Raw genomic sequence first — 66,738 nt, forward strand, 5'->3', positions numbered from 1 at the left:
AACCTTTGACACCTACCCTCTGGGCCTGGGAGTCCTGGGTTGGGGGTTTTAGGGCGTTGGGAGGGATGGGCTTTGGGCTGCAGAAAAATCATCCTCCCCTCTCCACTCCACTGAAGCCCACAGAAGCTGGGTTTCATTGGGGTTTCCCCCACACATGTCCAGTTCTTGGGAGATTGGGGGCAAGCTGGGGAGTTGGGGGAAGGAGGCAGGAGGGGCAGGCTGGCGGCTCTGAGCTTCTCCGTGCAGCCCTCGGGGCCGGGTGCCTGGGCAGGAGGGGGGCAGAGCAGCTGTTGGCGATTTATTAAGCAGTCACGGAAAAATTGGTTTATAAATTAACAGCTGTTTTAACTTTAGGGCCTCTTCTTCAGGGAATGGAAGCAGCCGACTGGACCGGGATTGGAGTGTGTGTGAGGCTGGTGGAGGGGGTGGGAGGCGGCAGGCTCCGGCAGCTGGCGTTCTTCGGGGGCAGCCTCAGCTGGCACCTCGGGGGGCACCAGGCAGTGGCCAGAGCAGGGGGTCTCCAGGTGCCCGGGGCTGAGGCTGCCCCCGCCGTGGGCTGCCGGCCTGCTCATTCTTCTCAACAGAATCCCACCTGGGGGCGCCAGAGGGAACAGATACCGCTGTACTCACGTCTGCCACCAGAGGGCAGCCTCCGCACATTGATTTTTGCTTCCCACCCAGGTTGGTCCAAACTGGGCTGAGAGAGAAACCCGGTCCAATTCTGAGCAAGAGAGAAGCCCAGTTCTGTGTATGCAAGCGATCTTGTACTTAACTCTGAAGTCAGACGGTTTGCCTTTGAACGCAGGCTCTGGGCAGAAGTTCTGAGCCTCATTTGCCCCAACTATAAAACAGAGTGAATCTAACGAGGATTAAATGAGACAATACATATAAAAGGCCTAGCCCCGTGTCCAGCACAGAGTAAATGCTCCATATACGTCACGCGTTGCCGATTTCTATGACTCATGTATTTATCTATTCATTCATTCCTCAATCCATCCCCTCTACAGCATGTAGTGCGACTGTATTCTGGGCACTATGGCAGGCAGGTGATGATGCAAAGACAGATAGTGGGTAGGACATGTCTCAAAATAGTGTGCTAAGAGTTATGATACTCCCAGTGAGGGGGGAAGGGAGATTGACTTGGATGGGGCAAAAGAACATTTGGGGGTGATGAGAACGTTCTATATCTATATTGATAGTGGTCACATGTTGTATGGAAATGTTTCATAGAAATTTATATTTAAACTTGGTACATTGTACCAAGTATATACATTGGTATATACATTGGTATATACATTGTATATAAACTCTAACTCAATAGAGTTGATTTTTAAAAAAGCACCCAATGTGAATTTACTGAATGGGCAAAGGGTTGAATGATGGATGAATGAATGAATGTGTGTCAATGAGTGTCTTAGATGATTGCCCACCTGTCCTGGTGTCACCAGTGTCCCTACTGAGGGTGCCTTTGCCCTCTTCTCTCGGTGTCCACGGGTTTTCCCAAAGGCGGGCCTTGGAATCCCCAGTCTCTCCCTCCCGCTCTCCATCCCGCCCCCCCGCCCGCCCCCCACCAGCAGTGGCAGGGAAAGATGCCCCAGAGAGCCCAGCTAATGCTCCCTGGCTTCTCTAAGGTTGCTTCCAGGGGCTTCCGGGGGCCTCCCTTCCAGCTGCCACATGCCAACACAGCCAGCTTGACTCAGCTCCGTGGTGCCAAGGTCAGGGTTGTGATGGCCAGCTACAGACACGCAGTGCCAGCAGCGCAGCAGCCCAAACTCTGGCCGACTCCGCCACCTTCTGGCTGTTTTCGGAACTGCACTCCTGGCGCTCTAGAGAAGCTGGAACCTTTATTGAATACTGACCGGGGAGCCCTGCACTGGGCTGGGGACTTCATTAGTTTCACTTTTTCGAATCGTCACAGGTACCATGTAAGGTGAGCTTTGAGACACGAGGAACCTGAGGCACGGTGAGGCTAAGAATTTGTCTAAGGTCACACAGTAAGTTACAGAGCTAAGATTCCTACCCAGGTCTGTCCAATCTACCCAGTTTATGTTGTCCACTAGACTATACCTTGCTTGGAAGAAAGGAGGGAAAATTCACGATTGAACTCTTTCCCTACCTCCCCAAAAGAGAACAAAGGCTTCACACTTCCAGAGAAGGTGAATGTAGTGCCTCCTGTATGCCGGACAATGTGGCAGGCAAGAGGCAATGATGTGAGGAGAAACGGTGTGCTCAAAATAGTGTGCTCAGACCTACTGTACATTAATAGACACTGTGACAAACTTTGTCAGTCCAAGCAGAAAGACCCATAGTTCAATGGGAGTTAAGTCAAACAAGGTCTTGAATTTGTTCCTTGGACCCAAACGCCTGTGTTTCTAACTCAAGAATAATAACCGAGGAGTGGCATATTATTTTTACATCTCATTTGCATATGATTAATTCTAAGTCAGAGAAAATGGAGGTCACCCTGGCCCCTTGCTTCTCAACCCCTCTGGGATGGGCCTGACGCTGGCCACCTCCCCCAGCCCCTGCTGGGCTCCTCCATCCTCACCAGCCCCTCCCCACTCCTTGCCCCTGCCCACACCTCCCTCCCCCCAGAAGTCCCTTTCCCTTCCTCCTCTGTCACCCACGCAGCCCCCGCCACCTGGCCGCCCACCTGAAAAACTTTTCCCCAAGTTCTTGAGAAGTCGCGTAGGATCCAGGAGAGAAAAATCAAAGTAATAAAACCTCATTTAATTCCTAACGGAGGGCAGAGCTGTGAGCTGCAATTATCTTAATGCTGAGCTATTTTTACTCTCTCTCCATCTCTGTCTCCTGCCTCTCTCTGTCGTGAGGCTTTCTCTCTCCCCCTTTGTCTCTCCATCTCTCACATGTGTTTTCTCGCTCTTTCTTTCCGATGTTTCCTACCTCCCCCTCCTCTCTTTCTCTCACCTCCTGTCTCTGTCATCCTTCCTTCCCTTCCTCCTCCTTCCTGTCTGTCCCTTGTGACCGTTCCTCTGTCAGTGAGGTTCCCCCGTCCCTCTTGGCTCCAGGGTTTAGCAGCCAGAGCTGTGGGTGCCTGGGCAAACAAAGGTTGGGGGAAGAGGGCAAAGACCCTCCCCTCTATCCCTGAAGACCCCATCTTCCAAGCTTAGCCAAGAGAGGAGAGTCTCCGTTCCCAGCTGCCCCAGCCTGGGTCAGGGGAACTTTTCCTGATTCAGGGCCACCCAGAGCTCCAATCCTTTTGGCAGAAGCTCTATGAACAAGCCTCCCTGGTCAAAGGAGCCTCAGCCGCTGTGTTCCCCAAGGCCCTCTCAGCTCGGATGGGCTGTGAGGTTCCACTTGTAGTGATGCCTCCTTGTCCCTGTCCTCTTATTACCCATCCAGCTGTCCTCTGTCCCCTTCATCCCAACCAGGACCTTCCCACCTCCCCAGCACTGGAAGCCACAGGCCTTTCAGCCTCATCTTAGTCCAGTGGCCACTCAGGTTACTGCCTGAGCCATGCCTTTCCTGTGCCCCTTCCGACTCCCAGGACCTCCTCATGTACGCTGCCAAATTGGTCGTTACCGCCCCCCACCGTAACCCAGCTGAAGGAGGGGTCTGGGCCAAGCCAGGGGCTGCCAGAGATGCCCACACCCCTGGGCCAGCAACCTGGCATCTGGCTGTTTCCCCACAAGCATAAAAGTCAACAAACACAGCGGGACTTGAGCCAGGCCTGGGGGTTGGGGGGAGTGGCACTGAGCAGCCAGGGCTTCCAGTGCCCATGGGCAAAGCTCTGCCCTCCTGCTACCCTCTCCTCACCCCCAGAGTGGGCGCTGACTCTGGGGCACTGCATTGTGCCCCTGACCCCATTTTCACAAGACTCCTCTGGCCTCTTGCTCCTTCTCGCTCTGCCAAGGACCCAGCACACTGGGGCTGGGAGTGGAAAAGTTGCTGGGTGGGGGGAGGGGGACGCCTGACTGTTCCAGGCCCGAGGGTGACCAGGAGAAAAGAGAGCCAACACAAACAGAGCCCCAAGAAGACACATGCCTATGTACACGTCTACACACACACCCTCTCGTCACCGCAGAAGGGCGTTCAGTCCCTCGCCCCTAGGTCCACAGAGGGAAACACCGGTTCCTGCAAAGATACCCAGGACCTGGACAGATAAACAGGGACACTCCAAACCACAGGGCCATCTCCTCCCCTTTCTCCCCTCCAGAGACACACACAAACGCCTCTGCAGAGAGAGAGAGGTTCACACCTCAGAAACGAGCACACACACACCTCTACCCCCTGCTCTATTCCTGCACCAAACTCACACACGTGATGGCACGTGTACTGGTACAGGCTGGCCCCCCAACACCCCCAAATCTATCTCCCCCAGGCTGGTTCTGTCTCCCCCACGTTAGATCTGGGGAGGCACTTGAATCCAGGATATTTCACGGCAGGGACACATTCCCCGCCCCCCACGGGAGTGCTCCCAGGATCACAGCCTCATCCCCTTCTACTGTACAGGCTGGAGCTGTGGATATAGTACCCACCCCCCCACCCCCACCCCCACCCCCCGCAAGCTGGCACAGCCTGCCCATCACCTTGACAGCCTCTGACATCCTCCCCCACCTCACCCCCTCCCCCGCACACACACAGTCTTCCCACACCCTGCCACTCACACCCGCATCCTTGACACTCTGACACACTTACTCACATAGACTCGCACACACTCTCACCACACCGACACCCCCCCCCCCCCCCCCACACACACACTCCCTAGCTATAGGCACTACAGGGCCCCTGGCACTCACTTTCACACACTCCCTGCCATGATGACTGACACGTGTCCCCCCACGCACAACCCGCTCCACGCTCACTCGCTTTCTAGGACACCCCCATTCACAGCGTGGCAGGCTGGTGGTATTCTCTCCACGACCTCACAGGCCTCCCCGTGAAACTCCAAGCATCCACGCCAGGAAGGGGTTAAAGCCAGAGTCCCCGCTGCTGCTCTCCCCTCGGCCTGCCCGCATTATCCTCCCTGCTGGACTCCATCAATAATGCAGCTTCAAGTTCTGGGGAGACGGCGGGGGGCCCCCAGCCCGCTCCCCGCGTCCTGGCTCACACTCCCCGCCCTCCTCCAGGCCCCGGGAGAACACGCTCCTCGGCGCTCATTGGCCCCTGTCTCCTGAGTCCTCCCACCAAGCTCCCGGGCGCCAGTCCCAGGCTGAGGGGACGGGCTGGGCACCCCAAGGCTGGGGCCGGAGGGTGAGACCCGGAGAGACGGAGCGAGGCAGAGGCAGAGACAGAGACAGACATGCGGAGAGGGAGCAAGGGAGATAGAGGAAGGGCGGAGAGACACTGAGAGAGAGCGAGGGAAGGAGGGGAGCGACAGGGACCCAGACCCGCGAGCCGGGGAGCCCGGGGTGCGGGCGCGAAGGCACCGAGGCACGGGCGAGCCCCGGAGCCCGGCGGGGTAGGCGAGCAGGCGGCCGCCCCCCGCCCCCGCGCCCCCTCCCCTCGCCGGCGCGGTATTTTTATCTGTGCGTGAACAGCCCTCCTGCTCCTCCCCGCCGCACTCGGCCCGCTGTCGCCGCGGCGCCCTGAGCAGCGCGCCTGGACCGCAGCCCCGGACCCCGCGGCGCGCGCCCCGCCCACCGACCACCCGCCCGCCATGGACCCCAAGGACCGCAAGAAGATCCAGTTCTCCGTGCCCGCGCCCCCCAGCCAGCTCGACCCCCGCCAGGTGGAGATGGTAAGGGGGCTGCGCCCCAGCCCCGGCGGCGCCCCCCTCACCCCCGCTAAACACCCAGGCTCCTCTGCGCTCCGGGGTCTGAACTGGCCTGGGAGACGGGGGCGAAGGAGTCCCGGGCCCGCCTCGGACGCGGCGGGGACGTGGGGCAGCGCGTGAAGTTCGCTGGAGACTCGTGCAACTTTTTCCCCCGGGGCCTCGGTCCTGATCCCGGGGCGGGAGAATCCCAGGCGGCCCCAGGGAGGGCAGACGGTCCTCCGGACCCTGCACAGTGTCCTCCTTCCCAAACTCCCACGCGGACCACTGGTGCCGCTCAGATGTGAGAAACATGGTACACTGACCTATTACACAGAGCAGGCCTCCGCCCAGCTGCCCCACGCTCTGGCTTTCTGTCTAGTTCCACCCTGTGTGCCTGGGCTGGGGTCGCCAGAACCTTGTTCTGACCTCTAGACAGAGCCACAACATGGCAACAAGGGTGGGGGGGATGATGACCAGTCATCACAGAAGCCAGAAGTCCTCCCACCGACAACTGAGTTCTCTGGACAGCCTTTCTGGGGACTGGAGGCCTCCAACGGCTTGAGGTGGGGGTGGGGGGTGGGATGTGATGGAGGGAGAGAAGAGGGTTCTGCCCCCCACCCCGCAACTTAGCCATTCACTTGTTGCTGAGATGCAGCTGGCCCCCCACAGTGCAGTGAGAGTGGAGCCAAGTCATTTTGAGGAGAGCTAGGCGGCCATGGGGGCGGGTTGGGTCCCCGGCCCAAGCAGCTTTTGGTCTGGAGGGCAGTGTTGGGAGCTTGGCAGAGGGAGGTGGCAGTTTCAGCTTAATTCACCTGGTTCTCTTTGTGCATTTCCCTGGAGCTCAGAGGGGACCTAATTAACTGACAGTTGGTCTGATTGCCAAGCTGGGGGGAAGGCGGGGGAGTCACTAGGAGTGCTCAGTGCGCCCCCCACCCCCCGGTGCAGCTTGGCTCATGTACCAAGGAGGGCAACTTTTTGTTTTTTATGAGGACTGGGTGAAGAGTTCTGGGACCCAGAGCCAGGCCCCCAGAGACCACACCCAGGCCCCTGTGGGTCTGAGGGTCAGACCCACACCTGAGCCTCAGTGTGAGGTTGGAGGTGCCTGCAGTACCAGGCTCAGCCTCCCTCTGCAACTGGACCCACTTTCCCTGGAGCCCTTGAGCTGACCTTAGGTAGGCAGGGCCATGTGGGTGCCATGGCCCATGGGGCATCTTCCACAGCCAGCTTCAGGTCCTGAGGTCTAATGTCTTCAAAAATGAGAGAGGAAGGGCCTTGGTAGGGGAAGACAGAAAGGGAGGTGGCAGTTCTGGAGTAGCCATGGAGTGGGATGGGCGTCAGCTGGGAGCCAGTGATGCATTTTTCTTGTCCCTTCCCTGCCTTGGCATGCTGTGTGACTTTGAGCTCTTTGCTGAACCTCTAAGAGCCTTGGGTTTCACCTTGGTAAAATGAGGGGGTTGGGTGAGCTATGGAGTTCCTTACAGCTCTGACAGGCTTTGATTCAAAGGTTCCCTGGGGACTCCAAAGCACTGTTTGTTCCCTGCTGCCTGGGTAGGGGGTGGGGAGTGGGCTGCAGGTGTCTGTCCTGCCCCACCTCCTCCCCATCTCTTTCTCTATCTTCTTAGATCCGGCGCAGGAGACCAACTCCTGCCATGCTGTTCCGGCTCTCAGAGCACTCCTCGCCAGGTGGGCCCCTACCCTGCCCCCTAGTCCTGGCCTCATCCTAACCCTGATGCCTTCTTGGGGCCCCTGCCAAAGTCCCATGAGTAGGAGACTGAGCAGAAGATGGGGGGGTTAAGGTCTGGGAGCCCAACTCCATTGGGTTCATTTATTGACCAGGCACCTCCCAACACCAGGAGGGAAAGGGCACAGAGACTGAGCCTTTGGGGAAAGTAATTCAGATTCTTTCTCTCTTCTCTCTCTCCCTCTTCTCTCTTCTTCCTGGCTCGGTTCACTGGTGGCCTCCCTCAGAGGAGGAGGCCTCACCCCACCAGGTGAGTTTCCAGGGGCAGCTGGAAGGAGGGATGCCAGGGCCCTTTGTGATGGGCTGGAGGGGATTACTTCCCAGCTAACACACAGTGCCACCCAGGAGGACATTAGCATATCAATTGGCACCTCGGTGAGAGTGCCTGGTGCCAGGGTGCCACCCACACCCTGCCCTTGTCTTTCCTCTGCCCTTGTCTTTCCTCTGCTCAGACTCAGGCTGGGCCTCCAGAACGCAGGGTCCTCATCTGAGCCAGGCCGTGTCTATGGAGCCCCTCCCAAAGCCACCAGTTAGCCTCAGCCTCGGTGCAGGAGGTGCAGGACCCGAGGGGCAGCAGCGCCTGGGCCTGGACCTGAGAACAGAGGCTAGCCCAGTCTGCCTGGGTTGCCTTGGTGGGATGGAATGGAGGGAGGGTGAAGGACAGGGGCCTCTGTAAGCCCATTTAACCTGGTACTTCCCCAGCAGAGAGCCTCAGGAGAGGGGCACCACCTCAAGTCGAAGAGACCCAACCCCTGTGCCTACACACCCCCCTCGCTGAAAGGTACTGTCTCCCACCCATCAGTTGGGCTGTCCCCTTGACCCCTGCAACTGGGCTGACATTGGGTGTGTGTGTGACATGTTGAGCTTTTGTTGGTGGGGACGGATAGTCTTGTGTACCCACCCCAAGCCCTACTTAGAGACCAATTCTTTCTTAATTTGGCCTTGTAAAAGGAAGGAGTCCAGGGGCTGAAAAGGGTGGCATGGGTCTTAAAATTAGGTTGTGGGGTTGAGAGAAAAGAGGTACGTAACAAGTAGGCATCGGCTCTGCACCTCCTTTGCAAGCATGCACTGGACCACCTCCCCCTCCTTCTCCCCGAAGGGCACCTTCTTTGGGCTGCACCCCTTGCTCTCCTCTCCCATTCCCGTGCCGTTTGCACAGGTCTGCACACCGATGTTCCTGCTTCTCCTTTCTATACCAAAAGGCAAGTCATTCCTATAGCACTCACTTATCAAACACCTAGTGTATGCCAGGCCCCCCTGGTGGGTGCTGGGCAAAAATAAGAGTAAGATTTGGCCTCAGCCCTCCTGGGGCCTTTCACCTCAAAGGGTCAGGGAGAGTTACAGAGGAGAGGGTGTTTAAGCTTGGATGGGAAGGCTGAATGAGAATTCAACAGGCAGGCCAGGCATGGAGGGGCATTCCAGGGAGAGGGAGGAAGGTGTGCAAAGGGAAGCTGGTGTGAAATCACAGGGGGCTTCAGGGCCGGCCTGGAGACTTGGCTTCCGGGGGGGAGCTGGGGGAGATACACCTGGAGGAGAAGGTGGCACAGGTGGGGGTGTGAGGAGGGTCTCCTCCTAACTAAGCCTTAGGATGCCTTCCTACACCCACCTCAGCTCCCACCTGAGGCTCTTCCTGCCTGGCCAGCCCCACCTCCCACGGAGGCTGGGAGGGAGGGAACCAGAAGGGTGTGCGGAGAGCTCCCTCCAGGGTGGGTTTAATGAGTTCCCAGTGACCAGCCAAGTCAACAGGTGCACCTGTCAGCCTGCCGGCCAAGGTTGGGAGCAGAGAGACTGGGAGGAGAGGCCAGAAGGGCAAGGAGCCCTTTCTCTTCCTCAAGGACAGGACGAGGCAGGGGCAGCAAGCAGGCAGTGGGTTCAGCTTTTGGAAGGCCTTCCTACCTGTAGGGATGTGGGGAAGGCCAGCCCCTGAAGCAGGCATGAGGGAGGAGGTGGCATCTTCCCAGGAGAGAATATGAGAAATCTCTCCCCTCCCCAACCTGGGCTAGGCTGGGGGCAAGTGCATGTGAGAGGGAAGAATCACCCTTGGACTCTTGATTGTGAGCGAGGGGCAGAGGGCTGGGGTGAAAAAGATGCCAGAAATGTGCCCCCGCCCCCGTGGCCCCTTTGGGCTGCAACTTAAGGAGTGTCTGAGTGGGGAGAGGCAGGGCAGTGGAAAGGGGCCAGGAGAGGGTGCGGGGGCTGTGCTGGGGACCTTGGAGCTTAAAAAGGGCCACTTGGGTCGGGGGAACTCAGGTTCCCAGAGCTGGAGACAGAGGGATTAGGAGACAGTTGGGAGGATGAGGGGGAGACCCCAGAGAGCCCTGCGAGGCACGAGGCAGGCGAGGCACGCGGAGGCTCACGGGGCGCCAGCACAGGGCTGCGCACACCTATTGTTGATGCTGTGGCTCACGAACTGAAGAACTGAACTCTCCACCCCCGGCTGCTCGAGCTGCCACCTCCTCTCCTCCCTTCCTCCCTTCCCCAATGCTCAGAGGACCCTTCTGAACCTGCAGGGCACTGTGTTATAGGCTTTGGCTCCTTTCTGGGCAGGGAAAGCATCTGGCAGGGTGGGGGACTTGTAGGTGGAGAAGCTCAGGGCCCCCAAGGAAGGGTGGACACTGAGTCTTGGCTTGAGGGGGTTCTCCAAGGCCGAGCTCTCACACTTGGCTCAAGGTGAAACTTTCCCCAAGGACAGGGTGGGGTAATTTATCGCACTTTTATTGCCTGGGTAGCTTGCCCAGAGCCAGCAGGAGGCACCGGGTGGAGCTCGGGGCAAGGCAGGGCAGCGGGCAGGCACAATGCACCCTCTGTGCCTGGCCCTGAGTTGGCAGGAGAGCGGTGCCCTGCTCCCTACACTGGAGGTTTCCAGCCTGGATCTGCCCCCTCTGGGCTTTCTGAGGGGAGGGGCTGCCTGCGGAGCAAGGAGGAGCTGCAGCAACTGCAGGGCCCAGCTCGTCAGCACCTGGTCTCTGGGCCTTGACTTTAGTGACCCAAATGCTCTAAAATCCCACCAGCTCCTGGCCCCCCTGCTGCCTCTGTCCCAGCCACTCCTCCCAGGGTCCCCTCAACCCCTGTCGTTCTCCCAGAGTCCCCCAGCCCTGGCCCCTTTCTCCTAACCCCCTACTCCTTTCCATCTTTTGGAAACTTCTCTCCAGCTGCCCACACTGTTCCCTTGCTAGGTCCTATCCCAGCAGGCCTTGGTGGCGTTGGGGGGGTGGGTGGTGTTCACTGCTTTCTAGGTCACCGCAGAGGGAGATGAAGCTTGGGGATGTGGGTCAAGATTGTGGGGGCCGCGTCTGAGCACGCCGCATCCCCAGGCACGGACTTCACTGGCTGCAGACTATTATGTCCTCAGCCTCAGAACTGTTCCTACCTCTCAGAGCCTAGGGCAGGGGTGTGTGGAGTAGCATCTACGATGGGGCAGTGCCGGGGAGTGGGGACCAAGCTCAGCATGGGGTGGTGGGCAGGATCGGGGTAGCAGTGAGCCCTAAGCAGGCTGGGCACTCCCCTAGAAATTGAAAGGGACACATCCCCCAGGGCCTGGCCCACGGGCCCTGCGCCTTCTCCAGGGGCTGTAGCTGGTGGACAAGCTCCCCAGCCAGGGACTGTTAAGCTGCTGCTGTACCCGCCTGGTCTTGTCCGGCTTGGCAGGAGCTGCCTGGTGCCGGCCTCTGGGAGAGCAGCACCTTTGGACAGCTTAGGAGACAGACGTGATCAAGAGGCTACCCCCTGCTGCTTCTGCCCTGGTCTGGCCCTCAGCAGGCTGACCTGCAGCTTTTAGCTTTTAAACTAGACCCCTGTGGGGGATTAGCTCCGCCCCAGGCCCACAGGAAGGAGGCTGGGGACTGGGCCACATGCCTCTCCCGCTTCTGGGGCCTGGCTGAGCCCTGCCTTCCCGGTCCCCCTGTGCCAGCTGTGCAGCGCATTGCTGAGTCTCACCTGCAGTCCATCAGCAACCTGGGTGAGAACCAGGCCTCAGAGGAGGAGGATGAGCTGGGGGAGCTGCGGGAGCTGGGCTACCCAAGAGAGGAGGACGAGGAGGAGGAGGACGAAGAAGAGGAGGAGGACGAGGACAGCCAGGCTGAAATCCTGAAGGGCGGCAGGGGGTCTGGTAAGCTGAACGGGCTGTGAAGCCTGGGCTCCACCACCACAGATTATGTGGGATCCTCCCTGAGTGTCCTGGAACACCCCCTCCCGGTTCACATTTTCTCACACATGTAAAGGGCCTCCCCACTCTCTCATCCCACAGGATGCCTTGCACTCAGCCTTACCTGACACCTGGGCTGTTCCCATCCTTGACTCAGTCCTTCTCCCAATCAGGTTTCCTCCAATAATTCCTCTCTTCCCTAAGAATTAAGGCAAGGCCACCTGAGGTTTGAGGCTAGACCCAAGAAAGGACTTCCCATCCACGGCAGTTGGGAGGTGCAAGGAGATGGGGGATAGTGGGCTAAGAGTATCCAGTGCCCCATCGCCTGCATTTCTGAACACAGGATGTGGTCTCTGCTGGGGGGCACAGGGCTGGTCGATAAGTCCTCTCCAGGAACCTGTGGCTCTTTTCCCCTTTTTTATTTCCTAGGCTGGAGGTGAGAGGGTGCCCTCTAGTGTCTAGATGGAGAATGTAGGATTCAAGAACCAACTGCGTTGGCTGCAGCTCCAACCCCAGCTGCCTGGGAAGAGAGGGGCCAGGGAGGGGCATGAAACCTACACAGAAGGCCTCAGAGCTAGAGACCTCAGATCCCCAAATCTCCACAGGGAGTCCCAAGGCCCAGAGAATTCCTAGGCAGGAAGATCTCAGCCCTCCCAGGACTGTTCTTTCTAGGCCCAGGCCATCCACATCTATCCCTCCCAGTGCACCTTAAACGTTTTGGTGCCATTATTTATGCAGATGAAAACTAACCAACCACTCCTGCTTGACGTGTCCATCCCTTGCACCTCCCCCAAAAATGGCGTGGGCCTCCTCTCTGCCTTGGCAGCGGGGGCAACGGTCATGGGAGCAAAATCTCCAGCTGGAACAGGTGAAGAGGAGGTGAGAGGAGACTTCCCTTAGGAAAGCAGCAGGGCAGTGGGTCAAGTGACAGGATGACCAAGGAGCAATATCCATTGGCACCAGTCTTGGAGCAGCTCCTAAGTGCCGGCGCTGGGCTGCAGGGTATGAACTATTATCTTATGTAAGGCAGTCTACACAATTTCCCTCTTACCATCCCCTTCAAAGAGGTAACAACGGACCTATCTAAGTCATATGGCTAGTCATTGCAAGAGCTGTCTTAGTCCAGTGCTCTCTTCACTATACCACGATACCCTCTGAAGGAGCCAGCTGAGAGACTCGGCTCCTGTTCCAGGACAGCCAGATGGATACTCAGAGCCTGTGCTTTTATCCCTTCTTTCCCGTCCCCAGCTGGGCAGAAGACTACTTTTGGTCAAGGTCTGGAGGGTCCCTGGGAGCGTCCGCCTCCTCTGGATGAGCCCCAGAGAGACGGAAGCTCTGAGGACCAAGTGGAAGATCCGGCATTAAATGGTGAGGTTTGGGGGTGGGTGGGGCTGGGGAGGCGGGGCTGGGATATTGGTGGGCGTGGCCAGACCCTAAGTCCTTCTGCTTGCCTTGCAGAACCTGGGGAGGAGCCACAGCGCCCTGCTCACCCTGAACCTGGCACATAGGCACCAGCCCTGCATCTCCCAGAAGTGGCGAGGGCATTGCTGTTCCCCAGAAACCCACTCTGTCCCCACCCTATTTTGTACCCTTCCCCTCACTTGCTAGGGCTGCGGCTTCTGACTTAGAAGACTAGGGCTGGTCTGTGTTTGCTTGTCTGCCCACATTTGGCTGATGCCCAGAGTCCCTGGGCACTTGCTGCCTGATGCCTACCCCTGCCAGTCATTCCCCCATTCACCCAGTGGGTGGTGGGATGTGAGAGCGCTTGCATTGGGAAATCCAGTAAATGGGGGACAAAGGTTCATCCTTCACAAGTCTACTCCCCAGACCCTCTCCCCTGGGCACAGGAAACCCACAGGGCAGGACCCTAAGATCTGGGGAAAGAGGGTACTGAGAACTTTAAGTGCCCACAGATCCTTCTCCATCCCCTGGGGAATTCCAAGTCACCACCCCTCTCACTGGCTTCTACCAGGGCCCAGGATTCAGGCATCCTTTCCACAGCCTCAACATTTTGGAAATCTTCCCCTTATCAACTGCTCCCCAGCCTGGGTGCCTGGAAGATGGACTGGCAGAGGCTGCTTTGTTGCATCTTGTTTGTGCTTTGATGCCAGGAATGCCGCCTAGTATAAGTCCTTAGGGGGGCACATGGTGGGGGAGCCAGGCTCTCCTTGTCCTCCAGCTGCTCTGCCCCCTTCCCTCCTTCCCTGACTCCAGGACTGAACCGCTCCCATGCTGTAATAAATCTTTGTAAATAACTGCTGAGACTTCTCTTTCAGGGGGAAAGGAGAGGGAGGAGGTAACAGGTTTCCCTGTTACCCTGTGGTGGTCATCCAAGGGTCAGGTCCTCGACCCTAGTGTCCAGTCCTCTAGTTTGGAGCCTTGACTGCTGACAAGCTCCGAGCCATCTTGGGAAGGACCACAGGAGTTCTAGATCCTGCTGGGGATGGCTGAAAGAGGCAGAGGGGGAAGGAAGAGTCCTTCAAGAGTAACTGGATTCCTCCAAAGGGCCTGTCCCCCAGCCCCACAGGCCTCCCCTCAGGAAGATCCCTTTTTCTCCACAGTGCCAGGCCTGTGTGGCCCAATAAGGATGACGCCCCTGGGCTTCTTTCCAACACCCCTACCGTTAGGAATATCCTTTCAGGCCTAACTTTAGCTGCAGCCCCCACTTCCGCCCCTTGGGGGTGGGGCCCGAGGGCTTGGGGGCGGGGCTGCAGTCCTACGCACGTTCGCTCTCGGGGGCGGACTCAGTGGCGGAAGTGGCGCCGCCGGGAGATCCCCTTCCTCTCCGAGGCGCTGCTGGGGCCGCGGAGAGCGGCTGCGGCTGGGGCTAAGAAGAACTGGGGCCGTGGCTGACATGGAGCAGGTGGGTCCGCGAGAGGTCAGTGGGACCGGGTGGTGGTACGAGGGCTACGTCTTGCCAGCAGATCCCGCCTCTCTAGCCGGTGTCCGTTCATAGTTCCGTCCGACCCTTCCCACACCCCCTGCGCCCCAGGTTCCGCCCCCTTCCTCTGCTTGGCCTTGCTCCACCCCGCGCCGGGTTCGAGGGTCTCGGGCGTCGACCGTCCGCGGCCCCGCCCACTCGAGAGAGCCCGGGAAGGGCGTCCCGGATCGGCCTCCAAAGCCTATCTCTTCTTTGTGAGCGGAGAAGCGAGGGGGCGGTATCAGGGTATTAAAGGACAGGAGTTGGATATGGGGAGGGGTCAGGGCCTGAGAATGAGGAGGAATATATCTACAAGTTACTGTAGGTCTGCGTCTGTCATCCGGTCTCCCTCAACTTCCTTTGGAAATGGCAGTGAATGACATCCTAATTGACATCAGAAGGGCCCTTTAGTATCTTTCTTGAGTTCTTAGAGGTGCATACTAACTCGTAATTGAAGTAGTTGATACGTGCCTCTCTCCGCCTTTTTTGGCTTCCTCCGCGTCAGCATCCCCTTATTTTCTTCCTACTTCTCTGACGGTAGAAATACCGTTTCACATTCTCCTCTCGCCCAGTCCCTTACTCTGTACACTGAATTTGCGTGGTCTCGTCAACTCTCATGGCTTCAGCTTTACACCACCTAAATACCCGAAACGCGCCCAGATGTACATCTTCAGCGGAGTGCCCCGCCCTGGAGCCTCAGACTTGGCCATCCAGCTACCAGTTGTACAGCTCCACTCCAGCTGCCACTCACTTCGTCTGAACTTGAACTGCTGCCTTCTCCCCTGCAGCTTCATTCTTTCTCTACCACCTCATCCCAGCCAGAAACCTGAGAATTATACTTCCTCTTCCTTCTCAATTCCCATATCTAAGAGGTGACCTGAACATGCTTCACACTTGGCCCAGTGCCCCTCTTTTGTTACCACCCTTGTTGATGTGTTTCTCACCAGGATGACTGCAGTGACTTCCCAGCAACTTCCAGTCATGGCTGCCTGCAACCCAGCCTCCAAACTGTAACTCTTGTGATCCTTTTATTTTTTTTTAATTAATTAATTAATTAATTTATGGCTGCATTGGGTCTTCGTTGCTGCACGCGGGCCTTCTCTAGTTGCGGTGAGTGAGGGCTACTCTTCGTTGCGGTACGAGGGCTTCGCATTGCCGTGGCTTCTCTTGTTGCAGAGCACCGGCTCTAGGTGCACAGGCTCTAGAGCGCAGGCCTAGTAGCTGTGGTGCACCGGCTCAGCTCCTCCGCGGTATGTGGGATCTTCCCGGACCAGGGATCAAACCCGTGTCCCCTGCATTGGCAGGCGAATTCTCAACCACTGCGCCACAAGGAAGTGCCTCTTATGATCCTTTAGAAACACATCTCATAATGTCACTTCCTTGCTTAAAACCCTTTGATGGTTTCCCATTGCCTATGGGAAAGACTGAATCTTTAGCACAATTTACAGAGCTCTCAATGACCTTACCTCTTCCCTACCCTGTGTGTACCCTAAGGTCCAATAATATGGCATTGCAGGATGCGCTTGTCCACACCTTTTGTGTCTCCATGCCTTTGCATGCACCAGCCCCGTTGCCTGAAAGCCCTTTCTCCTCTTACCTGCTGGGCTACCTTCTGCTTGTCCTTCAGTGCTCTGCTCGGGCAGCATCACCTCTGGACTACCTTCCCCCCACCACCCCCAAGGCTAAATATTGCCCCGAGTCCCTGCAGCACCTGTCCGTAATAGCATGATGATTGACAATACAGACTCCTGAATCAGACTTCCTGCGTTCTCATACTGTTTTGTGATCTTGATGAAGTCACTGCCTCGGTTTCCTCATTTGTCAAATGGAGATAGTCATGTGCCTACCTGACAGTTATTGTGAGTATTAAATGAAATAGTGTATGTTTAGGGCTTAAAACAGTGAGCACATGAGTGCTCAATAAATGTTAGCTATTACTCTTTTTTTTTTTTTTTGCGGTATGCGGGCCCCTCACTGTTGTGGCCTCTCCCGTTGTGGAGCACAGGCTCCGGACGCGCAGGCTCAGTGGCCACGGCTCACGGGCCCAGCCGCTCCACGGCATGTGGGATCTTCCCGGACCAGGGCGCGAACCCGCGTCCCCTGCATCGGCAGGCGGACTCTCAACCACTGCGCCACCACGGAAGCCCAGCTATTACTCTTTACATAAGAATAATATAGAACAGTGGGTATAACTTTTTAAAATATTTTATTTATTTTATTTGGTTGGGCCCCGTCTTAGTTGTGGGAGGTGGGTTCCTTAGTTGCAGCATGCGAACTCCTAGGTGCAGCATGCATGTGGGATCTAGTTTCCTGACCAGGGATCGAACTCCGGCCCCCTGCCTTGGGAGTGTGGAGTTTTAACCACTGTGCCACCAGGGAAGCCCCAATGGGTATAACTTTTTTTTTTTTTTTTTTTTGCGGTACGCGAGCCTCTCACTGTTGTGGCCTCTCCCGTTGCGGAGCACAGGCTCCGGACGCGCAGGCTCGGCGGCCATGGCTCACGGACCTAGCCGCTCCGCGGCATGTGGGATCTTCCCGGACCAGGGCATGAACCCGTGTCCCCTGCATCGGCAGGCGGACTCTCAACCACTGCGCCACCAGGGAAGCCTATAACTTTTAATTTTATAAAGTGCTTGAGGACAGTTGACGTGGCTTACTTCTCATTCTGTCCCAGAGCCCCAAAGCCTGACTCTGTCAATGAATATGACTCTTTGTCATTTCTCAATGACTCTTTGTCATTTCTGCTCAAGAAATGAATCTGGAAATGAATAAATGTTACATGGCAAGCATTAATTCTAGAGAAATGTACACAGAATTCTGGGAACCCAAGCAAGAAAAAGGCCAAGGATGGCTTTCCAGAGGAGCTGACAATTAGTGAGGGGCCTTAGAGCGAGAAAATGAGTTTACCAGAAGGAGGTAGAGACCAGGGTGGGCTCAGAGAATGGAGAGCTGGGTCCTCTGAATAGAGAGCGCTTGCAGGGGAGGGGGCTGAGGTGGGCAGGAGGGCAGAGGCAGTCTCCGCTGCCAAGGCTGGGGATTCTTTCCCTCACCTGGCCATGAAGTGTGCCCTGCAGGGACCATGCCCTGGGGAGGTCTGGAGGCCTGGTACCCGTGTTTGGGGACAGGTCCCTGGGGTAAGGTCAGCATGCACTCCTGTGGGCTGGGCCTGTGCTTTAAACCTGAATCTGGGCTTTTGTTAGTGCCTGGAATGCCCATCTTCCTTGCGTCCAGCTGGTAGATGTGGAGGCCCGAGGCAAATGGCTTCTCCTCCCTGTGGCTTTCCTGACCTCACCCACTCTAGCCTGGGTCAGATGCTCCCTTCTCTGGGAGCCCACAGTCCTTTGTTCGTTCCTCCCTGGAAGTGCTGATCACAGCATGGCACGGTACATTTATCTGTCAGCCTCCCTCAGCAGACCCGGAGCCCCTGAATATCCCCAGGGAGCAGCACAGCGTCTGGCACCCTGTACGCTCTCAGTTCTCGTGCTGCGGTAAACTGAGCTCTCCCACACCTAGACTTGTTTGGAGGAGGGGGGCGTGGGTGAGACCAAAAATCCTGTACGTTTGACAGCTCACACTTATTGCACTGAACGGTAGAGATGGTTGGCCCCATTTTACAGACAAGGAAGCTGAGACTTGGGAGGTGTCTCAGCAGGAACTTAAGGAACCATCCTCTGACTCCAGGTCCACAGCTGTCTCCCAGAAACTGCCTCGGACTCCCAGCCCTCAAAGGGGCAGCTGCCACATCAGCGGGATAACCGACAAGGAAGGCATCCCATCCGGCCGTTGTGTGTCCCTCTGAACTTTTCCTGCCTGGGAAGAGGCTGATCCTGGCTTTTGTCTGGTCAGAGCTGGTGCTGGGAGGAGTCTGCTGAATCACCCCCACCCCTGCAGAGCCCTTCCCTCAAGTAGGCTGATAGGACTGAGATCGCCCTGGAAGATGACAGGCTGTTTCCAGACTGACCTTGAGAACTTGACCTCATTAGCCCCCATTTGTATCCAACAGTACCAAGGGGTCGGGTGGGGCCTGACTCACCAGCCCTTGAGTAGGCCAGGGGTCAGAGAATCACAGAGCAGGGGGCATCTCCAACATTAACAGGGCCTGGCATGTAGAGGGAACTGAAGGGCTGAGTAGATCTCAGTTTGTTAGGATTTTCCAGTAAACTGTACCGTCAGAGCCTTCCGGGCTGGGGAGGGGGAGGGAGTGTACAGTGATCAGTATGGTTTCTTGGCTTCACTGTACCCTCTCCACTTCCCCAAAAGGAAGGGAGAAACAGAGCCTGGCTTGGGCTTTGATATCTTATTTGTCACTGCTGCCGTGTCCTCCTCTCCTTAAATTCCTACCTCTCCGGGGAACTTCCCAAGCCCTCTGGGTGGGGCAGAGTAGGTGCCAGTAAGCCAACTTTGTCGAGGCTGATGGCACGGGCCACTGAGCCCTGAACTACAGGAGAGCCTAATGTGTACCATCCTGGGCGAGCAGCTCCCTGAGGTCAGGGCCCATCCTACCACCTAGCAGTACTGATGGACCCTCAGTTTGGGCAGAGTGCCATGCTACACATGCCCGGCCCAGGGCCCTGCCTCTAACACTGTGGCCCCTGATATTAGTAATAGCTACTGTTATTTAAACACAGGCACTTTGCAGGTGTTATTTCTAATCCTTTCAATAGTTCTGTGAAGTGAGCACTCTACCATCCCCATTTTACAGGTGAGAGACTCAGTGATTCGGTCACGGGCACACAGCCTAATAAAGAACGGCCTTGGGCTTTCAACTCCAGGTCTGCTGACCAACCCCCAAACCCACACCCTTTCCCTTGTTCCAGGGTAGGCATTACAGATCCACAGGCCAGTGAACCTACTAGATAGGTGCCATGTATGGCCAGACACTGTGGCTGGGCCTCAGGGGCTTAAGGAGAGATGACTTTGAGGCTCAGGTCTAGCGTGTTGGGAAGGAAGTGCTGAGGCAGAGTCCCGAGACCTGGGCTTGGGGAATCCTGAGGCTGAGGGTGAGGTTTGCCCAGGAGGTGCCTTGTGAACTGGTCTCTGAAGAGTTGGAGCTCCCCCCAGGGGCCGGAGGTCATTCCAAAATGGGGAAACAGAGGCACTGGAGGCACAGAAGGGAGACCAGCTGGCCATGGTGTGTCCTGGGAGCAGCCAGTGATCTGGACAGTATTGGAGGAGGGGTATCAACCCCATAGCAAGAGAAGAGTGCCGGGGACCCTTTTGCTATCTGAGGGATTTAGCTCCTCACCCGGTCTTCTCTCTGTGAGTTGGGGCTCAGGGAAGAGGGGAGCTGCCGCCCTGCCTGAGGGTGCCCAGGAAACCAGTCCCCCTTGCCCGTTGGTAGTGGAGGTGCCGGGGCTCTGGGCAGCATGAAACACCAAGAGAGGGTGGAGTCCAGCTCCAGGAGAGGCTGGACAGGTGGGGCCGCTCCTCCAGGGCTGGGTGTGAACGTACACCTGTGCATGTGATGCTGCAGGAGAGGGTGGAAGTAGTCGTTCAGCGCATTTCGTGAATATTTACCAGGTGAGCCTGGTACTGTTCTGGGAACTGGGCACGCGGCAGTGAGCAGAGCATGGGAGTCCCTGTTCCAGTGGAAGAAGGCAGGCAGGAAACAGCCCAGCAAACATATAATATGTCTGGGGTGATGTGTGCTGGGAAGACGAATAAAGCACGGGAAGGGAGTGGAGGTTGGGGCTAAACAGGGTGTCCAGGGAAGGCCTCTCCAAAGGGACCAGAATGGAGGGAGGGGACATCACAGAGACCTAGGGGAGGAACAGACAGGACAGCAGGAACAAGCGTCCAGGGCTGGGAACATGCTTGATGTGTCCAGGGAACAGTGAGGGACTGGTGTGGCTGGAGCAGAGGGTTCCAGGGGAGGAGGCCAGGGGAAGAGGAGGCTTACAGGCCAGGGTGGGGACTTGGGCCTTTACTCTGGGGCAGCTGGAAGCTCTTGGAGGTTTGGGGCATTGGGAGGTGTGGTCTGACTTTTACTGGGATCCCTCTGACTGCTGCGTTGAGAATAGACTTGGGACGAGGACAGGAGGCGGTCAGGAAGCTGTAGCAGGTGAGAGATGTGGCTCGGGCAGGTGATGGTAGTGGTGAGCAGTGGCAGCTACTGGCTGGATTTTGAAGGATTTGTTGATCGTTCAGATGTGGAGCGGAGGGCACTGGGCTCTCCACAGGCCCTGCCTGGATGGCTGTTAAGCTCTTTGGGGTCTTTTGACAGCTCGCTCCCCAGCCAGCACAGGCTCTGGAGGCAGCCACGTTTGGGTTCACCGGGTCCCAGCCCAGCACTGAGGGAAGCCCACGTGTCCCTGGGGTCAGCTCTGCTGCATCCAGGCTGGGGGGCTGTAGGCAGGCCTCTCTGAGCTTCAGTCTTCTCATCTCCATAGCTCCTGGTAGCGGGTGCAGTGAGTAAAGGAGAGGATGTCTGCAGGGAGCCAGCGTGGGCCACTGCCAGCCCAGATTTGTTTCTAGTGGATGGTCTGCAGGCCTGTTCGGTCTGCTGTCCTCCGTCCCCGAGCCAGCTTCCACCCAGACCGGCCAGCAGCAGAACACAGGCCAAGGCCGACCTCTTCTGCACGCAGAGCCTCTGCCTCCTGCCCCGCTGTGGATTCTCCATTAACCTGGGCATTAACAGGGGCTTGGTCCAGAGCAACCCCAGCCCTGGCCTGAAGCCGTCCCCCAGAGGCAGTCAGAGCTCGAGGCCGTGTTTCCGCCAAAGAGGCAGGGGTGTCATGTTAGCTCACCGTTCTGCAGCGATCGCTCTGCGTCAGGGACTGTTCGGGGCCATTATGTGTAATAAGTCGCTTAGTCCTTATAATACCTCCAAGAAGTAGGTACTACTGTTACCCCCATTTTACAGGGAGAAAACTGAGGCACAGAGAGGTTCAATGACTAGTAAGGTGGGAATCCAGGCTTTGAATCTTCTCCTGGCTTGACATCCAGTCCTTTCTTGGCTTCACCGATTCCTCCTGATTTGTGCTGAGTTAGGGACCCGTCAGGGAAGCCCCCGTGGCTAGTGCCAGCATTTCCTGAGCAGTGCAGCATGGGGGATGTGTTTTGAGCCCATGTCTCCTGTCCCCTCAGCCTGGGGAGAGGGTTTGGAGGAGCCGCACTGCTCCGAAGTGAGAATCATTTCTGGATGTGGATGAGACTTGTTCCGTCCCCTCGGGGTCACAGAGCGCAGCTGGTGGAGGGAACACTAGCTAGAACTTGAGTGGCTCGGCCCAGCCCTCTGTGGGAAGCTGGGCAGAGGAGAGGGTGAGAGGACCTCAGAGGGAGCCGTGGTGGCCTGGTGGCCGTGGTTGACGCCTATGGCACGCTGACTCTGTGGTGCCGCGCTCCCCACGCACCGCTGTCTCCTGTGATCCGCCAGGTGGCCCAGGCTCAGTACAGGTCTCCCCCGTTTCCAGGTGCAGCCTTGGAGGCTTGCTGAGTGAGGGAGGGACATCGCTCACATTGCAGACTTGCCTTGGCCAGGAAACGCCGGCCGGAGCTTCTGGCCTCGGGTGTGACTGAGGCCTGGGAAGGACCCAGTCTGTGCCCCTGCCACCTAAGAACCGTGGAGATTGGACCCTGGGGGAGGCGGGGGTGGGGGGAGCAGGCACCAGTGGGAAGGGGTAGTATCAGAGATCAGTCCCAGGCCCCACGCTCCAGAGCCTGTGCCGGGAGCCAGGGCAGCCCCCCACCTCCCGCCGCAGCCCCTCCCTGGGGAGACACATTTGCCTGGAGCTGCAGTAGCTGGGCCCTTAGTGCACAAGGTGAGGGAACCTGGGCTGAAGGCTTGGACAGCTTGCTCTGGGTCACCAGGCGGGTGAACTGTGGAGCTCACATTTGAACTCAGGCCTTTGGGGGTGACTTTACTACTGTGGTGTAAGCCCCACCCCCTCCCGCACCCCACTTAATCTCCCTCTCACCTGGACGGCCTTGCCAGTTGCTGGTTCCATCCAAGCACGTGCCATCCTTCTCCCGACCTGTACGTAAATGCCAGCCTGAGGCGGTAGCAATCATTGCTGCCTTTGTTATCATGGTAAAGCATACACAGCGTCACATTTACCGTTTCAGCCATTTTCAGGTGGACAGTTCTATGGCATTAAGTATATTAGCGTCCCCTTTACTTAATGCAGCTGAAGAAACCGAGTCTCAGAACGGTTCCCTTTGCCCCGGCTCGCACGGCTGGTGAGGGCAGACTGAGACTTGAGCCCTGGCCGCAGAGTCCAGTCCTCTTTGCACAGTACAGCTGCCTGCTGCTGTCCGCTGAGTCGGGCCCCACCCAAAGCTCCTGCTGCGCTCGGGCTAGTGTTTCCTGGGGCGAGTAAGAGAAGGCCTGGGCGGGGGCGTGAGGGCCCACCCCTCCCCTTTGCCCGCTGAGCTTTCCCTGGGCCCAGAGACCTGCCTTGCCCACTCCTCCCCACGCCTCTTTCCCTTCAGACCCAGGATGATAAAACCTCCAGTTTCCCCTCCCTCCCCGCCACCCTCCCCAAGCCTCAGGCGCTCAGCTTCCGCAAACACATCAAGGGTCAAGTCTGCAGGCAGCCCAGGCGGACTCCTTCATGCCACACGTGCTGCTCCACTCCCGACGCCTCTGAAGGCGCTTGGGAAGGGCCGGTGACAGCAGGTGGTGGGCTTGGCAGGAGGCGCTGCTCCCAGGGGGCTGCGCGGCAGCCCTGGCGGGGGCGGTGGGCAGAGGCCAGGCCAAGCTGCTCTGCCGGCAGCTGCCACCTTCCATCCTCCAGGGTCAGGGCAGTTCCAGGCCAAGGTGGCTTTCACCTCTTAGACTGGCAGGTGGTCGGAGGGAGCTCAAAAGCCTTTTGAAGTCGTCTGAATGAGTTATTTTCAAACCACACCCAAGGAGGCGCCTCAGAGGTGACCATGGATGGAGTCTGAGGAGAGGCTGACCGGTGGGGCCCTCTGTGGCCGCGTCTTGTGGCAGGACCCACACAGTCCTGCTTTTATCTGTTTTCTATGTTGAGGTTCTTTTTTTTGGCTGCACCCAGGGAGTGAACCCAGGCCCTCGGCAGTGAAAGCACAGAGTCCTAACCACTGGACCACCAGGGAATTCCCGTATATTGAGATTCTAAGTAAGGTTTTCTTGTTGCTGTTTCGTTTTAAGTTAAACCATGGACCTTTTTCCCACATAGAGAAACGGAGGTTTGCTAAGAAGGACTTGCCCAAAGTTATTCAGGGTTAGTGGCTGCCCTCAAACTGGGGCTCAGGTCTTAACTCCTGACCACTGCCCATTCTACCCTACCAGCTCTTGCTTATTTGGACCCGGAGTTTCTTTCCTGGGGGAGGGTAATGTAGAACCCTTCTCTCTCTGCCTCTTGGCCAGGCGCCCCCACCCCTGCTTCAGAGCTCCCGGGGTTGGCTCCCTCACATCCCTTTGTCCACAGCTCACCCGGGCTCCCCCAACACCTCTGCTCTCAGCCCCTGTCTGTCTCTCGCTTCCACAGGGATATCTAGGTGTGTGAGTGTCAGTGCTATTGCCACTCTGAGTGTGTCTCACACCCAAGCTGTTGCCACCCAAGTCCTGTCCCCAGAAAGGAAGGGGAAAGCCAGGGGGAAAGACAGACAGACCCTGGAGCAGACTGGGAGTGGGGAAGTCACAGCGCCCTGCCATGAGATAGGGAAGAGGGAGAGGGGGAAGGCAGGTAGAAAAGAGGAGAGAGAGGGAAACATGAGAGAGACTGATCCGATGGGGGTGGAGAGAGACTCACAGATGGGAGAGAGATGGAGAGGAAGAACCAGAGAGGGGGCGAAATAAAGATGGACGTGGGAGAGGGTACAGAGACACTTCTAAAGAAAGGTAGAGAGGTAGCTTGTGAGAGAGACAGAAAGGGGGAGGAGAGATGGAGACAGGTCTGGCAGGAGACAAGAGGGCTATTAGAGACAAGCGAATGTCACCTGCCCTGGGGCTGCGGCCCTGTCTCAGTGAGGGATGCGCTGAGTGTGCGGTCTGGCACCAGATCCAGCTGATGGACGTTGGGGGGTCCCATTGCCTGCGGCCTGTCACATCCCCTCCTCTGACTGCCGCCTTCCAGAGCTGGGCCCAGCCTTCCTTCAATACCCTCCAGGTGAGCTTGTCACAGGGATCCCAAGAGTGTGGTAGTGGGGGGATGGCCTTGGGCTGGTGCCTCTGCTGAGAACAGTCAGCTCTGTGTCCACTGGCACAGAGGCAGAGGGATGGGCGATCCGGCTTGCTCGGAACCCCCTGCTGGCCACATACGGGGGGCTTGTTTTGGACTTAGCAGATGGAGTGGGGCGTGGAAGGTAGCAGACATAGCAAACGTATGGAGGGGACGGTGAATCTGGAGGGGAGACTGGTTAGATCTTGCCTTCCCAGGATCAAGCACAAAGATCTAGGGCTCCCCTTCCACTGGCCCCCAAACCTGCCCCCTGGTGCTGGCGTGTGAGAACACTCAGGGAGACCCTTGATGGGCTCCCAGAAACTCAGGCCCCACTACACTGCATCAGCTCTTCTCTGTCTCTAGACTAAACCTTTCCTCCCCCCGCGCAGGGGACAGGGCCTCTGAGGGCCCCTGCCAGCAAGCTGGTAGAGCAGAGACCTTAGGCCTGGGGCTGAGGGCCCCCGCCAGCAAACTGGTAGAGCAGAGACCTTAGGCCTGGGGCCTGCACGGCAGGGAGGGGGTGCTCCAGGGCCCCTTTTGTCTCTAGGGTTCATGAGGATTTCAGCCTCGTGATTGCACAGGCAGGTAAGGGATGGGTAAGTCCATTCACCCTTTCGGAACCTTGGCTGTCTTATCTGAAGAATAGGAGGAACCATCCTGCCCTGTGTGGGCATGAAACACGGCCATGGGCGCAGTGTTCTGTGGGCACTGGAGCTCTGGGCGAGCCTTGGGTAGTGGCTGGGTTTGCCCTGGTCCTCTCTACCATGTAGCATGGAGCTGAGGGCCAGGAGACCCTCTGGGTCATCCATTTATTCAGCATTGTGCTAGGTCCTAGGAGACAGCAGGGACCAAGTCAGATAAAGGCCTGCACCGTGGCGTTTGCAGAACAATCAGTAAGATGGTTTCAGATGGTGAGAGTTCACTGAAGAAGGTAAAGCCCCGTAAATTAACTGGGACTGGGGACAGGAGGGTGGGAGGCTCTGAGGAGAGGGCTTTGGAGCTGCCTGTTGAAAGGACTGGGGAGAACATTCCACCCAGCCCGGAGAGCTAGGTCTAAGGCCCCCGAGGCAGGACCGGGCTGCCACGTGTAGGGACCTAGAAGGCCCGGGTGGCCGTCATAGTGAGACGGGGCCCGTGCCTTGTGCGAGGAGTGGTGCGAGGAGCCAGGCAGAGCCACGCCCTGCGAGGGCATCATGAGGAGGGTGCTGTTATCCTCAGACCCGGGGGGCGCCCTTGAAGGGCTGTAAGTGGGGAACGGCAGGATCTGATTCATGTTCTGAAAAGCTTTCTCTGGCTGTTGTGTGGAGAGGTGGTTGCTGCGGGGTGGGGAGAGGAAGCCTGGAGACGCGCCCATTAGGAGCAAGTTGGAGCGCTGGGAGAGAGCCGTGCTGGGTGGGCCTGAGGTGGCAGTGATGGGGACATAGCTGGAGATGAAGATGTCATCCCGCCATCCCGCCCCCAGCGCAGAGCACTCTGCTCTAGGAAGTCCCTCCCAGTCGCCATGGATTAGGGGGTGGGAGGGTAGGGCTGGCTGCTGGGAGGGAATGTGGCTTTGTGCTTGGAAAACAAAGAACAGAGCTTGGGACTGACTTCTCCTGGGGGTGGGGGCAGGCCCAGAGGCTGAACCACAGGGCAGCGCTTGGCAGGAGCAGGCTGTGCCCCCAGACATCGGGGAGGATCCCAGAGGCCTCCAGGGCTGACCGTGGGGCTGCAAGACTTTGCCGGGGATGGCGGGTGTAGAAGCGCGACAGAGTGAGAGGGACACTCAGACCCCTCCAGCCTGAACGGCCGGCCACAGTGGGAAATTAGGCAGAGGGCCCTGGGCCACCGGGCTAGGCTGGGGCTGAGGGGCAGATGTGTTTGGGAGCAAACGGGGTCCCCGGGGGCTGCGTGGGAAGGGATGAGGGAGGTGACCAGGACCTCCAGGACCCTGACATGCAGGACCTGAGCCAGCCGCCCTGTCTTCCCGCAGCCGTGCCGCTGAGGCCCGGCCCTCTCTGCCTGGAGGTGGGGGCCGCCAGGATGAGCAAGCTGTCTGGGGAGCCGGCCCGTGACCTGGAGCGCAGCCTGCCAGCCGTGGCCTCCCTCGGCTCGTCGCTGTCCCACAGCCAGAGCCTCTCCTCGCGTTTCCTCCCGCCGCCTCGCGAGAAGCGCCGGTCCATCTCCGACGTCCGCCGCACCTTCTGCCTCTTTGTCACCTTCGACCTGCTTTTCATCTCCCTGCTCTGGATCATTGAGCTGAACGTGAGTGGGGGCAAGGCTGGAGGCACAGGCCGCACTGTGGGGGTTGCCTGGGCCTCAGTTATTCCATCTGCGGTATGGGAGGGTTGCCTCCGTCGGCAGGGGGCCGGGGGGGGACTGTTGATTTCCAGGTAAAAGGAAGAATGAGATGATAAGAATAGCTGTTCTCATCTTCCAGAGAAAGAAACTCAGAGAGGCTGAGTCGTTTATCTGAAGTCTCTCAGCAAGTATGTGAAGGCGGCAGGGTTTGAACCCAGTCTCTCTGGCTCCAGAGCTTGCAGTCTTGACCTCTGCTCCATACTGCCCCCTAGCGGACACTCTTGAGGAGGGAGCCCAGAGGACTCTGAGCTGTTGAAAGCTTTGTCTTCTTTCTGCTCTACATTACTTTCTGGCTCAATTAATTAATTAATTCATTCAACAAACATTTTTGAGCCCCTGCTGTGTCCCAGATACTGTGCTAAAAGCAGAGGGTACAGTGGGGAGCAACCAGTAAAAACTCCCAGTTCCCCGTGGCACCCAGCTCTCCTTCCCCACTTGGGGCATTCTTCCAGTGCCCCCCAGTTTGGCCTCTTGGGTTTGGTGAGATGCCACCTAGCAGTCTGGAGGCGGAGCTGCCTGTCGGGGCAGGGTCTGCCCTCTTCTCCCCCTGTGCAGTGCTTGGCCAGCTGGTGGTGGGACCTAATCCCCGGGTGCTAACAGGGCAGAGCAAGACCTGATATAGAGGCAGGAGCTGTGGAACAGGGCATCCCAGGCTTGGTCCCGTGCCAGCTTCTCCTCTGTAGTAACTGTGTGACCTCAGCAAGGGATTCAGCCTCTTTGAGACCCCCTGTTCTCCTTGTGCAAAGTGGGTCAGAGTTCTGCATGGCAGGTGCCCTTCCTCCAGATCGCAAGCTCAGGTGTCAGGAGAATGACTGGTGCTAGAAATGAATTTGGAGAAGGGACTGGTTTAGGGGTGAAGAGGGTAAGTTTGATTCCAGGCGTGTTGAGCTGGAAAGCAAGGCAGGGCTCTGAGGGTGACTGTCCTTTGTGCACAGGGATGAGCTGGCACCTTCAGCGAGGAGCCACAGCCACGGGGCCTTTGGGACCATCTTACCGATGAGAGAGCTGAGGCCCAGCAAGGTTCAGGGCCGCTTGAAGAGCTTCCGAGGTCTTAGACATTCTTGCTTTTGAAGGTCCCGTGCAGCATCTCAAAGCAGGCACTAAAATTCACCCACATCCTTCATTCAGTATATATATTTACTTGCCAGAAAAGAGCTGAAAAAATTTTTTGATAATTTTACTTTTGAAACTCTCTGGCTGTATTGGCTGTAATAGCTTAGCAGTCATCATGCAGACTTGGGAATTCTTGCAAAGTGCGCAAATCTAACCTCCAAATTGTTTTCAAATGTGATGAAAAATTTCAGAGTGCTGGATTTAATAGTTCATAGAATCAACATAATGTTTCACTCAGTAGACACTTAATTGAAATTTTATTAATTTTCAGTTCTGTCATCTTATTTTCATATTTTGGAGCATATATTTTTTAAATTTTCTAACAGACTGTGTGTTGCCCAGTGGATGCAACGACCCTGGCCGGGTTATAAGACCTGTGCCAAAGTCTTGTAGCCCCTGGCAAAGCAGGGGCTGGGACTCCACTGTCCTGGGTCCTCATGCAGTGGGCAGGCGGGTACCCAGGCAGAGGCAGAGTTCTCTGTAAAGAGAAAAATGGTGGAAGACAGAGCTTGAGGGACAGGGGCTGTTAGGGGTGGGAGAGCCCAAGAGGGAGCAGTCAGGAGGAAGAGGTGGACCAAGCTGGGGTGGGGTGCGGTGTCAGACCAGGGGCAGCGAGGCGTCAGACTCCATGGGGCTCAGAGCGGTCTTGAGGTTGAGGCATTCAGTGGGGATGTGCCGGGGCTCGAAGTTCAGTGAGGGGCTGTCCACATTGCTGGCTCCTGCCCCGAGCATCAGAATCACCTGGGAGTTTTATAACCATTCTAGATGCTCAGCTCAGCCTGAGATTCAGACCCAGTGTCTGAACATCTGTATCTTTAACAAGCCCCCTCAAGCCCCCCTGCCCCAGTTCATATCATCTGCCGGAGATCAGAAGCCCTGGTCCAGGTGTGAAGGCTCTTCCCCTTCAGGGCTCCCAGGCCCCATTCCTGAGAGTCCCCTTGTGCCCCCCTTCTCCGGGGGCTGGCGCCCCACCTGCAGAGGCGTAAGCCTGCCACCCCATTCCTCCTGAAGCCTCAGGCTGCTCTAGCTCTCAGTGTCCATCCAGACCCCTCACTCCCCAGCCAGGGTCTCAGGGGTCCCATTGAAAATGTGTGGGTGGCGAGGGCAGGGGCAAGGACCAGTCTGCTCGCTCTGAGTGCCATCCCCTCTAGCAGCATGATGGATTTTGCCCATTAAGCACAAACCTAATCAATTGATTTGCCACCTGGGGCTCCGTCTGACACCACTGCCCACCCCTGGCCCCCATCACCCCAGATGGATGCTTGGCTGGGAAGATAGAGCACCGCAGTGGTGGGAGGGAGATGAAATTATGTGAGAGGCATGCTCCCAGCACCCTGTGTGCCAGTGCTGCCTACCTGCGTAGGGCTCATCGCCTCTCCTGCACAGCCCCGAGGCCCTCCAGGCCTGCCTCCTCCTGGGCAGTGTGCCCGCGAGTGTCTGAGCCTCAGCTTAGCCCCGCCTGTCTGGGCTGCCTGGATCCTTAGAGAAACAGTAATAGTGCTGGGGTCTCAGGTCCCTGGCTGGGCTCCCCTGCTGCCTCAGGGGCTTCTTGGGTGGTAGCTGAGCATTTGCAGCCTCTCCTCCTGGTTCTACTCTCTCCCCCTCCCACCCCCTCCCCCCTGGGAGAACAAGGGGCAGCCCTGGGGACTTGGTTCCGCTTGCAGAGCTGTCCACATCTCTCTCTTCAGACCAACACAGGCATCCAGAAGAACCTGGAGCAGGAGATCATCCACTACAGCTTTAAAACTTCCTTCTTTGACATCTTGGTGAGTGGCCTTGGAGATGCTGGGGACAGAGGGCATAGGAGCGTGACTCTTTTCGCTGGATTCTCTTCTCGCAACACACATCCTAATCTGATCAGGGAGACTTGCTCCTATCTTCAGGGAGCCCTCAGTATTCAAACGGGTTCCTACATGAGGCCCCACCTTCAGAGAGCCCCAAGTGGGAGGGGAAGACGAGAGACCCCTATCCAAGAAGGTCACATCCAGATCGTCCCCAAAGAAACGCTGACTTGGCCTCGGCCATCCTCTCCTGGGGTGTGCGCACCACGTGGAGGGAGCCTCAGGCAGCAGGACTGGAGGGGGAGGCCAGCCTTCAGCAGCGGTAGGGCCATTGGCTTGCCCGTGATGGTTCCCCGGCCCCCCACACCAGGTCCTGGCCGCCTTCCGCTTCTCCGGACTGCTCCTGGGCTATGCTGTGCTGCGGCTCCGGCACTGGTGGGTGATTGCGGTAAGATGCCACTTTCCTGGCAGCTCTCAGGCCCTGGCGGGGCTGGCGCAAGAGATGGGATGGAGGAGGCCTCACTCCCCAGCCTCTGTGTTCGCTCTCTTCCTCCTTCCCTCCCCTGGGCAGGTCACCACGCTGGTGTCCAGTGCATTCCTCATTGTCAAGGTCATCCTCTCTGAGGTCAGTGGCTCAGGGTCTGGCTGGTCTGGTGGGCATCTGGCCTGAGGGGTGGGCTTCTCCCAAGAAGGGGCCGCTCCTCTGAGTTTGGGTGTCTGACCCTGTTGTCGGGGTTGGGGTGAGGGGGAATCCTGTCCTTTGAGATTTCTAAGGGGTCATCTCCACTGGCTTTCCGCACTCGCCCTGCTGCAACCCCAAGGACGGAAAGTTCCTCCTCTAGCCTAACCTGAGTTTATCCTGCTGCAGAACCCATTTATCCATCCATCTCAAAGGCGTGTGCCCCAGAGGGTCCCCACAGCTGGTACCAGGAGTGGGGTGTAGGCCAGAGTTGGTAGCCCCAGGGTGGGGCTCTGGGTTTGAGGTGACTCCCTGCCGTGGAGCCCAGCCCCCTCCCTCCACAGCTGCTCAGCAAAGGGGCCTTCGGCTACTTGCTTCCTATCGTCTCCTTCGTCCTCGCCTGGTTGGAGACCTGGTTCCTTGACTTCAAAGTCCTACCCCAGGAGGCTGAGGAGGAGCGATGTGAGTGCTGGGGGGTGAGGGGGTGCAGTGAGGGTCGGCCCCACCCAGGAGAGGAGAGTTTCGGGCCTGAGAGCCAGTTCTGAGCTCTCTTGCCAGCTCTGCCTCTAGGAGCCTTAGGGTGAGCCTGGGCTGGGGGACCCCAGGCTGACTGTCCTTGGTCTGGGGCGATGGCTGCCCACATCTGCTCCCCCAGGGTATCTCGCTGCCCAGGCTGCTGTCGCCCGAGGACCCTTGCTCTTCTCCGGCGCCCTGTCCGAGGGCCAGTTCTATTCACCCCCAGAATCCTTTGCAGGTGCGGGCTGGTGGGTGGGAGAACTGCCTTCGGGGAGGGGCGTTGGCTGGGTCTGTTCTTTCTGTTCGTGTCAGCTCCCCTGGGAAAGCGAGCAGCCCTCTGCCACACCCGCTTTCATACCCCTACACCATTGCCCTTGTACCCTGGCCCCCCCCCCCCACCCCCGCCGCCCCGCTCTCTCCGCCTCTTCCCATTGTCCTCTGCTTGTTTTCTGCAGGGTCTGACAATGAATCAGATGAAGAAGTTGTTGGGAAGAAAGGCTTCTCTGCCCAGGTATCTGGCTGCCTACCCCGCCCCGGGTGGGCACCCTGGAGGAGGGGCCAGTGGTGCGCTCAGCCAGGTGGGCAGGGGCTTCCCAGCAGAGGGTAGACCTTAGGCAGCCTGAATGCCAGTCCGTGTCCATCTGGGTGTGTGCCCCACTGTCGGTCAGGCCCACTGGTCTGCTTCCTGCCTGGGGCCTGGGGGTAGCAACCGCAGCCACGGCAGCTGGTCCCAGGAAGCCCGCAGGGCCCGGGAGACCAGCCCAGACCCGGCATCTGGACATCTGGCTGAGTCAGGCTTCCCACCCAGCCCGGTGCAGAAAGAGCAGGTGGGGTGCAGACCCCAGGCTGACCCCTTCCTGACTCCCATCCCTGGCCAGGAACGGGAGTACATCCTCCAGGGGAAGGAGGCTATGGCGGTGGTGGACCAGATCTTGGCCCAGGAGGAGAACTGGAAGTTTGAGAAGAATAATGTAAGAAACCTGTCTCCCACCTGATTCTGAGGGTTTTCCTGTGGGGAGTTTTCCCTCCCTTTTCTGAGGCCTGAGAAATAAGCCCAAAGATTGCACGGGTTGGAACCATATTCCTAACCCCGGGAGAGGGGGCTGAGCCCTGGGGTCAGCCACTTGGTTGGGCTGCATTGGACATTCCCACCGCCCCTCTCCCTGCTTCCCCCCCCCCCACCCCCCCCGCCGCTGCTCTGCTCCCTCGGCTCCAGCTTTGAAGGGGAAGCCAGGCTTTGGCCCTGTGTCTGGTGTTTTGTTTCAGGGTCAAAACAGTATTATCTAAAAAGATGGCAGAGAGCTTGGAAAACAGAGGGAAAACATCGTCATCCTTTTCTCTGGCCAGTTCCTCTGGCAGCCCTTGTCGGCCTGGAGACACGGTCCTTCGTGGTTGCAGCCGCAGCTGTGCTCCTGCCTTTAAACTTGATATCAAAAGCCTTTCTCTCCTCATTGCAGAACATTTGTCGGAACGACTGTTGTTTTTTTTTATTGAAGTGTAGTTGATTTACAATGTTGTGTTAATCTCTGCTGTACAGCAGGGTGACTCAGTTATACACATATGCACATTCTTTTTTTATATTCTTTTCCATTATGGTTTATCTCAGGATATTGGAGATAGCTCCCTGTGCTATACAGTAGGACCTTGGTGTTTATCCATTCTAAATGTAATAGTTTGCATCTACCAACCCCAAACTCCCCGTCCATCCCTCTCCCTCCCCCTCCCCCCCTTGGCAACCACAAGTCTGTTCTCTATGTCTGTGAGTCTGTTTCTGTTTTGTAGATAGGTTCATCTGTGCCATATTTTAGATTCCACGTATAAGTGATATCATATGGTATTTGTCTTTCTCTTTCTGACTTACTTCACTTATATGATAATCTCTAGTTGCATCCATGTCGCTGCAAATGGCATTATTTCGTTCTTTTTTATGGCCGAGTAGTATTCCATTGTATATATGTACCACATCTTCTATATCCATTCATCTGTTGATGGACATTTAGGTTGTTTCCATGTCTTGACTATTGTGAACAGTGCTGCTATGAACATAGGGACTTTTTGAATTCTTTTTGAATTATAGTTTTGTCCAGGTATATTCCCAGGAGTGGGATTGCTGGATCGTATGGTAATTCTACTTTTAGTTTTCTGAGGAATCTCCATACTGTTTTCCATAGTGGCTGCACCAATTTACATTCCCACCAACAGTGAAGGAGGCAAGGAGGCAGAACCACTTTTTTATTTTTTGGCTGCGTTGGGTCTTTGTAGATAACTTCGCGCAGGCTCTCTAGTTGCGGCGAGCGGGGGCTACTCTTCGTTGCAGTGCATGGGCTTCTCATTGCGGTGGCTTCTCTTGTTGTGGAGCATGGGCCCTAGGCGTGTGGGCATGTGGGCTTCAATAGTTGTGACGTGTGGGCTCAGTAGTTGTGGCTCGCAGGCTTAGTTGCTCTGCAGCATGTGGGATCTTCCTGGACCAGGGATCAAACCCGTGTCCCCTGCATTGGCAGGCGGATTCTTAATCGCTGTGCCACCAGGGAGGTCCCAGAACCACTGTTCTTTAATGGCTGCTCAGATATCCCAAAACTCCTGGAGTTTTCTACCCTGAGCTGTTAAAAACCTGCCCTGCCTGTCACCCATTCCTGCCCCCCAGGCTCCCCTCTGCCCTACGCTCACCTCCCTGCCACCCTTCTGTCCCTGCCACAGGAATATGGGGACACTGTGTACACCATCGAGGTTCCCTTTCATGGCAAGACCTTCATCCTGAAGGTGAGTGAGGGAAGAGGTGTTCTGGCGCCTCCCGCTCTGCCTGGGACTCGAGGAAAGAGCCCGGGGGTAGGGGGACCCTCCGGCAGGTTTCTCCCAACCAGGAGGGAAGGGCTGGTGTGCCCGAGTACATCTGGCACCACCCAGCCCTCTGCCCGCCCTGCTCCAGACCTTCCTGCCCTGCCCCGCGGAGCTGGTGTACCAGGAGGTGATCCTGCAGCCCGAGAGGATGGTGCTGTGGAACAAGACGGTGACAGCCTGCCAGGTGAGCCGAGCCAGGGGGCCAGGCCTGGTCACCCCTCAGGGCAGAGGCAGAGCGACATGGCAGATGAGGGCGCAGTTGTACCCCAGCATGGCCAGTGACCCCCAGGGGACCCAGGTCATGTCATTGGACTGCCCTGTGCCTCAGCTTCCCCATCTGTAAAATGGGGATGGTGGTACTAGTGCCTCCTGGAGAGGGTGGGGAAGATGGAAAGAGGAAAAGCTCAAAGCGCCTGGCCCAGCCAGTGCCCATGAATGGGAATGGCTCTTAATTAAGGGACCTGAGCGGAGAGCAGGCTGGCCTGGGGCTTTCCTGAGATGCTGGGACCCTTCCCTGGGGTTTTCCTGGGGTGGATACACCTCATGTCTGCCCTGACGCCCGCAGATCCTGCAGCGAGTAGAAGACAACACCCTCATCTCCTACGATGTGTCTTCGGGGGCCGCGGGTGGTGTGGTCTCCCCCAGGTGAGTGGCCCCCATGCTCCCTCCTCTCAGCCAGTCCGCCTTCCTTGGACTTTCTCGGCACTCCCTGACCTAACCCTACCCCTCCAGGGACTTCGTGAACGTCCGACGCATTGAGCGGCGCAGAGACCGATACCTGTCATCGGGCATCGCCACCACCCACTGCGCCAAGCCCCCGACACACAAATATGTCAGGTGAGCTGAGCCTTGCCTGGGGTCGTCTGCGCCGGCCCCTCCCCTGGTAGCTGTGGGGACAGGGCAGGGTCGGTGTGTACAGTTGGGCACTTTCTCCTGCCGAGGCTGCCTTCCTGTCCCCAGTCCCGCTGCCCCTAATCCTGCTTACCTGCTGGAGGCTGGACCCACCACCAGGCTGGAGGGCAGCTCCAGGATAGACTGTGAATGGGGATGAATAGGGACCAGCCCGGGGAAGGGGGCTGGGAGCCATGAGGTTGCACTGGTCTGGGGGACCTGAGCAGGAGGCTCTGTGTTCTGAACCATCAACTTCCTGCCTGAGGAGACTCGGGCCCCTTTCATCCCCTCTGCCTGCCCCGCGGCCTTGCCTTCCTCCTGCAGCGCTTGGAAGTACCTCCAGAGGAGAGGCCTTACTCTCTGCTGCCTGTTCCAGGGCCTCCTCCAATTCTCCTGCTGTCTAATCCTAGCCCTGCAGGTGACCTCCTCCCAGATACCCCACTCTTCCCCTTCTGTCCTGGGGTTCCTCAGAGAGCACTGCTCTTTGAGTGTCAGCTTGGGGCTCTGGTCTCGCCACCACCGCAGACTTGCTGGGTGATGGGCAAGCTCATTTCCCCTCTGGGTGCCAGCTTCCTTATATGGAGTCAGGGGAGCTGTAGGCGAATTAAATGGAGATGGGATGTGCACCATACAGCTCAGGCCTGACGCCGCCTGAGAAGGCGCCCCCTCCTGGAGACCAGTGGCACTGCACCGCTCCCAGAGCTGGGCCCTGGTGAGAAGTGCGCGCCCAGCCCACCTCCTCAGGACTAGAGCAGACCTAGAATCCCTGGACCGACTAGATGAGGGCTGGGAAGGCGGTGAGCTGGGGCTTCCCTGCCACTGGGGGTATGCAAACATCGGCAGGCGGTTGTAGGAGGATTCGAGCGTCACATGGCAGGTGGGGGTGGAGTGCTGTATGCTGTGGCCTCTGGGACACCCGTCCTGGGCCCTGCTCAGGCAGCGAGGGGGTTGCTGGACCAGCAGCTCCCTTCGCTCTCCCACCCCAGTCCAGGGTGGGCCAAGAATGGAGCGGTGGGGGGGGAGTCAGGGGTTCTGCCTGGCTCCAAGGTCCCCCACTGGTGCCTCTCTCCTCAGGGGGGAGAATGGTCCTGGGGGCTTCATTGTGCTCAAGTCAGCCAGTAACCCTGGAGTCTGCACCTTCATCTGGATCCTTAATGCAGATCTGAAGGTGGGCGCGCCGGGGCTGCGAGGCAGGTTCTGTGGAGCGGAGGGGCCTCTGCTGTGTGACCTTGGGCGCTCCCTGCTCTGCTCAGAGCCTCCCCTACTCTCCGCCTCCTTTCTTACTCTAAAACTGGGGGCAGGGTCCAGGTGGTCTTCTCACCCTGAGTTGCCGGCGGGCTTGTGCCTCCCCTTTTTACCTCTGACTCCCGAGGACCTCAGGAAGGGTGGCTGGCTGCCAGCCCAGCCCCTCCCAGGTCTTTCTGTGTGACTCACGCCAAACCTGGGGCACGGCATGTTCTTCCTGCCAGGGGGGAGGGGGGAGGGGGGAGGGCAGCCTAGGCTGCATTCCAGAGCTGCACCTGTGTTCTGGCCCAGAGCAGCCCCTGCTGGAGCCAGTTGTTGAGGGGGAGCCCCTGCCCAGGGCAAGCCTTCCTGGAACTTCTTGCCTCCCCCAGGGCCGCCTGCCCCGGTACCTCATCCACCAGAGCCTCGCAGCCACCATGTTTGAATTTGCCTTTCATCTGCGGCAGCGCGTCGGAGAGCTGGGTGCACGGGCATGAGCGTGCCCCCTCATCACCCTGCGGGCCAGGGTCCTGTCGCCACGGCCTCCAGAGCCAGAGGAGGGGTCGGTTGGGCTTCCCGCTGCCCACAGAGGACCTGGCCTCCAACAGTGGGGAGGAAGGGGCTTCCTCCCACAGCAGCCCCTCGGCCCCAAGCCGCCACCCTCCACGCGCTTCACTGTGCCTGGAAGCCCTGGCCGTGGGCAGGTCGAGAGCTCAAGCGTCTGACTCTGCCGCTGAGGCCAGTGGGGTCCATCCTGCCGACGTTTACATGGCGTCCCTGCCTCCTGGAAGAGGAGATCCGCTGTCCCCACCTGGCCAGGCTGGGGTCTGGAATGGGAACCTCGGACTTGGTTGGGGAGGACCCTGGGCAGGACAGAAGTCAGGGCAGCCTTGTCACCATTGTGAAGGCGCAGGACCCCCTTCTTCCGCCTGCTCTCATCACCGTGTTTTAGGATTACTTAAAGGGTCTGGGACCTTTTTCCACTTGCACTTGTTGGGGTGTAGGTTGCAGGTGGGAGTGGTGGGTGCTGGCAGGGAGCCTGCCTCTCCCAGGTTCTCTTCAGGTTGCCTCCCCACCCCCCCACCCCGCCCAGGGCCTCGTTGGGGACCTTTGTAATTTGAGCCAATTAAAGACATGAACTCAAAAAAAAAAAAAAAAAAAGCAGTCCTTCCAGCCTGGCCTCTTGAGGGAAGAGAAGGGCAGCACCGCGCGGAGGCTGCAGCCGTCACATGACACACCCTCGCAGAGCCTCGCAGAGCTGGGATGGAGTCAGTGGAGACCCAGTTCCTGGAACCACCCCCAACTTCCTTGAATGGTTCAGCTGGGCAGATGACTGGTCAGAGAAAAATTCCCCGCCTCCCTGCGGGGTCTCTGGGTCTCCGGTGAGGGAAGGTCAGGTTAAGGTCTCCAGCCCAGGATTGGGAGGAGGGAGGTAGGGAGAGACCTGGCAGTACCCACAGCAGGCCTTGGTTGCCACTGGGGTCCCAAGGCTGGGGTCCGGGGGGAGCCTGGACGTGGGGCCTGGCCTTCCAGGTCACTGATGCACCTCCGGGATCTGGGCCTCTGGGCTCCACTTAACCTCCCGTCTCTGCCCCATCACACTGGGGCCACCAGAAAACCTGCCCTCCCCCCTCCCTGCCTTCAGGCTTCTGGAGGAGCTGACTTGCTTAGAGCCAGGGCTGGGGGCGGGGTCTCCTCTTGGTCCTGGCTAGGTGTGCGACCCTGGGCAAATCTACCTCTCTGAGCCTCCATTTCCTACTTTATAAAAGCTTTTGTAAGGTTAAAAGATACCAAGAATCAGGTGTAGTGCTCAGTAGTCAAGAGGATGCAGTTCTGCCCCAGGTGGTGCCCACAGGCCTTACCGCTAAGTTCTCATCTCAGCTCCTGTCCCTGCCTCTCTTAGTGCCCTTTGCTTTGTCCACTCAGCGACGCCCTTATTCTTCCTCCCCCATGCCCTCCACCCTGTGTGCCAGCTTGCAGCAGCACGCGCCGCTGCTCTCAGTGCTGGGCTGTCCTGGCAGCCCTCCTACTGGCCTTCTCCCTGGGGATGAGAGCCAGGTCCTGCCCAGTGGCACCCTGGAGCTGGCAGGACCCAGAACTCCTCTGGTACGGCCATTGTGAACAGAAAGGGGGCAAAGTGAGGCCCAGAGAGGGGTAGAAGCTGACCCGTGGTCACATAGCCCATTTATGGCTGCTTTGGGGCTAGAGCCAGACCTGGCTGCCACTCCCTGGAGCCCCTGGATTCCCACCTCACCCCACCTGAGGTGTTGCGGTAGAGCTGGGGCCACCTCCCACATCTGCTCCCCCCACCCTACTGGCCTGACGGGAAAGGAAGACACCTGGCAAAGGTTGGTGTCCAGGATCCCACGTGTGGAATTAACTTCTGTTGCCCCTGCTGGTGAGGTGGTGATCAGGGGCCAGGCCTTCAGGGGCGGATGCCCGAGGACGTGGCGGCACTGTCCCTGCTTGCTGAGGGGATAGTCAGGGGATGTGCCCTTGAGCCCAGGCAGTGGGGAAGGACACGATGGCCTGGTACAGAGCCCAGAGGGGGCCTCGGTTCCTGCTCTTTCCTGCTCTGTTTACAGACAAGCCGCTGTCCTCCCTGGGTTAGGGGAAGGGGTGGGGCAGAGGGCAAGTGCCAAGGTGGCACGAGGCTGGGCACGTGCCTGGTCCCAGACGGTGTCTGAGGAGTGTGAGACACCTGGAGGTGTCACGCTGAGGACCCCCGCCCCCACAGGAGCACCTTGAGCTCTTCAGAAGCTGACCTCTGACCTGGGGGCAGCCAGAGTCCAGGTACCCCAAGCCCCGCCCTGGGCCCGGAATCCCCCAGCAGTGAGTCTTGGCTCTGCTTGTAGCATCTGACGCCAGAGGGCCTGAAAATAGCCCCTGGAGGAGGGGGAGGATGGGGCTATTTAAAGGGCATGGGAGGAACAGAGCCCAGAGGGAGTGAGCGGTCATCATGGCCACTTCAGAGCTGAGCTGCCAGGTGTCCGAGCAGAACTGTGAGCGCCGAGAGGCCTTCTGGGCTGAGTGGAAGGATCTGACGCTGTCCACACGGCCTGAGGAGGGGTGAGTGCTGGCCAGCTGGGGGTCCCTCCTCCCCTCCCCTAGAGCACCCTTCCTGAGCCTTATGAAGCCAGAGCGCAGAGGCCAGGAGAAGTTTCGGGGGGTGGGGGCCAGGAGAGTTCCCGCTGGGGGGAGCAAAGTGGAGTCACCCCTCCAGCACCCCAGGTCCTGGCACCCCAGGTCCTCAGCGTGTGACTGGAGGGCAACAGGTCACAGGAGTTCAGTGTCCCCTTCCCCTCTCCTTCCCAGTTGCTCCCTGCATGAGGAGGATGCCCAGCGGCGGGAGACCTACCACCGGCAGGGGCGGTGCCAGGCGCTGGTGCAGCGTTCCCCCTGGCTGGTGATGCGGATGGGCATCCTGGGCCGCGGGCTGCAGGAGTACCAGCTGCCCTACCAGCGGATGCTGCCGCTGCCCATCTTCACCCCTGCCAAGGTGGGCTCCACCAAGGAGGAGCACGAGGACACCCCCATCCAGCTGCAGGAGCTGCTGGCACTGGAAGCAGCCCTGGGTGGCCAGTGTGTGGACCGCCAGGACATGGCCGAGATCACCAAGCAGCTGCCCCCTGTGGTGCCTGTCAGCAAGCCCGGCGCCCTGTGTCGCACCCTGTCTCGCTCCACGTCCCAGGAAGCACAGAGAGGCTGAGAGGGACGGTGACTTGGGCTCCACAGTGCCTGCCCTGGGCTGGGCCCTTCCTGGCTAGGACCACGGAGGGGAGCTGCTGGCCATGGAAGCTTTGTAGTTTGCCCAGAATTGGGGGCTAGGGGAGGTGGAAGCCAGAGGCCAGGATGCCTGGGTCTCCTGAGTTCCCACAGGGAGGGAGCAAAGACGGTGGGCACTAAGGGTGGAGTGCTGGGGGCCAGCACAGCTGAGTACCCCAGGAGGAAAGGCAGAAAATGCTGGTGAGGGTAAGAGGTCCCTGAGAGGAGTGACCCCAGTCCGGAATCCAGCTTCAGAGAAGGATGAAGAAAAAGCATAAGGAATGCTCAGGGAAGGAGGCCTGGAGAAGAGCGGAGGGAGGGGGACGTGAAGAGGGCCGAGGCAGGGTGGAGCTCCCAGCACCCTCTGTTAGCGCTGCAATAAATGCTCAATCACATGCCAGAGTTTCGTCTCTTTCCTGGTGGTTGAGGGGCCCACCCGTTGGTGTCCCCCCCATGCTCACTTCTGGGAACAGGCCCTGCATCTGAGCTAAATATGGCAGAGTTAGTGGGTCACCCCATGCTCCTGGGCGGGGGGGCGGGGAGGGTTGCAGGGACAGAGCTATAAACAGGGTGGCTGTCTGTCCAGTCCCCCTGACTCTGCTCTGCAGTCCTGGCCTCTGTGTGAGTCCCCTGGCACTGGGCAGTGCCCAGGAAGCCAGTTGGCATCCAGGGTTTGTTTAAATGACCTCATGAAGAATATGGAAGGGGCTGGCACCGGGACTGTCCTCAGCTGTGCCTCAGGGTGTGGATGGGGTCAGTGACCCCAAGGCTGACCTCTCTCTTGGTTCTGAATCCAGACAGAATCAATCCTTGGCTGGGGTCAGGTGTTCTACCCTCCCTGCCCTGGGAGCCCAAGGTGGGTTCTTGGGGGTAGGGTGTGTAGGGGGTGGTCAGGTTCCTGTGTGTGACCCCTGCAGCTGTTGTGGTGACTCATGTCCCAACCTGGCTGCCTGGTCCAACAAGAAGACACTTTCCCTTTGGGACAAGGTGAGGGTAAGGGTGTGGCACAGAGGAGGCCAGGGGCTGGTAGCCCACCCAGGGCTGAGAGGCACTAGACTTAGCCAGAGGAGGGTTCCACTCCAGGAAGACCACGGAGATGGCCCCGCAGAATCCACTTCCCATTTGGGAGGATAGGAAGGGGGACCCTGGCATGTCAACAGCCTGGTACCTGGAGTGCCAAGCAATCTGCAGGGCTGGCCTGGCCCTGCTCCTCCAGAGGGGGCTGGAGTGTGGGCTGGGAGATGAGAGGGGTCAGACTCCAGACCAGGCGACACATCTAATCCCTTGGCACCCAAAGGCTCGGATCGCGTCCCCTGGTACCCCTGGCAGCCTGGAGAATGCACCCCGCGCCCTTCCGTCCTCACCTGGGTCCCTCGCCCCGGACGTGACAGAACGTCCCGAGCCTTCCGCCCTCGGCAGCCCCCAGATACGCGGCTGGGAGCCTGCAGGGCCCGCAGGGGAGGCCCGGGCAGTTCCGTCCGCTAAGTGCTTTATCCCTGCTTGCCTGCCCTATCGTCGCTGCCATCTGACGGGCGGGGCCGGAGCTCCGCTCTGGGGCCCCGGGGCGACCGTGGCGGAGGCCAGAACGGACTGTCCTTTCTGGAGTCGGGGCGGGGGGCGGGGGGAACGCTGGAGGACAGGGACGAAAGAGGCCTAGGGGAGAGGCGGAGAAGGGGAGTTGGGGTGACCTCACTAAGGAAGGGGGGGTGGCTGTTGGACAGGGTGTCCCAGAGATGTCCCTGGTGCTGGGAGCTGGGAATGGGGGAAAGGGCTAGCTTGAACCCTGGCAAAAAAGAAGGGAAGGGATGCCAGGCAAAAGGGGTGAATGGAGAAGAGCTACAGGGAGGAGCTGGGGCTGGTGGACGCAGGGGTCTAAGGAGTCTGGGGGCACGAAGCTGAGGGGCAGGGCGCGGGAGCTGGCCTTGGACCAGGGCAGGTGAGGCAAAGGGTGGAGGGCAGAGGGGAGCAACCGTGGAGCAGGGGCGGGGACGGATGCTCCCCCCGTGTGTCTGCTGCTCCGACACTAAAGGAGATGGATGGGGTAAGGGAAACGCAGCGCGCGTGGCCCCGGGCGGCTCATCGCTCAGCCGCCGCCCCCGCAGCGGAGAGGTCGGGGCGGGGGTCCGGCCGCAGATAAAGGCGAGCGGGGGACAAGGGCGGCCGCGGCAGCAGCATGAGCGGGACAGACCTGAGTCACGCTGCGGGCGCGGCCCCCGACTTAGACCCGGGCCGGGCGGCAGTCGCCTTGGCCTACCAGCGCTTCGAGCCCCGCGCCTACCTCTGCAACAACTACGCGCCCCCTCGGGGGGACCTGAGCGGCCCCGATGGCGTCGGGCCTTGGAAGCTGCGCTGCTTGGCGCAGACCTTCGCCACCGGTGAGCGCTGGGAAACAGAACAAAGAGTCATCAGGGAGCCAAAGGGGCGCGCACGCGACAGCCAGATGGGGATAGGTAGTTAAGGGGTGAAAACAGAAGCGGAGCAAGCATACCTCACGTGAGGGGGGGGTCGGGAGGGAGAGCACTCAGAATTGAGAAGTGAGGGGGGGAATGCAGAATGAGGGGCAAAGGCGGAGGAGAGAAGCTGCCAGGCACCTGAGAGTTCCCCCACTTAATCCTCACTGATAGGTGACTAGAGTGTATAGTTGCGGAGCCTGAGTCACAGAGAGGTTGGGTTCATTTCCCAAGGTAAAAGTCAGCGGGCGTTAGAGCCAGACTCAGACCCTGGTTAGTCTAACTCCAGAGCTAATGCTTCTTCCAGACAGAGACACACTTCCAGGGGGAGAAGGAACAGAGAGAGGGGGAAGAAGCCCCAGGTAAGGGAGGCCGTGACTGAGGCTGGGGGCTGCAGGCACAGGCCTAGCACCAGGACCTGCTTCCTCTGCCCCACCCAGGTGAGGTGTCTGGACGCACCCTCATTGACATTGGTTCAGGCCCCACTATCTACCAGCTGCTCAGCGCCTGCGCCCACTTTGAGGACATCACGATGACAGATTTCTTGGAGGTGAACCGCCAGGAGCTGGGGCTCTGGCTGCGAGACGAGCCTGGGGCCTTCGACTGGAGCGTGTACAGCCAGCATGTCTGTCTCATCGAGGGCAAGGGGTAAGGGCTGGCGGGTACGGGTTGGGCAGGGGGTTTTCCACGGAGTGGCTGGTGGGAGGTAACAGAGAATGGGGTGTGGGCAGTCCAGAGCCCTGGTCCTGACTCTGCCTTCTGAGTCAAACAGTGAATCCTGCCAAGAGAAGGAGTGCCAGCTGAGAGCCAGGGTGAAGCGGATCCTGCCCATCGACGTGCACCAGCCCCAGCCCCTGGGCGCTGGGAGCCTGGCGCCCCTGCCTGCCGATGCCCTGGTCTCCGCCTTCTGCCTAGAGGCTGTGAGTCCGGACCTTGCCAGCTTCCAGCGGGCCCTGGACCACATCACTACACTGCTGAGGCCTGGGGGGCACCTCCTCCTCATCGGGGCCCTGGAGGAGTCATGGTACCTGGCTGGGGAGGCCAGGCTGGCAGTGGTGCCAGTGCGTGAGGAGGAGGTGAGGGAGGCCCTGGTGCGTAGCGGCTATGAGGTGAGGGATCTGCGTACCTACATCATGCCTTCCCACCTTCGGACAGGCGTAGATGATGTCAAGGGCATCTTCTTCGCCTGGGCCCAGAAGAAGGTGGGGGTGTGAGGCCCCAGTGCATACAGTGTCGGCGGCCCTCACCCACCTAGATTCCCTGTTATCTGAGGTGGCACCTAATAAAGAAATAAGTCCGTGCTGGTTGGTGTTAAGTGCAGTCTGCGGCTCTCCTGGGAAGCTACAAGGGCCCAGAGCTCTCTCTTGTGTTGTGGGCATATGGGAGGCATCAACCCTGGCCTTTTTCCCAGAAGCTTCCATGAAGGAAGGTTTCCGTACACTCATTCTTCCCAAACTAAGGAAAGCCAGGGTCAGAGGAAACTCATTCAGCATCTGCTGTGTGCCAGGCACCTGCTAGGTCCATTCAGTCCTCACACTCGGCAGCAGGTCCTGTTATCCTGTTTGCAGGTGAAGCTCAGAAAGGTTAGGAACAAATAAATAATAGAGGAGCTTAGCGGAGCCCAGAAGGGGAGGTGAAGGGGGATAATTAGGAGAACTTGCAGGCGGTGGTGCTACAACCCAGGCACAAAGGCCAAGGGAAGTCAGAGGGGAAGAACAGGCACCAGCTCCCTCTCCCAGCCCCCACTACGAGCGGGACGGGAGCTCCATCCAGATCTGCTGTTGCCCTGAATCTGGTCCTTGCCATACCCACTCCCATGGGCCTAGGTAGAGACGCCATCTGCCTGTTGCCTCCAGCCAGCTCTGTCTTCTTCCCTCCAGCCCACCCTACTTACACAAATGAGCCGGAAAAGGGTAGGTGAGTCTGAGAATTGGTTTATTAAGAATGTCCCTTGCCACCCTCCTACCTTAAAATAGTTCTTAGTATCAAAAGAAGTTACAGGTCACCCAAGTCCCTGAGGTTGGAGTCCTAGCTCAGCGCCCTTACCCCCAGGGAGAGGCAAGAGGGCAGAGAATCCCGACTCCTTGCTCCAGTCACAGACACTGCCTTTGGATGGAAAGTTTCTGCAGCTCCATATTCTGTCCTTGTGGAGCAGGAATGTGCTATGGCTGCTGGCAACTGGCAGGGGTCACCTTTACCAGGGTGTAGGTACAGCACGGCCCCTGCCTGCCTCTGGGAAGACCAGAAACCAGACCCAGCCAAAGCCTTCTCCCCTCCTCCCTCAGATTGCCCCCTCCCTCCCCTGGGTCAGGCAGTGGCAAAGGGGCTTAGCAGGCAGGACACTGGGGTAGGGGCTGGCCAACCACGTCCAGGCAAGGAGGATCCCCAGTTTTCTTCCTCCCTCTGCCTCCCAAGGGGCTGATTCTGGGGGAGATCTTGGGTTGTGCAGAAGCCCAACGAGGTTCGTAAAGAGGGCGGCAAAAGAAAGGAACACATATACACACATGCAGCCTGGACACCCTTACCCCTGCCAGATCTTGGGGACACCCTGGCTTTCTGCCTGGCCTGGGGCTGTGTATAGGGTTGGTGCTCAGTAAATGGCTGTGGACGTGATTTGATTCCCCCCCGCCCACTGTGTGGCATTCACACTCCCCTGCACCTCCACTCAGTCTCTACACGTTCCCCTAACCCACACTAACCCGCCTGCCCCCCAACACCACACTTCAAAACCACTCACATACACCCCCGCTTTCCACACTGCACAAGGCCAATGCTCACACACACTGCCCCACCCGGCATCCCACACACCCAGGCCCGTGCCCACCAGCCCGTCACCTACACACTTGGTCTCCCTTACGCACTCACGTGCGAGCTCCCAACCAGAAGAGCAGCACAGGGGCCAGAGGGATTCCTGTCCTGGGTTCTCTGGGGTCCTGGCCCCGAAGAGGGAGTGTGGTAAGGCCTCTGGGGGTCTGACTGGGACAACAGTCTGGGTGAGGCTGCTCCCCGATCCCAACAGCTTGGTCCCTCTAGATCCCATGGGGAGAATGAGACCTGCCTTGAAACCTGGGCAAAGAGCAAGCATCTAGTGCCACCTAGTGGTGCCCCGGAGGAGGGCACGGGGGTAACAGAAGGGGACCCCACTATATCCCCAAAGGCCTGTGGTACCTGGTCTCCCAGCTAGACAGATGGCTCTGGGAACCACCCAGGCAGTGAGGGGATGGGAGGAGGAAGATGATGGCGAGGGAGAGGCAGCCCTCCTCTCGGTGGAGCTAAGAACACAGTTCTAGCCCTGTTCAGCTCCAGGGAGCAGAGGGGTTGCCCATTTTCCTGCCCCAGATGTTATGAGGCCAGGTCTGAACTGACGCCAGAAACTGTGAGGGCCATGTGGGGGTGAGCAAGGGGCTGGGCAGGTTACATGATTCTGGTCCCACACCCTCCATGTCCAAGTACAAGATGCTAAAAGGAAAAAAAGGCATCTCAAGGATTGGGGCGGGGACGGGGGGAAGAAGGGGAGCCAGCAGGGAGGGACAGAGTCCCCAAGAGGGCAGACCCGCTTCCAGGGCCTTCAGTCCAGTTTGAACTTGGCCTCTGATTCTTTCAGCAGGTAGAGGCTGTCATCTTCCAGAAAGCTGTGGGCCAAGGGAGGAGCCCACTGAGGCACAGCTCTGAGAGCGTCCCCTGGGGGCAGGGTGGGGTGTTGCAGGCGAGCGGGCAGTGGGTGACCAGCGCACAGAGGCCTCTAAGAGGCAGGCAAGGACGGGCAGGGAGGAGCACCCACCTGAAGAAGAGGACGTGGACAGGGATGGTGCTGACGTGCCAGATGGCGTGGGCATCCAGGACCCAGAAGAGAGGTGGGAAGTCTAGCAGCTCGAGCAGGGACAGCCCCTGCAGCAGCAGGACCACCACGATGCACTTGTGCACGTGGGGCAGCCGCTGCCGATTCCGCAGGCACCAGGTCAGCCACCACGCCGCGTTCACCAGGCCTGGGGGCGGGTGGGGGTGGGGAGAGGCTCATTCCCCGACCTCCTTCTCTCCTCCCAAAGTCTCTCCTAGCCCCCATGCTCTGTGACCCCAGGGCCCCCCTCAGGGGCTCCTCCCAACCTCCCCCCTCTCCCACCCCCAATTCTTTTCCCTTCCCTCCCCCTAAGGGTCTTTCTAGAAGCTCCTTCTCTGGGAACAGCACCAATGCCCACCTCCACCCCAAGCCAGCAGCTCTGCAGATGGTCCAGCCCCCCCAGAGACCCTGTCCCACCTCACCGATCGCCACATTGGCCGCCAGGTTGTAGCCATAGTCGAAGCGGACGAGGCTCAGGTAGGAGACGTGCGCCGTCAGCATTAGCAGAAGGAGGGCCCGGAAGGCACTGGCCACGGCCGGGCGCTGCAGCCCCACGGTCCTGCCCCGCCACCCAGAGCCGCTCAGATGCAGGGTGACCCGTCCCGCAGCAGCAGCAGCGTGGGGGAGCCACTGCCCCCTCCCCCATCAAAACAGGCTAGCAGGGCAGGCCTCCAATTCCTGTGGACTTTGCCAACCTCCTTGGAAAGAGCCAGGGCCCCTGGTCCCACCACAGAGTCCCTCTCCAGAGCTGTCTGGAGCGTATGCACATGCGAGATGAAAGCCCTGGGACAGCACCCCCAGCGGAGAGACTGGCGACCCCTTTCTGCCCCCAGGGTCTGATTTTGCTCCCCCAGCAGCCAAGGCGGGCTCACCTGACACAGCACAGATAGACTGAGTGTAGAATGACAGTGGAGGCACAGAAGTAGTCCATTTTCTGAGGACAAGGAGAGCTGGATGAAGGACCAGTGTGTGGGCAACAGGTGGTGGACAAGGCTTCATGCAGGGCAGGCTCCAGAGGGGACCCACTAGGGATGGGGGCAGGGAGGGGTGGCAGAGGCCCAGCCAGAGTCTAATGTGGGAGTCCTAGGCCTATGGCTGGTGGGGACATGTCTCGTGCTCCTTTTGTCTATCGCTGTCTCATGCCTGAATTCAATAGACTGACCCTTGTATTCACATACAATTTAAAGAAAAACGTGTGCTCAGCAGCGAGGCTTTAGAGGTATTGGTAGAGGGTGCCTGCCAAGACTCCAGAACGTAAGAGCATGCGCAGAGTTCAGAGCGTGGTCTGGAGCTCAGCAGCTGAGGGCTCAAGTCTGGACTGCACCCCTTCACTGGCTGCATGATGCTGGGCAAGTGATTTCACCCCGTCCAAGGCTCAGCTGCCGCATCGGTTAAGAAGAGCCAATAATCACACCTGCCTCACAGGGGTCAAGTGAGGCTCAAGTGCACGAATAGGTTTAAAACGCCCAGCACAGAGCAAGTGCTCCGTGAATCGAGTCAGCACGAGAACTAAGAGAGAACTAAGCCAGCTCTGCCCCACCGCTCCTGGCTCCTCAGCTCTGCCCCACCGCTCCTGGCTCCGCTGGGGACTGTCTCCAGCAGAAACGGGAGTGGGAGGGCGCTCACCTCTGTGACGTCGGTGTCCCTGGTGTGGAAGACTGTGGACCAGAACCAAGCATTGAGGGAGACCTGAGGAGGGAAGTGGCTGGTGAGTGTGGTGCCCCAAGGTGGGGAAGACCCCCCAGAGGGCTCACATCCATCTCACTTTGGGGAAAGGGATCTACAGAGCTGAGAAGCATGCTTCCCCTGGGCCCTGGAGCCCATGGACTGGACAAACCCGTGTCCCTCCACCCCCACCCAGCCCGGGGCCGTCAGGCTCAGCTTCCCACCACCCTGAACCCCCAAGGCCACGGGGGCTGCAGCCGCCACAGGTTCCGGCCTGGCCCGGGAACCAGTTCCAGCACAGTCAAGTTCCCTAGTTACTCAGTGGCTAAGACAACAGCCCCCGGGGGAACCTCACCTCCTCCCCCAACTGGCAGGTGCTGATGACAGCCCCACCCGGGCCAGGTGAACCAGTGACCTCAGCCTCTGGTGGCGGGAATGAAGTGGGTGGGGTGGAGGGGCTCGAGCCAGCTTGGGGTGTGTCCAGAGCAAGCAAGCAAGGGAGGGAGATCAAGTAGGTCCCACTGGGGCCAGTCTCTGAGGAGGAGCCTGGCCAACGGAGCCCAGCCTCCTCCCGGCTGGGCCGGCCCAACCCTCCAGGCCCAGGCCAGTGGCTGCTGCTCCAAGCTCTGGGAGGAGTAGAGGAGCAGGGCTGGAGGGGCAGCGGTGGGCAAGGGCCCAAGGGAACGCTGGAGGCCTTTCTCCTGGAAATTAACCGCGGGGAGAGTGCACAGATCATCTTGCAAATGAGGCCTGCCTCTTGTGGGAGTTGGTGCTGACATTTTTTTGAGGGACTGCTGTGTCCACAGCAGAAGCCCAACGTACTGAAAGAAGGGTGGGCTGGGGTGGAGATACACACACTGGAGGGCTGGGAAAGCAGCCAAAGGGAGAAACAGCCAAGGTCTGGCCTGGAACACCCTGGAGGTGGGGGTGGATGCACTAGGGTGGTACAGGCCTGCTGGAGATGGGTAAAGGCCGGAGCTGCTCAGTGGGGTCCAGTATACCAGGAGAACTGGACAGGCAGGGGACAGAGGGAGCAGGGTAAAAAGCCACTCTCCAGCCGGTATGCAGCAGGAAGGTCAGAGGGTAGGATGAGTTCCCTAATGCAGGCTCGAGGGGGCTTATGAGGAAACGGGAAGAGCAATGGGGTGGAGGCCTGGGCTCTGCTGCAAAGCTGGAAGTCTCTGGAGGCTCGGGGAGTCCGGTGTAAGCCTGTCTGGCCTGGATCCAGGGCTAACTCCTGCTGCGTATGCTTCTCATGACCTGGGCACAGGCTTTGTCCTTCTGGGCCCGAGCTTCCCCCTGGGACAAATCAGGGGCTGGCCAAAGTGATCCTTTGTCCCCTTTCCAGCCCTGATGTCAGGTGATCAGTCCTGTCTGCTTCTGCAGAGTCTGTGGTACTCAGGGTCAGTGTGGGGAGAGAAGCAGGCCCGGGGCTGGAGACGGGGCCCAGGCGATCACATGGGCCAGGTCTCCTGGGCAGGCGAGGAACAGGGACACCCTTGGGGAAGAGTAGCCCTGGAGCCAACGTGAGGGGGAGGTGGTGGGGAAGGCAGCAGGGAATGGCGGCCAGCCAGGCCTCCTTGTCACCCATGGCAGGAAGGGGGAGGTGACAGGAGGACTGAACTAAGTGGTGGCTGGGGGTTGGGGGGGATGCACAGGGCTAGGGCTTAGCTCTATGGGATGGGGCTGGGGGCGGCTTGGTTCCCTGTCCAACTGCCTCCCCAGGGGGCCTTCCACTTACAGAGACCCACCTGAAGCCTGGACTCTGCACCCCTGAAAAGTCCCCTCTCCCCTTGGGAGTTTCCCATTATGGAGGGCTCCTCTTCTGACCCTCTCCACAGATTTGGGAGATAGTGTCATTAACAATGCAGGCCCTAGGGCCAGACTGCCAGGGTTCAAATCCTGCCTCTGCATTTCCTGTGTGTCCTTGGGCAAGTTATTTAGCCTTGCTGTGCCTCAGTTTTCTCATCTGTAAAATGGGAATAATCATAGTATTGATAAGGATTTAATGAGCAATACAAGTACAGGGTACAGCACAGCGCCCAGGAACAGGGTTAAACATTAGGAGTTACTTCTCCCCACCTAGTTGACCAGTGTGGGATCCTCACACCACTTCACAGACTTGAGGCCAAAGAGCCCAAGTCTGCCTCCCATTCTCCCTGCCGGCCAGGGAGGTCTAGGCCAAGAAGGGGTGGTCTCCCCACAACTGCCTAGGCTCATCCCATAGTTCCAGGCTGGGGGCAGGATGTCTGCAGCCTCCATAAGGAGATGGACTCTGGGTTCAAGTTCTGCCTCGGCCCCTAAAGAGCTGTGTGATCTTGAACAAATAACAGCTTCTCTGAGCCTCAGCTGCCTCACCTACAAAACGGGGTTCATAATAGCATCCACTGCGTAAGAGGGTTGTGAGGACGATGTCTGCAAAATACAGGGCGCAAAGAAGCCATTCAGTAAGTGGTGGCTGTTACTGTGGCCTGGCACACGCTAGGTGACCCAGAAATGTCAGTTTCCTTCATCATGTCCAGGGACTGACCCCCTACCACTTCCCTTCACCTGACACCCCCCCCCCCCGCAAAGGTCACAATGTTCCAGGGCAAACCACAGGGCCCCAGGGTCTCTTGATTCCAGAATGCAGATGCCTCAACTGTAGGAAGAGGCCCCTCATCCCTGCTCCTGAGCCACTACCCCACCAGGATGCACTGAAGAGATGCTACTTCTCTTCACTTGAGTTTGTCATCAAGACTCAAGCGAAGGGACAGAGGGCCGTGGAGGGAAGGGACAGCCCAAGTGTACGGCTGCTCCCAGCCTCCTCAGCCAAGCCTGAGTAGCATGAGGGGGCGGGGGGATAACTGGTCAATCAGACAGGCCAGGAGGGCGATGGACGCCAAGAACTTTTCATAAACACTGAGGAAAGGGGGAGGCGGGGCAGGTTGCCAACGAGGGTGGAACTGGTGGGGTACAAGGAAGGCTGGGCGGAGGGAGAGCAGGAGGCTGTTTCAGTCTGTTGGAAAATAGGAAAATTGAGACAAAAATATCACAGCCGTGAAACTGGTTGGATGCCAAGTGAGCCAGATCTGTCAGGAATTCGACCCCAGTACTAAGCCCCAGTGCTCGGGGCTGTCATTGACACCACTGAGGTGGGGACAAGTGGGTCTTTAAATAGCTCGGTGTCTCAGAAGTGGGGGAGGCAGAATGTTAAATATGATGCCTGCTGCCATCCTGGGCCCCCCCAGAGGCCTCAGGCAGGGCAAGCCGGCCCCAGTTCACTCCTGAGAAAGGAATGGGCAAGAAGTGGATGGAGACTAGAGAAGGGGGGCTTTTTCCACCATCAAAAAGGATCCCTTGGGCTTCCCTGGTGGCACAGTGGTTGGGATTCCGCCTGCCGATGCAGGGGACGCGGGTTTGTGCCCCGGTCCGGGAAGATCCCACATGCCGCAGAGCGGCTGGGCCCGTGAGCCATGGCCGCTGAGTCTGCGCGTCCGGAGCCTGTGCTCCGCGGTGGGAGAGGCCGCAGCAGTGAAAGGCCCGCGTACCGAAAAAAAAAAAAATCCCTTGATTTCTTGCCATTGCCTGTTCCACTGGCTCTTGTCTGACCGTAGGGACGTCCTTCCTGAAGTCTAGCCACCATTCTGCTGTAGGCTTAACCTGTCTCTTCTCACAGTTCCCTCAGCAGAGGTAGGGTACAGTTAGTCCCCACCTCCCTGAATCATCCTGCAGAGACAGTCTGGGACTTCCCGGCACCCTCAGCCTCACCTCTACCCCTGAGGACCTTTCCTTGTTGGATGAAGGGGCAGAGCGCTGGTCTGGCCTGGCAGCTTCGGCAGAGAGCAGGGGCCCCTGATTCCACGAAGTCAAAGGTCTGTGGAGGGCCGAGTTTTCGAGGCTCCTCCAAAGCCTGGCTGCTGCCCAGCCTACGTCCAGGTCTAAATGCCAAGGCAGGGGTTGACTTCTCGTGCCAAAGCTTCATTAGCTCTGCTAATTCCCGGAGAAAAAGACTGAGACCCACTCCCCTCCCCAAGACCTAAGCTGGAGCAGGTGGGGGGGCCTTCCCACCCCACCCCACCAGAAATCAGGAGCCCCACTTGTTCCAGAAAACCCAGCCCAGGACAAAGTCCACTGCCACACCCTCCACAGAGCCTGGGATCCTTCGTGCGTGCAAACATACACAGGACTAAAGATCAAGTGTAAAATCCAAACTGGATCATCAAAGGGAGTGTGGGCACTGAGACTCTGTCCCTCAAGGGCCTATGGGTGGCGTGAAGGGGGTCCCATGTCCCAGGACACCACATCCCATAGGGTGCCCTGTGACACAGGCCCCAGGTATCTGTCCCCTCTCAACCTAACATCTCCTGATCTGTCCCTAAGGGTCCTTGGTCACGCTGGACTGCAGGGTACACCTGGGAGGTATGATCCTCACCAAGAAGGAAGCTGAGTGGCAGATGCCAGTGAGACGAAAGACACAAGAAACAGGGAGATCAAGGCAAGAGCTGTGAAGTGACCACTGGCCTCTGGCGCGTGTCGTGAAGACAAACGCTGGGACCCTCAGACCAGCACGTCCACCCAGGGAGGCTCTGAGTTTAGTTCGGAGAGATCAGGCCGGGCTGTCCTGTGCTAACAGGGGCAGGGGCGAGGGGGCGGTAAAGCGGTGAGCCAGGCAGCAGTGTCCCTGGAAGAGCCCCAAGGGAAAGGGGACGGGTGTACTGTCCTCAGTTTCCCCACCCTTCCTGCTTTCTTGGCCAGGACCAAATTCCCTTCTCTGTGTGAGGCCTAAAACAGGAAGTGGTGGCTCTATCCCACCCATGCCTGTGACTGGCTGGGCTGATGCCAGGCCCTTGCCTACACAAGAGTCCTTGCCTCTCAGCCTGGCACTTGGGGCCCTCTCTGCTTCATCTTACCCCCCTTCGACTCCCTTTCACCCAGCCACGCTGTGGTCAGGCTGACCTTCCCAAGGTTGCCTGTCCAGGCCCCACACTGACCAGCTTCTGCACCTTTGCTCCTGCTGTGCCCCCAGCCTGGAATGCTGGAATCTAACCTCCTCTCCTGCCACGTGCACACGTCTAAGCCTGACCAGGCCTACGAATCCCGGATGAAGCCTCTCCTCCTCTCTGCGCTTCCCTGAAAGACTTCTCCCCCAGACGATATGATCTCCCCACCTCACAGCTCCCAAAGCTCTCTCCCTGAGCCCTCCTCACCTCTGCCTCCATCCTGCCGCCCAGATTGGCAGGACCTGGACCTCCCACTTGGCTTAGCTCCTTGGGGCGGGGACTTCAGCTACCACAAGTGCTAACCTCTTTCTCCACCCACGGCAGATGCTCCATAAGCATTTCGCACAGCACGTGGAGAGAGCCCAGAGAGGGACTAGGTGCTCAGGCCCTGGAGCCAGACAGCCCTGGGTGCCAGCCTGTCTCCACTATTCACTACCCTGTTAGCTGTTAACTTGGGGCAGGTTTTCCCCTCTCTGAGCCTTCCACAAAGCTCACAGTGGTATCACAAGGATTAAGTGAGAAAATGTATGTACAGAACTGAGGACCATGCCCGTCACGTAATCTGTGTTCTGTAACTGATAAAAGTTATTAACGTCTATTGAATGGGAAGTGTTAGGGAGGAGCTGCATCACCCAGAGGCTCGGCAGCCTCCTTGCTGCCCTGCTTCCGATCCCCATCCCTCAAGTCTGAGGTTTGGCCTGGACTTCTGGCACCCCAACACTATCAGTTTCCCCAAGGTCCTCAGAGATCTAGGGGCGGCCTTCAGTCTCATTTTATTTGACTGAAGCAGAACTCAGGAGTATGGCCTACTCTCTCCTTCCTGTCCTTGTCCCAGGGCTCCCCCAACCACACGATGGATCATTTCCCACCTCCCCCTCTGGCCACTCCTTTTGTCTCTGTTGCTGGCTCATCCTCCTCTATTCAGCCATTAAGTTTTGGGGTTCCTCGAGGCTCCATCCTAGACCCCTCCTCTTCTCACCAAGTTCTCCCCTGGTGACCGCATCCACAGTTTCTATCACTGTCTCCTAAGCAGAAGCACAGGGGTCATCCTTGATTCCTCTCTTCCCATCTTAGGTTATCCACACAGCCAAGAAGGTAAGAGTGTAGACTCTGGAGCCAGATGCCTAGATTCAAACCCTGGCTCCGGGGCAGATTACTTAACCTTTCCAGTCCTTGGTTTCCTCATCTGTAAACTGGGGACAATAATACTACCTACCTCATAAACTTGTTATGGTATTAACAAGGTTAACATTTATAAAACGCTTAGAAGGGTGCCTGGCACACAGTAACAGCTATGTAGTTGTTTGTAAAATAAATACATTTAAAAAATTTTAATGTCACCTCCAAAACATAGCTCAAACATATTCTCTTTAATACCTTCCTTCCCAAGACCCAGGCCACCTCTCTAGTCTCGCTACTGTGCCCCATGCTAAAATTACCAACTAGGCCCCGCATCCACTCCTGCCCGCTCCAACCTGGTCTCTACACAGTAGCCAGGATAGCAGATCTATTCACGAAGCCCCTTCTCTCCAACCCTCATTGCTTCATGAGGCTTTGACCGTCGAGATCTAAAGTGTTACTGTGCCTTCCAGGCTCTCCATCCCCATCCATCTCCAGGCTCCACCTGCTGCCCACCTGCCCACCCGCCTCACACCCCCTCCCAGCTTCCTGCCTGGTCGGTCTCCTGGCCTTTCAGGTCCTCATATAACCTGCACTCTGTCCTGCCAGTGCACATTCACTCATCATTCTGATTTGACCTCACACACCCCTTCCTCAGGGAAGGCCTCCCTGGACTGCCCTGTACTGGTCTAGACCCCATCACACACCCCGACAGCAGCACACATCTATCCTCCACTGCACTTGTTCACAGCTGTCCTTTTACATTCAATTGTGTGCTTACGTGATTAGTACCAGAGGGCAGGGACCTGTCTGTTTTTATATCCTTGTGGCTCTCCTGCACCCAACAAAGTGCCTGGCACAGAGCAGGCGCTCGATATATGAACAAGAGGCTGCTTTGATGGCAGGAAGGTGAGTGAGGGTGGGCTGTTTCCCTGAGGCTTCCAGTGGTAGCTCTGGTCTAGAGACATCCACTGCCACCTCCTCCTCTCACCCCCGCCCAAGGTTGCTGTGGCTCCTGCACCACGGTCCCTGCTTCTCACACAGCTCCACGCTCTGGATGCTGGCTCTTCTGACCAGCCATTCTGTGAAGCTCACAGCCCTCTCTGGATACTCAGATGGAACATATTTCAGCTTCTCCAGGGATGGTCTAAGACCAGACTGAACTCTAGATGGAATGCTGTGGCTGCTACTGCCTCCAGGCCTCAGCTGGGGTTGACAGTGCTTTGAACCTTCCAGAGGGGTCCTTGGAAAGACCTGTGGTCCCCGCATGCTCCCTACCGCCCATCTCCCTTCTGTGGTTGTAAATTGCCCTGCTGGGTGTTTCAGCAGCTTCCTGCTTCAGGACAAGAACAATGTTTCTTTCCTCTCTCCCACTCTCTCAAACAGCCTGACCTAGGACTCTGCTAGAAACGGAAGGCCTAATTCAGTACCTTCCATGTTCTCCCCAGGCTCGACCATCCCATAGCTGCAACTTTAACCCTGGAAAACAGAGGGGAAGCTAGGTGGGTGATAATGGGGATCTAAGAGTTCCTCATTCCTGGGTGAGGGTGTTGAGCAGGAATCCTGCCAGGTTACCTACCCAAGCGAAGGCCACGCAGGTAGGGTACATAGGGGATGAGGCTGGCACGGAGGTGCGGTAGCGACAGAGCATAACCAGGCTGGCCAGGCCATTGAGGAAAGAGGCCACAGCAGAAGCTGGTTCTTGGAAGCACAGGAACCGGAAGAAGGGCCACTGAAAAAGGAGCACAGGGAGGGGTCTGAGGAGCAAGCAATGCCCAGTTGGTCCAACCTACCGCTGCTTGACCTGCTGCATCACCAGGCCCCCGGCCGGCTCCGCAGCTCTGGACCTTGGCCAAAGCCTCAGGGGCAGTCCCTCTTCAGCTCCGCAAACTCCCCTGCAGTCCCCGGGTGAGCGTTACCCCTCTATCCTGGCCAGCACTCACAGCACTGGGAAGACCAGGCCGGGCAGTGTGGATGGCTCAGTATGGCCTGGTGGAAATAGCACAGACCTGCCATCTAGAAGACACAGGTCCTAATCCCTCCTCTACCACTAACCACAGCCCTCTGAGCCTCAGCTTACTCTGTGACAAACTGGGGAGAATAATTCTTGCCAACCTCAACACTCTAGAACAGGATCATACTGGATCAAAAGGCATCAGCAAGCTGTGTCTCGCTGGGCAATCTGAGGGGGTATTATTATTTTAATCCAGACTCCTACTGAAGAAGCAACAGAAGTGTGCCGGGGGATGCTCAGGGAATTGGTCTTTGTAGCAAGGTGGGCATCTCAACCACCCTAAGCAGCCCAGGACCACTCCCTGAGGAGACTCCAAAGCCTCCCAGATCCTGTTACCTCAAATCCAGAGGCAGGACACACTGTTCCCATCTGATGATAACCAGCATGTTTTGAGAAAAACAGGTACCTGCCCCAAACACACACTCATCACCCCACACCCTGGCCTGCTTGGACAGCGTGGTCCAACTAGAGGCATCTTACTCCCATCATCTACCTAACCCTGACCCTCCAACTCACCTTGCCATGGAACTGAGGCACTTTGTGACCTTCCTGGAGGTAGAGGCCAACGGTGACCCACATACACTCATACTTACAGTCATCCTGACAGGTCCAGCCTGAAACAGATAAATATGGCCTGGTGAACTCCCCAGCATAGGGAGGCACAGAGCGAGCTCGAATGGGGCCCAAACTCAAACAGGCCAAGAGGTCCTGCAGGTTGGAGAGAACCAGAAGAAATCGGAAAATTCTAGCTTCCTGCTTGGATGGATAAGAGATGGTGTAAAATATACATAAGGGAAAGGCATGTGTGTGTGTGTTTTAGTGGGTAGGAGTGTACAGTGAGCAAGTGGAGATGTTTCTTCTCTCTTCCTTTCACCCAAGACGGAGACTTTGGCATCTGATGGACTCATCTGTGGATACCTGGGTTTACGTTTGCCTTTCCTGAACACAGGATTTTCTCTCACTCACCAGGGAGAAACCCTTGCCGTTTTACACCCCATCTATGAAAATGAAGCCCAGATTCTTCAGTCTGACTTTTAAGGCCCCATATTCCCTTTCTAACTTTATTTCCCACTACTCCTTTTCATGCACCCTGCTCGCTGAGTAAACCAAGCTGCTGGATGTGTCCATATCTGTCCAGGGCCTCCACTCTCTGTTTTCTGTCTGGTATGCAAAGGGATAGTAAAGAGAAGAAACGTGTAGTCAAACAGGCCAGAACTAAAAACTCCACTTTACCACTTACTGGCTGTGTGATTTTGGGCAGGACACTTAACCTCTCTGAGTCTCCCCATCTGCAAAAATCAGGTTAAGAAAATTGACCTCAAAGGGTTGTTGTGAAAAATAACTATTTTGACACCTGCCACAAAGGAAGTGCCCACTATGGCCACAGGCCTAGATTTAATGCATCCATCCAGAAGCCCTTCCTCTCGAATGTTCCAAGATAATCACTGCCCCCACCTCCTCAAAGCCAGAAACGATTCCTTCCTCCCTATTACTTAATCTAAGAGTCCTTTGGGGCTCAAATCATCCTCTCCCTTGCACTTGAGAAGGCTAAAGTCCCCTTGGGGACTGTGAGCCCCGAAGTCAGGACCCTGGTCTGATTTCAGTGTCCTTCCAGGTCTTTGTACCCAGGAGGTAGTAAATGCCCATTTGACTGACTAAATAAAAAGTAAATGAAGCTCCTGGTTGACAGACTATCTAATCACTCTGGGGTTCCACTCACTCACACTCACAATGGACCCGGGAGAGGAACTAAGGTACAGATTGCAGAGTGGTCTTCGGGGGCGAAAGGGGCAGGGCAAGTCCAATGGGCGGGGCCTATCGCGGGGTGGGGCTTACCTGCTAGACTCATGTAGATTGGCTGGCGGGAGCGGAAGTGCTTCAGTGCGCCCCCCGAACAGTTCCGCTCCTCGCACCGCAGCACGCAGTCGCGGTACACCGGCTCGCGATCGCCCTGGGAACCGCTTGCTAGTGCGGCTGCCCCAACCAGCAGCACCAGCCGCACCGTTCCCCCGGCCATCCCTTCACCCTGGCCCTCCGCCGGCGGAGGAGCTTAGGAGTCTTCACTTCCGGAGTAACCGGAAGTGCCTTGTGTTCTTTCATCTACTCTCCGCTGAAGTCCACCCCAGTTTAAATAAACGTTCCCGGAATTTTTTGGGCGCCTGCCCCGCCCCTCGCCTTAATGTTATTTGCATGTAACAGACGTCAGGGTTAGGGGAGGGGAGACACCAGGTGGGTTAAGAAGCAAAATAAAGTGGTATCTTATCAACATCCGTCTTCTTTTTTTTCCAGGGCCTCTTTATTTCAGGTAGGGCTAGTTTTCTGTCCCCAGCCCTGTCGGGTTTCCACTCCCTAATGTACCCGGAACTGTCCACTTATCTCCATCTTCACTGGCACCGCCACCCTAGTTAAAGACATCGTCTGTCGCCGAGGCAGCCGCATTAGCCTCTTAACACATCCCCCTACTTCTACTTATACCCCTCCAGCCCATGCTCTATTTCCAAAAATTCAAATTTGACCATGTCATCCTTCTTCATAAAATACTGGCTCCCACTTGCCTCAAGATAAAATCATAACTCCACAAGCCCTGCACGATCCAGCCCCTGCCTACTGGTCTCCCTCACTCGTCTGCCCCAGACTCCCCTCAAGGGGTCATGTCTCTCAAGCCCCGTGGCTCTGCCTCGTCTGTATCACTCTTGCTATCACTCCTGCTGATTCTTTTAGTCTCAACTTAAACACTACTTCTGGGGGTGATAACACCTGGAGGGTGCTATAACATACAGTGGTCTCTTTGTCTTGTTTACCACTCTACTACCAGCACTAGTACAGAATTTACCTCAGGGTAGGCACTCGCTAAGAACGCGTTGTTTTTGTTTTTGCTTTTGTGTTTGTTGTTGTTTTTTTTAAGTAAATGAACAACGTAATTCATCGTAAGAATTTGGGCGCCAAACCAGGGCTGTTAAATCACCAGTGTGATTCAGACCACGCTGAGATAGGAGAGGTGTCCTGTTTCAAGAAAAATTAACAGGAGGATCTTTGGGAATAGAACACTCGCTTTATATCACCCCTCCTCCCCACACTACCACCAGCGCAAACACACACACCCGTCTCATTGGCGCATTGACGCCTTGTAGCTAGATGCATAATTAGTGTGTGTGTAGATTAATGACTGCCTTTCCTCCTCTCCACTCTCTTCACCCCTGGTCAACTTTTTATCTTGGGAGGTGGAATGAGCTGGAAGTAAAATTGGATTTGGATTCTGTTCATTCACTCGTTTGGCAAACATTTCCTGAGCACTTAGCCCTAGCACCAAGGTGGCAAGGCACAACTGCAGGAGGCACCATTCATATTGTATGTTCTGTGAATGGCGCTCAGGGGTGCTTCATTCACATTCTATTTTCTGTGAATGGTGTCTCTTCCAGTTAAATATAACATGAATAGTGTCCCCTGGAGTTGGGCACCCAGTTGATGCTGATTGGGAAGCTGAAATGAACAAAACAACCACTCAGCCCTCCAGGAGCTGATGGAAAACAACAGAGTGCTCATACTACTTTGCATCTGATGGATCGGTTCATTTTTTTTTTTTAATCTTAAAATTTTATTTTTTAGTTTTTAATTGAAGTATAGTTTATTTACAATTTTGTGTGATAGATCAGTCCTTTTATAATACATTATTTTATTTCGTCCTTACTATAACGCTTGGATGAACCTTTTTATGAGGATCCCCATTTAAGGATGAGGAAATTTAGAATTAAAGAGGATGAAATATGGACAAAGCAGGAATTCTCCCTCTGAGAGAACACCAAGGTAGAAATAGAGCTCTTTTAAAACTTTAAGGTTCCAATTTTGGAAGCCTCATCCTATATTATATCAAACATGTTAAAATGTGGCAACACCCACATTAAAGAAATTTATAAGTAACTATATATAGTTGAATTGAGTTGCTGTAAATAGTTGACATAGTGTTACATTTCGTACATTTTTAATAAATATTATTTTTTTTGTAGTTTTCTTATCGTATTTTGGAGCTAACATTGAAAATCTGTTCATGTCTCAAACATTTCATAGGTCCTTGAAAACTCATGGCTACCTGATGGAGAAAACAATCCTATGTTAAAGGTGGAGAGAGCGGTGGAGACATCTGTCATGTTGTCCTGGTGGGAGATGAGGTGTTGTTTCTCTGGAACATCTCTTGAGAGTTTTGCCTGCCAGAAGAACCCTACACAATTACCAGGCTTCTCCATCTCCCCACTTTTCAACACAGAGACCCTCCTTTCCTTCCCCACAGAGCCCCCTCAGCTTAATCTGCTTCCTACCTTGCATTTGGTTTCTTATGTGAGTCACAGCCTGCAAAGTCATTGATTCATTCCTTCAACTCAGGCTTATTGAACCCTACTGGGTGTCAGCCATTGCACTAGGAAAAAAATAGGTGAATCAGAAATACTTCCCAGTCCAGGGAGGAGAAAGACAAAGCAAACATTATAGTGTGCTGAGGGCTCATAGGCAAACTGACCGTATTCTTAGAATAAAAATGGGAGGATAGTCTACAATGAGGGTTCCTAATTCGTCAAATATGTATTGCAGTTTACCATGTGCAAGTCTCTGGGGACAGTGATGAACTAGGTGTCATCCTTCTCATGGTCAGAGGAGGGAGACAGACAACAAATGAGTACCAAATAAAAGACTAAGATAATTTCACTGCTAATGTAAGAGCACATTGGTATGATCACTATGTAGGATCATTTAGCACTGTGTAAAATATACATACCCTGTAACCCGGTAATTTACATAGACTCTCTAACCAGCAATTTCTCTCCTAGGTATATCTACACAATCTCTAGGTATACCTACACAAGTGCAAAATGGGGTAAGTACAAAGCTGTCCATAGTAGCATTGTTCATTATTTTCAATAGCAAAAAAAAAAAAAAAAAGAATGGGGCAGATTTATAATGTCCTGACATAGAAAAGCTTTCATGATAGTTTTGGTAAGTATAAGAACAGTGTGTGTGTTTGTGTGTGTGTGTGTGTGTTTACACATCACCTCATGTGAGGAAAAATAAGAGTATATATTATGTTTGTTATTTTAGAGACTGTATCTAGAAAGATATATAAGAAAGTGGAAATAATTGTTGCCTCTGCGGAGAAGGGGAATTGTGTGTCTGGGTGACAGGGAAGTGAGGGACATTTTTTATTCTTGTACTTTGAAAAATTTGTGCCATCTGTGTATGTCATCAGTTAAAAAGAAAGAGAAAATGTAAAAAAAAAATTTCATGTAGTCACAAGCATTGAGTTATATAATTGGATAACGTAAGTGAGGGAGGGAGGGCAAGGGAGTGGGGAGGGAGGTGGAGGCTACATTGGATTGGGTGGTCAGAGACTTTTTGAGAAAGTGACAGTTGAACTGAAACTCTCTTGACCAGAAGGAACCAGCCCTGCTAACACCTGGGGGTAGATTGTTCTAGGCTGAGGGAACAGCCAGTGCAAAGGCCCTAAGGCAGGAACAAGTTTGTCATCTTTGAAAAATAGAAAAGAAGGCTGCATGGGTGGAAGGCTGTGAGACTGAAACAAAGACCAGAGACCAGATTCTAGAAGGTCTCAGGTCACAGGGAAGAGTTTAGGCAATGGGAAGCCATTAGGAGGTGTTTTAGCACCAAAGCGAATGAAACGATCTGATTTATGTTTAAAACATTTACTTTTTAAAAAAATTATTTTTATTTATTTATTATTATTTTTTTAATTGAAGTGTAGTTGATTTACAGTGTTGTGGCAATCTCTGCTGTACAGCAAAGCGACTCAGTTATACACAGAGACACATTCTTTTTTTACTATTCTTTTCCATTATGGTCTATCTCAGGGTATTGAATATAGCTCCCTGTGCTATACAGTAGGACCTTGGTGTTTATCCATTCTAAATGTAATAGTTTGCATCTACCAACCCCAAACTCCCCGTCCATCCCTCTCCCTCCTCTCCCCCTCCCCCTTGACAACCACAAGTCTGATCTCTATGTCTAGGAGTCTGTTTCTGTTTTGTAGATAGGTTCATTTGTGCCATATTTTAGATTCCACATATACGTGATATCATATGGTATTTGTCTTTCTCTTTCTGACTTACTTCACTTAGCATGATCATCTGTAGTTGCATCCATGTTGCTGCAAATGACATTATTTCGTTCTTTTTTATGGCCGAGTAGAATTCCATTGTATATACGTACCACATCTTTTTTTTTTTTTAATTTTATTATTTATTTATTTTTGGCTGTGTTGGGTCTTCGTTTCTATGCAAGGGCTTTCTCTAGTTGAGGCAAGCGAGGGCCACTCTTCATCGCGGTGCGCGGGCCTCTCACTATCACGTCTTCTCTTGTTGCGGAGCACAGGCTCCAGGCGCGCAGGCTCAGTAGTTGTGGCTTACGGGCATAGTTGCTCCACGGCATGTGGGATCTTACCAGACCAGGACTCGAACCCGTGTCCCCTGCATTGACAGGCAGACTCTCAACCACTGCGCCACCAGGGAAGCCCAACCACATCTTCTTTATCCATTCACCTGTTGATGGACATTTAGGTTGTTTCCATGCCTTGGCTATTGTGAACAGTGCTGCTATGAACATGGGGTGCATGTAACTTTTTGAATTATAGTAAAACATTTACTTTGGTATTGTGGGGGAAAAGGGGGCAGGTTGAAAGGGGGCAAGAGCTGTAGAGCGAAGATCAAAGGCCAGTGCTTTCGCCTAGAGAACTGACAGAGGCTTAGACTGGTGGGGGGAAAAGCTTAGATGTATTAGAACGGGAATTGATAGATCTTAAAGATGACTGGATGGAAAGGGCAAAGAAAGGGAGGCATAAACAATGTGGGTTCCATGAATGAAATCATCTGAAACTGGAATTGTCCTCCCAAATCAGGATTTCATGATTGCCCTAGCTTTATGCTTCTGGAAGCTTCCTAGCCTCCTCTTCCCCAAACCAAAAGCCAGAGGCAAGAGTGTCCTCATTCACACCCCAGTGGTCTGTATCTACAGCAGCAAGTGGGGTGAGCTTGGGGTCCTGAAGGCTTGAATGGAGCAGGAAGACCCAGTGATTGTGAAACAAGGAATCTGGAATCTGCCTAACAGATGACTCAATGGGACTTTCGAGGGACAAGCATAGGGGTTGAAAGGGTCACGACCCCCACACCAAATCCTAAAACACTGTGACCAGGGACCATTCAGTCCAACTCTCTCATATTTCAGATGGCAAGGTGAAGCCTTATTGAAGGCCACACGGCCCAGCTAGTCTGAGGACAGACCCCCAGATAAAGTAAGGACACATGGCGAGCAGCCAGCACAAACACACCGACGGCACAGGACACGGGATCACAGACCGTGACAGCTGTGTGCGCACAGGCCAGGATGGACGGCCCCGGTGCTTCCTGCACGTGCATTAAAGCCAGGTGAGGCGAGAGCACAAGCGGCCTAGGGAGGGAGGAAGGCAAACTACGCAGGACTTGGGCCTGCATTCGTGAGATGAGGGTGACGGGCTGAGGCGGGCAACCAGCGTGCTCAGGGTCTAACGTGTCTGGTGTGCCCTTTGGGCTCTGCTCCTTTGCTAACCTGGGGACTGGGGCTAATCCTGGGCCCACAGAGGGGCCTCCCAGAGGTTGCAAGTGCTCTGAAAAGGCCACCTTTAGGAAGGACAGATTTTCTTATCAGAAACTTCTAGATTACTCTACGGTGGCCCCAGAGAGGCTTTGTGCCTACTTTCAGGGTATTCCTTCCAACTAACTAATTAATACAGACACTTCCCCAACAAACTATGCCCCAGACTAGAGGCCTTGTGGGGTAGGCCCCAGTTTGTGGCCTGGACCTTGGACTGTGGACCTCATCTCCTCCCTTTTTCTGTTTGTTTTCAATCCTCTGACCGCAGGCTGGCTGGTGAGGTAGGCAGAGAGGAGGAGACTCTGGTGCCAACACACACACACACATACACACACACACACACACACACACACACACACACGGCCTCCTGGGCCCCCAGTCTCAGGGGTTGGTCAATGATTGACTGGTATTTCACAGGCCGCTGGTTCCAGACCCCAGCCTGTTGACCCCTTGAGGTCACCTCCCTAAGCCAGAGCCCCTTCCTGCCTCTTCAGTGCCAGTAGTCACTTCCACTGCCCGCAGACCCAGTACCTGCCACCCAAAGACCATCTCAGGCAGTTCTGGGGGGCTGCCCTCTGTCCTGCCACCCCTTTCCTCTGCAGTTGTCTCTGTCTCCCTGGGTCCCTCACCGGACCCTTCAGGCAAACTCTTAGGCTCCTCCAGCAACCCTGGCAGTCCCCTGGCCCCCTCCCTTCTCCTCCTGAGGGCACCCCCCCACCACCACCTTTGTCCCTCAGATATCCCCTTTCCTTGGCTTCTCCTGGCAGGCCCTGCTGGAGGGGCAGTTGAGGGGAGAAGCGAATCAGCAGCTCCCACCCCTGCCCCCCTTCCTCTCTTCTTGTCAAATGCCAGACAAGGTTTTTTCCCCTTCCTTCCTGGCTCTGAATGGGTTCATTCTCTTTGGGAAACTCAGCTCCACTGGAGCCTCCTCCAGGGGCGTGAGTTCTGACCCCGCTCCTCCCCCATCCCCACTCCAGCCCCCACACCCACTGGCTCCGCCCTCCCTAAGCAGCCATCTAGGACTGAGCATTGTCTCCAGACCAAGTTGCCTGCTGGGATCTGGGATGCCGGAGAGGGTGGGCTTGTCTGCCCAAGGCGGGAGTAGGGGGTGGGGAGGCGGGATCTTTGTGGAGGGAGGGACCAGCAGTTGCCCCGATTTCTTGGAGGACCCCCCCTCTGACTCCTGTGCAGGGACCCGCAGGGAGGGTGGGTTCATGCACCCTTGATTCCGGGCTCTGGAGCCAAATGGATAAAGCCAAAGTCTCATGGCTCAGTTACCTCGGGATCCAAGGGTTCCTCTTCTGCAAGATGGGGAAAGATAACACCCCGCCAGAGGACTCAGTGAGATGAGTGTGGCTCTAGGACAGACGGTGGCACCGAGTAAGGGACTCAGGAAAGGATGCCATCACAGCAGCTTTCCCGACAGGACAAGCCCTCCCAACACAATGGCAGGGAGCATGGGGCCCAGGGGAGACAGGACATCTCTAACCCTGACTCTAAGACCCTGATGGTCTCTTGAAGCCTCAAGCTTGGGCGCCCAGTGCAAGTCCTTCAGTGTGCGACCAGCAAGTGACTCTTGGAGCCAGAGCGCGTCTCCTCTCCCTGAAGGGCTGAGAGGCTACGCGTCTGAGCAGCACCTTGACTAGGTCCTGGGCTGGGTGATGGGGTGAGGGTGAGGGGCTGGCTTTGCTGGCTGTTCACCTATTTCCCTCATTAGCTCTGGGAATGTCTTGGGCAAATTGTTTAACGTGTTTGAGCCTCCGTTTCCTTGCCCCTCACCCTCATCCTAACTCTAACTCTAACCCTAGAGAAAGTAGGGATATTGATGCCCATCCTGAAGGGCCACTGTGTCCCCATACACAGCAGTATTTCTTGAACGTTTATGACTATAATCCAAAGAATAAATCCATTGTACTTCATCACCCAGGACACACATGCCCTTATCCCACTTGTAGTCAATCTTCAATTCCATTCTATTTCTCAAAAACTAACTGGGACTTCCCTGGTGGCACAGTGGTTAAGAATCCGCCTGCCAATGCAGGGGACACGGGTTCGAGCCCTGGTCCGGGAAGATCCCACATACCGTGGAGCAACTAACCCATGTGCCATACTACTGAGAGCCACAACTACTGAGCCTGCGTGCCACAATTACTGAAGCCCACGCGCCTAGAGCCCGTGCACCGCAACAAAGAGTAGCCCCTGCTCACCGCAACTAGAGAAAGCTTGCGTGCAGCAACGAAGACCCAACACAGACAAAAATTAAAAATAAAAATAAATTTATTTAAAAAACAGAAAAAACTAAATAAATAAATAAAATAAAAAAGAAAGACAGACTTGTCCTGATCATTGAAATTGGTTTCACAACCAACCTTCTAATGGATACTGACCTGCAGTTTGATCATCACTGATTAGAGCCAGAGGTGGACTTACCATGGTGTTAAAGAGGGGTAAGCTTCAGGCCCCTCATTTGCATTTATGTGTCTAATTTTGTATTTATAACTTTGTTTTCCTTTTCTTAAAGAGAGTCCCCCAAATTTCATAAGCTTCAGGTCTCACAAAACCTGGATCTGTCCCGGTATAACTAAACCTGAGACCACTTTTCCAGCAATTACTGTGTGCTAAGTACTGTGCTTAGAGCTTCAGGAGTATTATCTCCTTTAACCCCTAGCACAGTGTGCCAGATGCTATTTTACAAGTGAGCCAACTGAGACCCAGAGAGGTTCAGTCGCTTGTGTAAGGTCACACAGCTAACGCGTGGTGGAGTTGAGATTTGAACCGAGGTCATTCTGATCCCAGAGTGCCGTGTTCTCAAGTTCCCTACTGTGAAAGTGCCTGCCTAGAGCCACGCTAGGAATAAGGAAGCAGTTTAAGAGATGCTAATGTCCTTCATTCTGCAGCCCCCAGTAGGTGCCTCTGATCCCCTCTTGACCAGCACAGACATGCTCAGGGCTGAGCATTCCAACTAGAGTTGCCAGATTTAGCAAATAAAAACGAGGATGCCCAGTTAAATTTGAATTTCAGATAAACAACAGATAATTTGTTAGGATAAGTGTATCTCGTGCAATATTTTGTTGGCATTTCCAACAAAAACATGCCTTCCTTCCATCCCCACCCGCACGAGACCCCCGACCGGGTCTTAGTAACTGGGTCAGGGGCTCCAGGTGGAATGCAGGGTGGGGAGGTGGAATTAAGCAGACTAATAAAAGGCCAGGGACAGAGAAGGAACCTTGGATGAATTGGGTGCTGAGT

At 56.6% G+C, this 66,738-nt stretch overlaps 5 protein-coding genes across 26 annotated transcripts; 4 read left to right on the forward strand and 1 right to left on the reverse strand.

The window, feature by feature from the left end:
- Positions 1-5,144: 5,144 nt before the first annotated feature.
- PPP1R1B (protein phosphatase 1 regulatory inhibitor subunit 1B) lies at positions 5,145-13,857 on the forward strand. The gene is made up of 7 exons (XM_027094587.1): positions 5,145-5,701; positions 7,339-7,399; positions 7,685-7,707; positions 8,163-8,238; positions 11,368-11,565; positions 12,850-12,969; positions 13,060-13,857. The coding sequence occupies exons 1-7, from the start codon at positions 5,621-5,623 to the stop codon at positions 13,107-13,109; spliced, it is 609 nt and encodes a 202-aa protein (XP_026950388.1). The 5' UTR covers positions 5,145-5,620; the 3' UTR covers positions 13,110-13,857.
- Positions 13,858-14,327: 470 nt separating this feature from the next.
- On the forward strand, positions 14,328-37,171 carry STARD3 (StAR related lipid transfer domain containing 3). Of its 17 annotated transcripts, none has more exons than XM_027094696.1 (15): positions 14,328-14,464; positions 26,621-26,892; positions 29,790-29,867; positions 30,253-30,330; positions 30,454-30,507; positions 30,906-31,023; positions 31,217-31,315; positions 31,533-31,588; positions 31,956-32,048; positions 33,775-33,837; positions 34,004-34,099; positions 34,481-34,560; positions 34,648-34,752; positions 35,881-35,974; positions 36,423-37,171. In XM_027094696.1, exons 2-15 carry the CDS (start codon positions 26,671-26,673, stop codon positions 36,525-36,527), a joined length of 1,341 nt encoding a protein of 446 aa, XP_026950497.1. In that variant the 5' UTR covers positions 14,328-14,464; positions 26,621-26,670; the 3' UTR covers positions 36,528-37,171. The 17 variants fall into 17 exon arrangements, 16 of the variants coding, with proteins under 16 accessions (XP_026950497.1, XP_026950485.1, XP_026950483.1 ...); XM_027094695.1 differs by lacking the exon at positions 14,328-14,464 and adding an exon at positions 14,503-15,631 and having other exon boundaries at positions 36,423-36,648; XM_027094682.1 differs by lacking the exon at positions 35,881-35,974 and adding an exon at positions 15,469-15,631 and having other exon boundaries at positions 14,382-14,464; positions 30,253-30,507; positions 36,423-37,170.
- Positions 37,172-37,250: 79 nt separating this feature from the next.
- Positions 37,251-40,197, forward strand: TCAP (titin-cap). The gene is made up of 2 exons (XM_027094703.1): positions 37,251-39,099; positions 39,346-40,197. Exons 1-2 carry the CDS (start codon positions 38,990-38,992, stop codon positions 39,737-39,739), a joined length of 504 nt encoding a protein of 167 aa, XP_026950504.1. The 5' UTR covers positions 37,251-38,989; the 3' UTR covers positions 39,740-40,197.
- A 105-nt stretch (positions 40,198-40,302) lies between these two features.
- On the forward strand, positions 40,303-44,073 carry PNMT (phenylethanolamine N-methyltransferase). The gene is given in 5 exon segments (XM_027094705.1): positions 40,303-42,170; positions 42,686-42,893; positions 43,018-43,349; positions 43,352-43,434; positions 43,436-44,073. Coding segments are annotated over 5 exon segments (849 nt in total). The 5' UTR covers positions 40,303-41,968; the 3' UTR covers positions 43,460-44,073.
- Positions 44,074-44,163: 90 nt separating this feature from the next.
- PGAP3 (post-GPI attachment to proteins phospholipase 3) lies at positions 44,164-57,928 on the reverse strand. Of its 6 annotated transcripts, XM_027094697.1 has the most exons (8): positions 57,700-57,923; positions 56,380-56,477; positions 55,429-55,581; positions 47,710-47,772; positions 46,956-47,017; positions 46,506-46,642; positions 46,027-46,231; positions 44,164-45,877 (listed from the first exon to the last, which is right to left on the reverse strand). In XM_027094697.1, the coding sequence occupies exons 1-8, from the start codon at positions 57,878-57,880 to the stop codon at positions 45,814-45,816; spliced, it is 963 nt and encodes a 320-aa protein (XP_026950498.1). In that variant the 5' UTR covers positions 57,881-57,923; the 3' UTR covers positions 44,164-45,813. The 6 variants fall into 6 exon arrangements, with proteins under 6 accessions (XP_026950498.1, XP_026950500.1, XP_026950499.1 ...); XM_027094699.1 differs by lacking the exon at positions 46,506-46,642 and having other exon boundaries at positions 45,548-45,704; positions 57,700-57,926; XM_027094698.1 differs by lacking the exon at positions 55,429-55,581 and having other exon boundaries at positions 45,586-45,877; positions 57,700-57,928.
- Between the last annotated feature and the right edge of the window lie 8,810 nt (positions 57,929-66,738).

Source organism: Aethalodelphis obliquidens, unplaced genomic scaffold (genome assembly GCF_003676395.1).
Source record: "Aethalodelphis obliquidens isolate GAN/ISIS:26980383/991018 unplaced genomic scaffold, ASM367639v1 scaffold89, whole genome shotgun sequence".
In the NCBI taxonomy this organism is placed as follows: Eukaryota; Metazoa; Chordata; class Mammalia; order Artiodactyla; family Delphinidae; genus Aethalodelphis; species Aethalodelphis obliquidens.

Excerpts from the sequence above, each read along its gene's own strand:
- PPP1R1B (XM_027094587.1), top strand. The coding sequence starts at position 5,621 with ATGGACCCCAAGGACCGCAAGAAGATCCAGTTCTCCGTGCCCGCGCCC. Across the intron at positions 5,702-7,338 it reads ACCCCCGCCAGGTGGAGATG|ATCCGGCGCAGGAGACCAAC; the intron begins GTAAGGGGGCTG and ends CTATCTTCTTAG. Across the intron at positions 7,708-8,162 it reads AGGAGGCCTCACCCCACCAG|AGAGCCTCAGGAGAGGGGCA; the intron begins GTGAGTTTCCAG and ends CTTCCCCAGCAG.
- STARD3 (XM_027094682.1), top strand. The coding sequence starts at position 15,583 with ATGGCTGCATTGGGTCTTCGTTGCTGCACGCGGGCCTTCTCTAGTTGC. Across the intron at positions 31,316-31,532 it reads ACCCCCAGAATCCTTTGCAG|GGTCTGACAATGAATCAGAT; the intron begins GTGCGGGCTGGT and ends TGTTTTCTGCAG. Across the intron at positions 32,049-33,774 it reads GGAAGTTTGAGAAGAATAAT|GAATATGGGGACACTGTGTA; the intron begins GTAAGAAACCTG and ends TCCCTGCCACAG.
- TCAP (XM_027094703.1), top strand. The coding sequence starts at position 38,990 with ATGGCCACTTCAGAGCTGAGCTGCCAGGTGTCCGAGCAGAACTGTGAG. Across the intron at positions 39,100-39,345 it reads TCCACACGGCCTGAGGAGGG|TTGCTCCCTGCATGAGGAGG; the intron begins GTGAGTGCTGGC and ends TCTCCTTCCCAG.
- PGAP3 (XM_027094697.1), bottom strand. The coding sequence starts at position 57,880 with ATGGCCGGGGGAACGGTGCGGCTGGTGCTGCTGGTTGGGGCAGCCGCA. Across the intron at positions 55,582-56,379 it reads TGCCTCAGTTCCATGGCAAG|TGGCCCTTCTTCCGGTTCCT; the intron begins GTGAGTTGGAGG and ends CTCCTTTTTCAG. Across the intron at positions 46,643-46,955 it reads GTCTATCTGTGCTGTGTCAG|GACCGTGGGGCTGCAGCGCC; the intron begins GTGAGCCCGCCT and ends GTGGCGGGGCAG.